The sequence below is a fragment of the Physcomitrium patens genome, chromosome 25 (assembly GCF_059467195.1).
Source record: "Physcomitrium patens ecotype Gransden chromosome 25, ASM5946719v1, whole genome shotgun sequence".
Taxonomy (NCBI): Eukaryota; Viridiplantae; Streptophyta; class Bryopsida; order Funariales; family Funariaceae; genus Physcomitrium; species Physcomitrium patens.
In genome coordinates this window covers 5320851-5383175 of record NC_143434.1, presented here as the reverse complement: position 1 = coordinate 5383175, position 62325 = coordinate 5320851, and the positions used below count along the sequence as shown (strand labels likewise).

General features: G+C 34.4%; 2 protein-coding genes and 1 long non-coding RNA gene across 5 annotated transcripts; 1 reads left to right on the top strand and 2 right to left on the bottom strand.

Annotated features, from left to right (window-relative positions):
* Nucleotides 1–20294: 20294 nt before the first annotated feature.
* On the bottom strand, nt 20295–22354 carry LOC112278376 (peptide methionine sulfoxide reductase B5). Its single transcript, XM_024511739.3, has 3 exons — nt 21876–22354; nt 21151–21307; nt 20295–20758 (listed from the first exon to the last, which is right to left on the bottom strand). The coding sequence occupies exons 1-3, from the start codon at nt 22175–22177 to the stop codon at nt 20603–20605; spliced, it is 615 nt and encodes a 204-aa protein (XP_024367507.1). The 5' UTR covers nt 22178–22354; the 3' UTR covers nt 20295–20602.
* Nucleotides 22355–22766: 412 nt separating this feature from the next.
* On the bottom strand, nt 22767–26709 carry LOC112278375 (non-structural maintenance of chromosomes element 4 homolog A). Of its 2 annotated transcripts, none has more exons than XM_024511737.3 (7): nt 25936–26709; nt 25634–25714; nt 24796–25045; nt 24347–24440; nt 23861–24080; nt 23605–23696; nt 22767–23460 (listed from the first exon to the last, which is right to left on the bottom strand). In XM_024511737.3, the coding sequence occupies exons 1-7, from the start codon at nt 26111–26113 to the stop codon at nt 23242–23244; spliced, it is 1134 nt and encodes a 377-aa protein (XP_024367505.1). In that variant the 5' UTR covers nt 26114–26709; the 3' UTR covers nt 22767–23241. The 2 variants fall into 2 exon arrangements, with proteins under 2 accessions (XP_024367505.1, XP_024367506.1); XM_024511738.3 differs by having other exon boundaries at nt 24796–25080; nt 25936–26586.
* A 2162-nt stretch (nt 26710–28871) lies between these two features.
* LOC141045045 (uncharacterized) lies at nt 28872–30191 on the top strand. Of its 2 annotated transcripts, none has more exons than XR_012216960.2 (2): nt 28872–29710; nt 30120–30191. It is a non-coding gene; the product is annotated as an uncharacterized LOC141045045 (long non-coding RNA). The 2 variants fall into 2 exon arrangements; XR_012216959.2 differs by having other exon boundaries at nt 28872–29845.
* The last annotated feature ends 32134 nt before the right edge of the window (nt 30192–62325 follow it).

Sequence of the window (62325 nt, the reverse complement as noted above, 5' to 3'; positions counted from 1 at the left end):
ACAATCGCTCTTCAAAGTATAAAAGATCTCCCTCCACCTTGAACTTCTCATCATTGGTACGTTGTTTGATATCAATGGCTACTAAATCTTTAATGGTCATAGCACGTACCTCGTTTAGGAAGTCAGCATCAAATGATACAATAGTAGCACAAAGTTGAAATCTCTCTGGCTTCAATAACGTTGTACATTGTTGATCAAACGCTGCTTCTCCAACCTTTGGTACAAGATACGATCTCCTTGATAAAGCATCGGATAGTCCTTGCTGCCTTCCAGGTCGATAAGTGATAACAAAATCGAATCTAGATAACGACATAATCCACTGAGCTTGACGCCGATTTAAAACTCGAGCCGTCATGAAATACTCCAAATTCTTGTGATCTGTATATACGGTTATTAGATCTGCAGCTCCTTCAAGAAAGTGACGCCATTCTTCGAAAGAATCCACTATAGCAAGAAGTTCCTTATCGTGGATCTCATAATTGATTTTAGCAATAGAGAACTTCCGAGAATAGAATGCAACTGGATGGAGCTTCTTATCTTCACTCATTTGTGAAAGCACAGCTCTCAAAGCAAAATCTGAAGCATTAGTTTCTAAATAGAAGGCCTTTGTAAAGTCTGGATGTACCAAAATTGGAGCTGTAGTAGATGCTGTCTTCAAATCTTGAAACGCCTTCTCCGCCAAAGGTCCCCATTCCAACTTATCCTTGCATGTTAATCGAGTGAGAGGAGTAGCAACTTGAGAATAATTCTTGATGAAGATCTGATAAAAGTTAGCAAAACCAAGAAAGCATTGTACGTCTCTAACCGTCTTCGGAACCTCCCAAGACATGATTGCTTCTACTTTCTTGGGATCCATCTTCAAACCTTCTGTAGTCGCAATGAACCCCAAAAATTCCATCTCCGTCTGGTGAAATAAACACTTTTCTAATTTGGCATATAGTCCTCGCTTGCGTAGTTTCTCCAAGACCAAACGAACATGCTCCTCATGCTCTTCCTCATTTTTAGAGAATATTAGAATATCGTCCAAGTAGATGACAACAAAATCGTCGAGGTGTTCTCGAAAGATATCATTCATCATATGTTGGAAAACCGCTGGAGCATTGGTAAGACCAAAAGGCATGACATTATATTCGAAATGACCATACCTTGTACGGAATGTTGTCTTCTACTCATCTCCTTCTTTGATTCGTACGAGATTATAAGCTCCTCTTAGATCAATTTTTGTAAAGATCTTCGCATGTCCAAGTTTTTCTAAGAGACTAGAAATCAAGGATAATGGGTAACGATTTTTCTTTGTTACCTTGTTGAGGCCTCAATAGTCCACACACATCCGTAATGATCCATCTTTCTTCTTCACAAATAAGATGGGTGCTCCAGCTGATGATTTTGAATGATGAATGAAGTTCTTGGCTAGATTTTCGTCGATGTACTTTCGTAACTCTGCCAACTCCGTTTGCGATAGATTGTAGATTGGTCCAAAAGGAGGTTGTGCTCCTTCTTGCAAGTCCATGGCACAATCATATGGTCGGTGTTCCGGTAGTATGTCGGCGTTCTTCTTTTGAAACACGTCTTCAAAATCTTTATATTGCTCCGGTATACTTGCTGTTGAGATCTTCTCCTCGGTAGTTAGAGCCACATAAATGACAAATGGAGTGCCTTCCTTAGATGATCTTATAAACACTCTTGCTCCAATGAATAAGGATTTCTTTTTTCGAGGTTTTTTACTAGGTTTTTTCTTGGGTGGTTTTGTGGAAAAAGTCATCTTCCGCAACCTCCAATCTATCAATGGATTATGTTTTTCCAACCAAGAAAGACCAAGAATAATAGGATTTGATGGAGTTCTAATAATATTAAAAATAATATGACTACTATGGTCTTTAAATGTTACTTCTATAGGTTTTGATTCATGGATGATGCTACCAGACAATAAAGGTCGTCGATCTATGACCTCAACATGAACAGGTTTTGATTTTTGTACTAAAGGGATCTTATGACGCTTTACAAATTCTTCGTTTAAAAAACAAGCAGATGCTCCTGAGTCTAGTAGTGCTAAGGTTCTCAGTTTTTGAGGGCCGATAAACAGAGGGATTGTAAAACAAAGTGCAGGTTGGGCAGAAAGAAAGGAACCTGATTGTTGTTGGGATATTTCATTGTCAAGCCGCACGGTTCCTACTGTGGCTGGGCATCTTCGTTTTCTTGAACAAATACTCCCCTAGTCTTGACTATGCCTTGATTTTGCTTTTTGGGGCAGTTTTCGACTTTGTGGCCTTCTCCACCGCAATACAAGCATAAATTTTCCTCCATACGTCGCTTTTTTTCTTCTATAGTAAGAGATTTGATACGTACCGCATCAATTTGCATGTCTTCTACCTCTGAATGCGAATTCACACCGCTTGCCGACATAGTTGGAGCATGGCGAATTGTATGTTGTCTTAAGCGTTGGTCTTGGCGACGTTGGAATAGGCGATTATCACACTTCACAGCTTGGCTAATGGCTTCATTGAGCGTTCGTGGATCAGGAAGAATTAGCAGCAAATCCTTCACATCATCTCTTAAACCCCAATAGAATTGACTCATCAACGCTTCTTCATCCCAATTGATGTCGCATACTAATTGCCTGAAATCCGAAGCATAGACTAATGTAGAACGCATCCCTTGTCGTAGCGACCGGATCTTTGTTGTAGCCCATCGAACCTTATCGTCTTCACCAAATGCTTTCGCAAATGCTTCCAAAAAGGTTTTGAAGTTACTTAATATGGATGATCGTTTCTCAAACAAAGGAGCAAACCATGATAGAGCTTGTCCCGTAAGTAAGATTCCAACAAGCCCAACACGTGACTCCTCCGTTGGATATCGTTCGGGTTGTAAAACTGTTATCAACCTGATTTGATTGACGAATCCTTGAAACTTGGAACGTGTTCCATCAAACTTATCTGGAAGGCTAACTCGAGGCTCCTTATGTTGTAGAACTAGTGGTTCTTGTCGAACTTGAGGTAAAGTTGTTTCTCCAAGTGCCGAAATTTGAGGCTGGTGTAGTTTAGATTGTGCTATCCCAGATACTCCATCATTATGAAGCCTTGCCACCACTCCTTCAATCTCTGCAGTTCTTTGTGATAACGTAGTGAGGGCATTCATAATAGCATCTAACTTAGACTCTGAACTTTCTGTCATACTAATGTCTTGACCTCCGGCCATTCTAAAAGAAGGACAAAAATGACCCTATAAGAGGCAATATTGGTTTATAGGAGGGTAATCCACAACCTATAAAATGCCTTAAGAATTTCAAGAAGAGGGGTAATCCACTCTCTCTAAGAAGAATAAAACTCCAATATTATAACAGAAGAAGTATCAGTTTAGAGGAGGGTAATCCGCAACCTCTAAAAAATGCTAGTATACCTTCAAGTAGAGGGGTAATCCACACTCTACTAAGAAAGAACTAGCTTTGATATCTCAAGTTAGTGTAGTCTCGACAAACTGTCACAGACACAAAATACAGACTTGAAATCTAACAAGAAGTTCAAGAAGAAGTGGCAGAACTAGATTAAACAGATGAGTACAAGAACAACACCAGAAAGGTGAGCTAGAACTCCAAGAGATGTGTTGTCGAGACTGAAGAACTCTTCAACCTCGATCCCTATATATACTCCTACTTAGGAAGCTTCTTGAGCTACTTCTATTAACTAGGAAGCTTCTAGAAGGTTCCAGAGGCTTCCTTTCTAGAAGGTTCTAGAAACTTTTCAAGCTACTTCTATTAACTAGGAAGCTTCTAGAAAGTTCCAGGAGATTCTTTTCTAGAAGCTTCTAGAAACTTCTCTTCTAGAAGGTTCCAGAGACTTCCTTTCTAGAAGCTTCTAGAAACTTCTCTCTAAAAGGTTCCAGAGGCTTCTCTTCTAGAAGGTTCCAGAGGCTTGTTTTCTAGAAGGTTCTAGAAACTTCTCTCTAGAAAGTTCTAAGGAATATGTCCCTAACAGGTAATTATTACTGAAATCGAATCTAATCATGAAGATCATCTAGAAGTGGTATTTGAAGGAGGTTTTTACAATAAAAATATTCAAACATAAGCTTAGATTTAAATAAAAAGTGTTGGTTATTATTATTGGTTGCAAGAACCAATGAGACTTTTGACTTGTGAAAGACAACTAGAATATGTTCTACAAACCATGAAGCACATCTTTGATTTTCTTTGCCTTTGAGTAATTATGGCTTAACCACTCCTTATAGAACTTAGAGCTAAAAGAAGAGGTGGTATCATCGACATCCATCTAGAAAAGATTCTAAAAGATTCTAAAAGATTCTTTAAAGTTTTAGAAGATTTTTAAAGGCCCTAAAAGATTCTAGAAGATTTTAAAAAGTTCTAAAGGGTTTTAGAAAGTTCCAAAGAAAGTTAGCAAGGTTGCTTAACTTTCAAGTAATGTAGTAAGTCATAAGAGAAGGTTTTTAAAGTTGCTTCATAATGAAGCAACAAAAATACCACTTAAGAAGCATTTTAGGATGACATGGAGGCAAAGTCTTACTTAAGAAGAGATCTTGAAGCTTCTTGAATCCTAATATATCTATATATATATATATAGATGTTGAGATTAAGGAGCTCTTCAATCTCAATAACACATGTATTGTAGACTAACTTTGGATCTTTTAATCTTTTTTTTGTCCTATTATTATGTTATTAGATAATAAGACTCACATATCTTATTATAATTTTGGATAATCCTTAGATCTTGTTTGTAACAATTTTAAATAATTTTAATACAAATAATAAGTATTCAAAGATGATATTAAGATAAATTTTATTTTTTATTAATTGACAATTGATTTATCTTATGAAATATTAGTTCATAAAAAACTATTTAATTATTTATTCAAAAATAGATTATTATAACTAAAAAAATATATATATCTTAATTTATTTTTGTTTTTTTATCAAATTTATTCCAAATAAAATTGAATAAATTAAATATTAAATTTAAGTTGAAATAATTTTAATAAATTGTTTAATTTTTTATATCTAACTTTAAAATCTTAAATCTACTTATAACATCATGTCTTAGTTAATATTATCTTATGCTTTCTTTGGCAATAATATCAAGATGTGAGCTTTTAAATTAATCCTAAATTAATTTATATAATTACAGTAAATATAATTAATAAAGAATAACCTTTAATTACTTTAATTTTAATCAAAATAAGATACTTATCAAATACTTTAGTGATCTTCATACAATTTTTGATATTTTTGTAATTATTAAGATAAGTAATAATTTATAATTTTATTTTTTTGATATTATATAAATTTATATTATTTAATTCAATATAAATAAATAAAAAAATTTATACAATATTTTTAATTAAAGTTAAAAAATTATCTTTTAGACATTGATTGGATTTACAAAAGTTCTTTGATACATAATGTAGCTATAGTAAATTTCCTTAATTTTTTTATGGATTTGAGTAAGAACTATATAATATTCTTATAAGATTCTCTATGATCATTTTAATGGCTAAATTACAAAAACAATAAGACTAAATTATTTTTTAGACTAAATAGCTTTTTTTTCTAATTTAAATTTATTTTTTAAAAATAATTAAAAAGATTTAATATTTTAATATATGAACCTTTATTTATTACAACAACTAATTTTTAAATTACCATTTTATAAAGATCAAAAGAAAAATAAAGTTTGTTGAATAATTGTGCTACTTCTATTGAACATTTTTATAGCAATTTATTAAAAAATAAAATCATTTCTATTTTTTAAATATTAAATATAATTTCTCAAATCAATAAAGATTCTTTATAATTTTTTTTATATAATTCATAAATATAAAAATATATAATTTTAAGCATTTTCTAAAATATTCAAATAACAATTAGGATCTCATAGGTATTTAATCAATTTAATTATAATAAAATTATTTTAAAATCTACAAAAAAATTTAGAACTTCTTAAAATCTTTGAAAAAAATTATAGTTTTTTGGAAGTTTTAGATAATTTCCATAACCCTCTTAAAGCTTCTATAGCTACATAAGACTTCTTTAGTCTCGTAATAGTTTCTATAAAACATTTTACAATTCTACAAACTTCTTCTTATGCTTATTTTGAATCAAATTGCTTCATTATATATAAGGAAGAAAAACATGGATCACCTAAGTCTTATTTGGTAGTAATGAAATTTTTAAAATAATAATTTTTAATTCTAGATGTATTGAATACATCTAGAATTAGATTTATAATGACGTAGATAAACCTATATATGTAAATAAATCTAGAATTAGATGTAGATTTTTAGTTCTAGATGTAGATCTAGAATTACATATCTACATATTGCAACCAGGTTTATACATCTAGAATTAGATGTAGATTTTTCTTTGTAAAGAAATTTATATACAAGATTATCTAAAACTTACCAAATTGTTACCTTGTTAAGATAATAGATGTTTTTACAAGAAGTAGATCACTATGTTTTAAACTATTATAGAAAAAGAGTTGTGAACTTAAACTATAAATTTTTTTATTATTATTTTATTTATAATCTATGCCACTGATTTTTATAAATTTTCATGCAAAATAATTTGAAATAATTTTTAAAATAGTTTTTGTATAATTTTAAAAATAATATCAAAAAAAATCTTAAAAAAATTTATTACATAAGAAATTTTATGTAATAATTAGTTGAAATAAAAAAATCAAATAGACAAATATATATCAAAATATTGCTTTAGTAATATGTAGTATCATAATCAATCATATAAAAAGTCAAAATAATTAAATTTAAATTTATGTAACTAAGTATAATATCCCAATATAAGAAAAAGAAGAAAAAAGAAAACAAAAAAATAATAAGAAGAAGAAGTAAGAAAATAAAATAAAATAAAAGGCTTAAATTATTTTTTTATATTAAAAACATCATCCATTAAAAAAAAAGTAGAGACTAAAATAGATACAATTCTTTTAAATATGGAAATTTATTAATTTGTTAAAATATACAAAAACATTTTTATCTTGTAATTAAAATAAAGTTATTGATGTCAAAGTATTCTTTGATATTAGAATAATGATATGTTTTATTCATAAAGATGTTGCTAATACAATTTATTACTGAAAAAGAATCTTTTTAAGCACATGTTGAAGTTATTTATTTTAAAATAAATAAAAGTAATGCATTAGTAAATTTATTTAATCTTAAAATAATCTATTTAAGATATTATTTTAATATAAATAAATAATCATAATTTTATTAAGTACAATGCATATTAGATATCAAAGACATAAATTTATAAAAAATTATTAAAAAATTATATATATATATATATATATATATGGAATATAATTAGAAGAACACATAACACCAAGCTTGAAAGATTAGAAAGTTTTGAAGAAATACAAATGTACAACAGAAGCATTGATAAGACTAAAGATTGCCTTAATCTTGCTTCTATGTACATACTGACTTACAAGCATGCCATAATCAAGCTTTGTTAAGACCAAAAGACTTACAAACTGATTTCCCAAGTTATTTATACTTTTATAATGGCTTCTTAGAAGTAGAAAACTTCTCAAATTTTTTATTGAAGCAAATTTTTGCGTTTATAGATCCAATTTGTATTACAGAAGTTTTTTTTGTTGTTTTTTAAAAATATGTTGTCTACTTAAATTATTTTTAAATGCTTAGATTTTTCTCACTTATTTTGATATATTAATATAAGTAAGTAAGAAAAAATATTTGTAATGTTATCTTTCATTTATATTTAAGAACAAATTCAACAAAGATTTCTTAAATCCTAAGTTACTTTCTAAGTTGATATAATCTAACATTTGTCCATTAATATTAATCAAATTCTAATATATTTTGATCACAAAGTTAAATGATAGGTCAATTAAGCCATCAATGATATTCTATATATATATATATATATATATATATATATTATATTACAATATAAGATTTTATAATGACAAATAACATATTTGAATTACCATTTGATATAGTATCTACTACCAATGATACTACCAAATACCAAGACTTCTTTTTTATGCTATGATATCAAACACATTATATTTTTTCATCTACTTCAACTATAAGATGTCTTGTTTGAATATCTTCATCTTGATTTTGATATTGTGTAGGTTGTGACAACTTAAGTAATTTATATGGTAATTTTTCCAATTAATAGTTGTTAAAATAAATCATTATATATATATATATATATATATATATATATATATTTCAAGTAAAATCTACAATAAAGTAATAAGTATATAAAAAAATAATTTATTCTTTCTTTTATTTTTCTACTATATAATATCTAGTTAATTTTATTAATATTTATTCTTTTATTTAGATGGTGCAACTACAAAATTTTCAAATGGATCCAATATGTATTTACCAAGATTATATTTTAGTCAATAAAAATCATGTTCTAACTTGTTTTGTTACCACACAAAGTCTAATATTTCTTTGTATTAAACCTTTGGATATAATGTATCTTAAGACATAGTAGTGGTGATTATTTATTTTTTATTAAATTATTTTTTTATAAGATTTGATGGAATATAAAATTAAAAATTGAATTATTAGAGTATATATATATATATATATATATATATATATAATTGATCATAATCCAATCAATATATAGATAATTTTTATAAAATTATAGATTTTTTTTTTTAACTTATACATAATTTTATTTAAAAAATAAATTACATTAAATTGCATTAAATATAACTTCATGTTGCATGTGATATTAAAGAATTCAAAAATAATTCTAAATACTTCAATCACATAATTATATCTATAGCATAAGATCTAATTGTGGCATTTTAATGTTACATGAATAAAGCAATAAGATAAGTCACCTTATGATTTTGTTAAAAAATTGTTATAAGATGTTATTTATTAGAAACAAATTCATGTAATGCATTAAATCCAAATAGTGTAGGAATAGTGGGTATTTTAATTCTTATTTATTTTTACATTAAAAATCTTGTACACAATATAGAAACACAAAAATATGAAAATACTATAAAAAATACCATCTTTTTCTATGACATATAGTGATAAAGGTATTGTAGGTTACAATTTTCAGCAAATAAGTATACCTCTTAATGATAAAGGTGATAAAGGTATTGTAGCTTACAATTTTCAGCAAATAAGTATACCTCTTAATGAAGAGTAAGTTCAATTAGATTATGAAAGAATATCTTGAAAGCCAAATAAAATAAAAGTCAAGCCAACCTAAGATATGACTAGTCTCTAAAACAAAATAAAGATGAAAATAACCAACTTAATAATAAAATACAAAAAGGAGGTGATTTCTTTCAAATTGACAAGTCAGATAATAAATCAAAATCAGAAGAGTCTCAAGCAATAATGGAGTGTTAGATTCATTCAATTGTTTGTTATTTATTTAATTTTTTCTTTTCTTTTTCTTCTCTTTTTCTCATTTGTGAGATCTATGGGGAATGGGGGGTTTTTTTTTTTTTTTTTTTTTTTTTTTTTTGCCATAATTCATTATAAACAAGGCAAGAAGTCATTAAAGAGTAATTTCAAAAATTGTGAGAAATAGTAGATATTTTAAAGTTGCAAACTTTGTGGGATCTTGCCCAAGTTGTATAATTAAAAAAGTAACATAAACACTATCTTGGCCATGATCCTTTAAAGATTTCAAAAATGGTTACTTGTGAGGATCCTCAAGGCAATGCCTACCAATGTCTTATTATTAAAAAGCACTTGAAAATAAGTTCATCTATATTACATGGACTTGAAAATGATTGAGCACAACCATAATATTTTGTTTTGTTTTTGCTAGATGGACTAGTGATAATTCCACCAAGTTCTGTCCTTATCTAAACAAAGCTATTTTGAAAAAATATAACAACTTTTTGACACCCAGAAAACCTAAAAAATTTCATCCTAAATGGGAAAGTTTTAAAGTAGTTATTGAGATCAGCAGATCAAGTTTATATGAGCCAATGGCAGAGGCTGACAATGGGTCCAAAACCCACCTTTAGCTGTGAGACTACTGTAATCTCTATGTGTGCATGAGGAGGAGGCTCCTTGCCTTGAATTCTTAATATCATCACTGATTCTATGAAGTACAATTGGCCAATCATTGAAGAACCACTAACCACTTCAACAGGAATGTACCATGCTAAATGGGCATTTAAAAGAAAAAAGAATAAAAATAAACAATAAATCTATAAATCACATGAACCACTAAGACCCAGTTTGTCTTTCAGCTGTATTTTTGTGGGGTCTTAGCCAAGTTGACAAACAAATATCAGTTTTCTACCAATGTTGGTAAGGTTAACTCTCTCTTTGCACTTGACTTATTCTCTTTGAATTAGGGTAATTTTGGAAATAATCTTAGCGTCCAATTTCCAATTGAGAATTGGCAGTGTTGATAAATATCAGTTCTTGTGCTTAGGGTGGGCTTTGAAACTCTCTTTGCACTAGAGTAATACTGTACAACATTGTGGTAAAAATAATTTAAAGCTAACTCTGGATTACCAATACTAGAATTAAAAAGACATTGTTTTTGTAAAACTGTGTTTCCAGGCTAAGCAATTAGTGTAGATTTTAATATTTTTATTGCAAAACTGGTAACTGGTATTAACCAATTGTGAAGAAGATAGTGTCGAAAAAGATAGTCTATTTTAGTAAGCACAAAAAAAATCACAATATTAATATTGATATTAAGATTAAATATATATATATATAATAAAATTAATATAAATATAATGATTATAATATTGAATCACATTTGTTTATAATATACATATTGATTATTTTTTATTAGTTTTTATAAATAGCCAAAAACATGAATTAAAAATTTCAATTTATATAGTTGATGTTATAGTTTAAAAAAAAAAAAAAACAAAAAAAAAAACAAAAAACAAATTACATACACACAAAGAGATTAATATATATTACAATTGTTTTATTACAATTTGAACCAATATATATATATATATATATATATATATATATAGTATTCTATCCAAATAACTAATATAGCTTTTTAAACTTTTAAAGGCTCTCTGTAAGATAGCTTAAATGCTTACTATGTAGAGACATATATTATATTGTAGAGGCTATCTTTTTGCTCCTTTGGTAAAAAGTGTATTATATATATATATATATATATATATATATATATACGAACTTTAACAAGGGAATTTATTTTTAAAAATAAATTCTATTATTTCCTTTAAATATTAAGTAGATTTTTTTTAACTCAATAGTATAAAAATTATGTAAAAATATGATATAAATATCATAATTCTAATTATATATATATATACTATTTATATTTTATGTCAAAAAATTATAATAGATGTCCATATTATTTATGTAAATTTAAATAAATAAAAGTAGAAGTAGGTAAAAACATATTGAGACAATAATAGCTCAATCAAGAAGCTTGAAGGAATTTTTCTACAAATGTTTTAGATATTTAGACTTATATAGATATACTAAATAGCTATTGATACTTTTCCTATAACTTTAGCACTTTTAAGTAGTTACATAAGAAGCAACCTACAATTTGCTGCTAAGGCCATAAGTCTTGCAATTTCTAGAAAGTTTCTATAAGACCTTCTTGATAATTAGTACATATGGATGTAAGGCTAAGAAATCTATTAGTCTTGTCACCACCTTCGTGTTTCAATCTTAATTCAAGATCCTCTAAGTTCTTTGTATTTGACAATGGCCATTCTAATTTCTTTTTGTCTTATTTCTATCTCTTTTTTATTCAATTTCTCTTCATCAATAAAAAAAAAAAGTATAATTTATATTCAAATTTTTGTTGTTATTCATGTCTTTAATAATTTTTCATTTTGTATTAAGATAATAAAGGTTATTTTAATACATATGTATAATTTATTCTTTTATATCTTATATAATAAACATAGAATTTATAATAAAAGAATATTAATAAATATATTTTTATTAAAAATAAAATCAACTTAAAGATATAATATTTTATTCATAACCATAAACTAATTGTTTTTTATTTAGTTAAGATTAAAAAATATTTACTTCTACTAAGATTAAATTTAAACTTATTTTTAAAATTTTGATCTGTAGAAATAATCCATATTACTTGCTTTTTGTTAATTAAGTTGAATAAATTTTTATTTTCATATTTTTTAATTTTTTAATATATATATATATATTTTTTAAATATTAATATGTATGTATGTATGTATGTATATATATATATATATATATATATATATTATCTTATCAAATTTAGTAGCTCATAATATACCAAAGAGATTTTTATTCAAGTATTTTTTCTTGTTATAAGATTGTTTTTTATTAGATATTAAAGTCCATGTATTATGGTTTCAGAGTTATATTCAACTAATAAGTTTTTAGTTCTTAAATTCTTATTTTCATTGTCATTAAAATAAATCCTAAAAATACATCCGAAGATTTGAAAAATTGTTAAGATCGAGTTTTTTTATTTAAATACATATTTTATTAGATAGTTATAATTTTTTTATGATGTAAGATTTATATTAATTTTTAGAAAGTACTTTATTAACATAAATTTTATGGTGGTAATTCTGATAATTCTATAATAGAATTAATTTATAATAATCATTTAAAATCATGATTCAAATGTATCTTTTTTGAGTATCCAAATATAAGTTAATGCTGATTTTATTTATTCTTATGATGTTTGTATTTTTTATTTTTTAAAGAGGTAATTAATTTTTTTAGAATATATATATATATATATATATATATATATGTAGAATAATTAAATTTATACCATCTAGATTTTTTATTAGAATATAATTTTAAAAAATCATAAAAGAAGTTATATTTATTACTAAATTTATTATTAATTTTAGTTCATTATTAAAATATAAAATTTTATACATAGCCTATAGATTTATTATTCAATAAAATCTTAAACATTTTATGAATAGTTTAAAAAATAATATTATAGAATCATATAAACAATTTTTACTATTGATAATTTTGTTCTAATAAATCTATTCTAATAAATATATCTATAGTTGCTCCTTGGATTTGATGGATGTGGTTGATGAGAAATAGCAACAAATTTGATGCATTTGCAAAATTCTCACATAGCTTTTACATGCATTCATTAGTATTGTATGTGTGCCAATATATAAGATATTGTAATTTATTTTGAAGCCGCCTTGAATTACAAACTTCTTCCCATTTTAAACTCTTGATTAGTTAGTAAAAGTTAATAATAAATATGTACAAGGATATAAATATATATACCAAAATTATAACAACATTTTCAGAAATATTTTACACATAATGCACATAAAAAAAATATTTCATTATTTCTTAAAGGAAGAAAACATCAATGCTCATTTTTTTGGAAATTTAACAGCTTTATGTGATTTATTTTGAATCATTTACTTAACGAAAAATTAGTTCTTTTTCTCTATCTCAAGCAACTATTACAAAAACAAAAAGAAAAAAAAGAAAAAAAAGAATTGTTAGTGCCACATTCCAATCACCAGTAGAAACTCGAGTAAATACAACAATGACCCAATCAACGAACCTTTCAAACAAGTGAAACGAGTTGGGATAGATCTCTACAGAGAGATGGGGGAGCAAAAGCACACAAACACGGTTATAGGGACAGCGCGGAAACAGCACCACATGAGAAAGAAAGAAACAAGCAAGCAAAACATGAAACGTGGGAATTAAAATAGGGAGCTGCTAATGTTAATTCCTAGGATAGCTGAGTCAACAGCCCAAGACAATGGGGGAGGATGGAATCTTGGCAGGGAATAAGAACAGGATGAAAAGAAGGAAATGGAAGAGGAAGAGGACATGGGCTTAGACCCCCTCCCCTCCCGGGAATCACGGACATAGGTCCACAGGCTCTACAACGCAGGCAGGCAGGCAGGAAGGGGAGGGTGTGACGACCACGGTGACGCACCCAACCCTGGTACCCCACCCGACGCCGCGGAGGTTAGGTGGGCACGGATGACCGTGTGAGAAAACAGGGGTATAGGTTGTATCCTGCAAGCAGGCCACTAGGCTTGGCCCTGCATGCGTTAAGGAAGGAAGAAGAGAGCCACGACCGGGTCGCCGCCGGGCTGGTCCGGGCCGGGGGCGAGACCCGGTTTGGCCCCGAAGGCGCAACTGGAAGTTGTAGGTGCTGGTGGTGGTGCGTGGGCGAAGGGAGGGTGTTTGAATGAATAAAATGAACGAATGAATGACTGGATGGATGAATGAAATGGAGGGGGGAGGACTGACTGACTGACTAAATGGTCTATCTGGACCGGATCCCCACCACCAGCACAGCAACTGTTTGTTTGTCTGTATGTTTGTTTGTCGACGCCCACTTCTTCGGCGATCGCGGCGAGATCAGTTCTGAGGTGGGGTGAGTGGGGTGGGCATTGCCATGCCTTGCCTTGCCGGGCGATAAACGAGAGAAAGATTGAGTGCAAGCAAGCAAGCACGATGGGCCTTGTTAGCTCGTTGGGCGAAGAGAGCGGCGATGGTGCTCACTTCCGAGTCCACCGGGTGATGGTTTCGTCTCTGCAACAGTGCACGGATTGTTTTGGATCGATGATGCGGTTTGCTGGTGATCCGTGCCTGTGGGAATTCAGTGCCGGCGTCGTGTGGCGTATAGCTAGCAAGTCATCTGGGGTTTGGAGTCGTGTGGTGCCTCCCCAGATGGTTTGCAGTCGACGACAGAGAGGTGCCGATCGGAATAGTGCCAGTTTACCGATTCACAAGTCATGAAATTCGTCGGATGATTTGACTGACGTTACAGGCTGGCGCGGAATTTATGATGATTCGCTGCACGGTGTTCGATTCTACCTAGTAGTCATCATCTACCGCCACGTCGACGGTCAAATAGCTAATGCCGTTAAGTTCATCACCGGGGACGAAGCATCTCCGTGCTCCAAGCGGTGATCTCAACGCCATGCATGCGAGTGTAGGAAAGTTGAATTCCTATTACTGGAACCATGATCGGTAGGTGTCGCTTGTCCTATACGCTCTGCTCCCTGCATGAAGTTATGATGCCTTCAAAGGCACAGCTCTGATTTGAAGGTAGCGTTCCAATAAAAAAAAAAAAACTGCTCCTCCTCTATAAATAAGATAAGACAAGCACCCAAAAGCTTGTCTGTCAGATATCTGTTCTCGACCTCGAGAAGGTTACCGGGCAATAACATCTTGGCCCGGAACGGATGTTGCGGAGTTGACATTTACGTTCGCCGAACACCTTTCGCAAATAGACAAGGATGTCGCAGACTCCCGAGTTTGCAGTGGATATCGGGATTAGCGCCTTTTTGTCCTCACGATTGATCCAGCCCATCTAAAATCTAGAATTCATATGTCATCAGCATGATCCAGCCCTTAGCACGGCTGACTGAATTGAATGCTCGTTTGCCAGGGTACACGTAAAACAATTTTGCAGTCGGGAAAGAAAAAAAAGAAAAGAAAAAGAAGAACACAGTCATCGTAAACCCGTTGGGATCGACTTCAAGTACAAATTATCAACACCCGTCAAAAGTACACTTGTAAGCCCACTTTGCAACACAGAGGGTAGCGGTGTGAATAGAGTGACCACAGTGTCCTGCAGTTTCCTACATCTGCGTACTTGACCTCCGCTTGTGAAGTTCAAGAGGCCCTCGATCTCGTGCCAGAATTATCAATAGCTTCGTACGAAGGCTAGTGATCTCTGGTATACTTTCAAGCCTTCAAGCTGATTTCTAAATCATGGTTTACTGCAAGTTCATTCCCGTTGAGTTTCCTGAATAGTGTGCTGTGCATTTCGACATGTCTGTTTTTACGAATTGCCAAGTCCCCAGTATCCAAGGCGCAGCGGCTAATGATTGAATATAGGCATTTAAGTCTGATACATCAGTACAACTGTTTGTAACCTTTTTCCAATTTGAAGTGAATGCTGTACAAAGCCCAATTGTACCCGTGAGAGGTAATTTGTGTCTTATGCCTGGACGTACAAAGGCACAGCTCAGGTGCAAAGGTTCGGACAACTTGAATAAAAAAATCGGACAAATTTGGAGCTGTACCCTTTATCGCCGACTTTTTTTCTTTTTTTTCTTTTTTTTCTTCTTCTCTATCTTTAATTATTTATTATTTTTTTTCCCGCCTCCTTCGGTACGTTGAGTTTCTTGTGGCTCCATGTGAAGAAAGCCTGCTGCGTGTGAAGTCAGAGCATGTTATGGGATAAAAATACAATAGTTGGATATCTTGACCTTGTTCGAATGATTAATGAACAGTTAATTATTCACGGGAATTGTGGGTTGGAATGATTCCCTTTTTTTTTCTCTCTTTCTCTTTCTTTTTTTTCTTTTTTTTTTTTTTTTTCCTTTTTTTTCAAAGACTTCAGTTTCACAAAATATATTCACACAGTTCAAAACTGGCGACACGATGAAGCGACACATGTGCTCCAAGTATTTCTGTTCTACATGTGCCCCGTGAAATGTTTTTTCAAAAATTAAGATTTGTAGTGATTTAGCAGCTGTAAAGTTTGTAGGAATCAGTCTTTCTCAGATAGATTGCTGCATATATATATATATATTTCTTTTTGTTATTGATATAGCATGACCTAGAAAGATTAAATGTGCGGCGTACAACGTGGTGAATAGTTGTGAGAAGAGATATCTAACGTAGACCATTACTGTTGTACATGCTGATTTTTTAATTTCATTAATTGCAAAACTCTTTTTCATTTTCCTATGGATTTTTCAACCACCTTCAATACAATTTCTTTTAGAACGCAGGTTTGAAACAAATTTCGTGAAAATCGCTTGTTTGGAAAGCTGTTTCAGACGGTGTTCGTGATGGAATATCTCAAAATTAGCGTCGGTGGTTCAGGGTTGGCGAATCTTGCATTACATTCACATTCCTTTTACACTTCGAATCAAGAGGAATACAGATGCTTTGCCCATTGAAGAGACAGTGTTACAAACACCCACTGGTTCCTTCATAGCATCAGAGTATTTGAATCTTAATTAAGGATTCAAAACGAATTTCATGGGTAGAGAGAAGGAAAGTTTGGTCATCTCGTAAACCATACAAGGTAAAAAAATCTTGAACAGAACACTAATCACGAATAATGATGTTCCAGAGAGTCTAGGATCTGAGCTACTCAAATTGTTCCACCATATCGTATGATCGGGGACTTGGCATCTGATTTCTAAATGAGGATTAGCAGGATTGATAACTATCAGTTCTAGTGTCAAGAGTGGGTTTTAAAACTTCATCCTGGATTCACAATCCACCATGCACCACATAACGTAGAACTCAATACAAGATGGCCGCAATCTGATCCCAACAGCGATTCCAGAACAAGGAATCAAGATCGCGACCACCGCCACCACCAAGACAACTAAAACCTCATATCTGATCAGGTCACAAGCTGGTTCAGTTCGGCCAGCATCTGCCCATATGCAGAAAACCACAGAGGTCCTTAACACTAAAATAGCTCAAAGAAAATCCCGAGATTTCTTCAAACACTTCCATTCTGCGCAGTGAACAGTTTTTAGGTTTTTTTCCAGAGTCAATGTTTATGAGCTATAGTGTAGGAAGGGGCCGCCCGACCAACAGAAGATGCACCAGGAACATTATACGCGCCAGGACCAGGATTGGAAGATTTCTGGCCATGGAATCTGTGCTCACGTGACGCAATGGAGTACGAAGGACCCACTTTGAAAGTGCCCACACCGACATTGTAGGAGCCTGGACCTGGCGTGTGGTCCATCTGGACATGAGACCGAGCACCGAACGTGAATGACGGCGTCGATCTCATGTTGTTGCAGGAACCGAAGCTTGTTCTGGATTCACGTACCTTTCCCCTCCTTGCTACCGATCCATGTGACCCAATTCTGTTGTGTTTCGATCCACCGTCGACGTTATAAGCTCCAGGTCCAGGGCTGTAAGCATTGCAGTCACTGGTTGTGGTTCTCCCTGCCATCGAAAATGCCGGTGCCGATGCTTTCGTAAAACAAGATTTTGTGGTGTTGTATGCTCCAGGTCCTGGTATCGACAACGACGACGATAATTCTTTGTTTCGTTTCATCGAATCTCGAACTCCGATTGCGAATCCGGGTCCTCGTTTCATCACTCTTGCATCATACAACGGCTCGTGTTTCTTTTGACCGATTCTGTTATTACTCTTTTCTTTCAGTGTTGTTGTTATGATCGTCATCACATTCTGGCTATTCTTTTTATTTTATTGAAATGCTGACCCTTGGATTTTATTTGTTTATAATGTTGAATGAAAATTCATTTTTTTTTTTATCTTCTGTTGCACATAACGTGTGCAGAATGGTGTCGAAAAAACTGTAATACAAGTTGCATTTTCATGTGATTGTTTGTTTTATTGTGATAACTGTTTACTGTTAGCATGAACATGAGGTTTGAAAGTAATTGGTTAAAAATATACAGTTTCATTTATCATAACATTTTACACACATTTTTATTGTTCTTATCAGCATCTCTTTATGACCATTTGATTTTTATACAAATTTCTATATAATTAATATTCTTTTGTATAGATTTCAATGTGAGTGAACAATACTTATAACAAATTTTTAAAGAAGACAACCTGCGATTGCTCAAAACAGAGTAGATATCTGTATTGTTATATATGTTGTATGATTGTAATAAAATTTTGCATTGAATCACAACTATTACGACATAATTTATAAGTTTGTACACGCCGAATATTTGTTTGCACAAATATGATTATCTAAATTCACTTATCTTTGCATTGATTTTTGAATTTCGAGCGTTCGAATGCAATGAATATTATTTAGACAGTTTGATGAAAATCGATATTAGGTATGTGTTATAACAATGTCAAAACCATGAGCATTTTATGATTAATTAGGTGATTTTTTAATTTTCATGTAGCACAATTGCGCTATTAAATAACTTCACTGTTATAATTTACACAAAATTCAGACTACAGGTTTAGGACCAAACAATAAATTGTTTACCAAAAGGTACCACTAAAAATTCTCTATATGAATAGAATTATACTTATCTTCTTCAACCATCTCAACACATGCAAATTTTAAGAATACACAATCAAGATTTGAAAAAAAAACGAAGGATCAATTTAACTCAAACAAGAAAAACCAAAATTACTGTGGTATTTTAAGAATTATGGAAATTACATTTATACCAATTATTTGATAATCACATTTATTTTGAAAAACATTTGAAGTATTTTTTTGAGATATTAATAATTTGTTAAAATTTGTCTTTTACTTTTCAGTAAAGTTATTACAAAACATTGGTTTATCGTGTCAAAGGTAGTTGTGTGAAAGTATAAACACCATTGATTGTTTCCATATTTACAACAATACAAGACCTAAACTGATAATAGTATTTTAGGATAATCATGTATGGATTGCTAATTAAAACAAACTACCCATAATTTATGAAAAGCAAGATAAATATGTGTAATGTGAACTGCTTTTTCTCATTTAGGTAATGGACAAGAAAAAGAAAAAGAAAAAGAAAAAATTACCTCTCAATTCTATGAACAAAAAACAGGTTTATATAATAGTTAACATAATCATTTATAATTATAATCGCTGCTGGTTTGTTTTTGTGTTTTACAATATTTTAAGAAAACACATAAAACCATATAGAATGAAACAGGACATTCGTGTTGCTCATTTTCGTTAAAAAAACACAGCACAAAGCATATCTCACCTCTTTAATAAGGTCTATTTTACATAATCAAATAATCCGTTTCCAAAAAAAACACCAAGACAATCTCATATTTTTTAAATCATAAATAATAAAATATTTGAAGAATCTCATCATGGTCATTCCTTAATTACATACTATTAGGTTTTAATGAGTCAAAATATAATATATTCAAAAACGATACAGGTTTATCAATTCATTTTTATTTTTAGTTCGTCTTGATGGGCCATTCGGCCAAAAGTTTTTTTCTGTAACAATACTGTATATTTACAAAATGTTAAAATTTTTAAGTCATCGACATGTTCCTCTCCAAAAAATTCCACATCTGATACGATTCTGTTACTCTGCCTAATTACAAGGCCATGTCATTCATTTAAGAATTCATGAATGTAGTTGGATCTCATGGCACAACCTTGAGGTCAAGAGCACAATAACACAAATACAGATATGATACACACACCTCTATTTATTGAATTACCTATGGATATCTTGATGTCCATTGAAGAATCATCATGGGTATTACAGATACAAAACAGAGAAAATTAATACTTCTCCATGTGTGATCATCTTGATGACTACCCAAACTCAAGTAAAGCAACACGTTCTCACTGAGCAGTCGATTGAGTTTTAATTCTTCAAATGATTAAAACATGTGCATATAATGCAGATCAGGCTCCTTGATACTACAGAGCTGTAGATTTTACATTAAAACCGATTGCTAATCATTCCTTAAGAAAGAACTGAACACGAGAAGCTTACAATTTTATACATTAACAGTACACCTCTAACCTACTGTATTAGATAGATAGTATTGTTGTCCTTGTGCAATACAATGTGCACTCTCGATTTCAACATGCAAGCTGACGCTGCGTTTCTCTAGAGGAACCACATTTCAAATTCAAGACTTGTTTGCTGGTGTAAACTTCAATGAGACGCTATTGACACAGTGCCGTGCGTCAGTTGGAGTAGGGAAACCCTCGCCCCTGAAAACATGCCCCAGGTGACCTCCACAAGCTGCGCAGGTAATCTCCACACGACGGCCATCTGCATCGGTCTGAAACATAGACATTCCAACATGTAACTAGGATAAGTTTTCGGTTCTAAAGCTGCTGCTGGTAAAATAGTATTACCCCTGTTAGTTTCTTACTCACGACCACTTCCACAAACAAGTACCACAAGTGATGAAAGGACACAACCGACAAAAAAATCATACAGCACGAAAACACAGGCAACAATCAGTGTATATATATATATATATATATATGTGTGTGTGTGTGTGTGTGTGTGTGATTAATAGTACAAATCACTCTTGAAGATACTAGAAACAACGGTGAACTTCTATACAAAACTTTGCGCAAGCCCTTGAACCTGTAGCTCTATAGAACCAGAACATGCAATGAAAGAGAGATGAGGTCCGCTCAAATGGTGAGGACAGTGTGTACGCACCGTCTCATTGATAGCACCAGGAAGGCCCTCAAAGAATGCTGGCCATCCACAGCCGGAGTCGAACTTAGTGGTTGATTTGTAAAGAGGAGTTCCACAGCCAGCGCAATTATACACTCCTTCGGCTTTGTTCTTGTTGTACTCACCGGTACCAGGATATCTGTACAATAAGTGGTTTCTCCCGAGTTAGAGAAAAGGACAAAACCAATCTCAGCGAGGTTCTTTACACTGAAGTACATGGAACAGACTCAGACCTACGAAACCCCAAACATGGTTCCAACAAAATATTCTTAACATCAAATTTATGTACAATTCGGTCAAGTTCTTCGCAAATTACAAACAACCAGACTGGCTTCTTGATAAGTTTACCACCGCCAACACGGTCACACTTCGACCTGATAATTTCTTAATCTTCACCAGCACTCACAGCCAGGTAAGAATAAACTCTACTTATCAACATGCATTGAAGGATGCACCACATTCACTCAGCTTCAAAACAGGGCGCAAAAGGATGACCCCTCTGTACCACTTCAGCTGAGAAAAATGGACAATTAGGGTATGTTTTAAATACGACAAAAAGTATGAAAAAATGACGTCCCTATCATTTCAACCTAATCCAAAAGAAAATGCGAAAAAAAAAGTCGAACAAGCTACGCATTTGAATTGCGACCCAATTCCATGCCCACAACACTCCAACAGCAACAAAACCTCAGAGCACGAATTCTTACTCAGTGCCCTTTTGACGCAGGATACGGAATTGCTCGGGGCTCAGAATGGCCCTCCACTCTTCCTCAGACTTCTGCACTTGGGTCTCAGCTCCTCCAGCTGACGCCATAGCCACTCCCCGCCTGGCTTCGAAACGAAGCGTTGGGTTGTGCGTGAGTTTGAAGACGGAAGGCCGCAGGGAGGCGGCGTTGGAGGCAGCTTTGAAGGAGCGCGCGGCGGAGGCAGGCTTGGCGATGGTGGTGTTAGTGACTACGGTGGAGAGCATGGATGCCATAGCGAGACTGATTGTTAGAGGCCTACACATTCTCCTCACTTCCTTTGAGCAACCTCAGCGTGGTCTCACTTCCACTTTGCCACGCTGCTGCAGCACTCGCAACTTCCCTACAAACGGATTAGGTCCTACCTACGAAGCCCACAAGTTTATCGCCCACTTTTCGACACATCCCATAGACCTACGCCTCTCATCTTCTCCAGCCAGATCAATCCTGCAGCCATGTGACCACACTAGAGTCGTCGGTTAAAACCCTCGATGCAAGAAGGATCCTCCAATCGGAACTATCTGGAACATATCACGTCATTGGGCACCGAGAAAAGTGTGGAATTCTCTCTTTGGGGAAGCAAAATCGACGCGCGACACGTCGGCTGTGATAACACTAGGGTTCTTTTCGGTCTAAGCAGCGAGTAAACATAGTGTGTTTTTGTGTGAACAGAGATGGGATTCTAACTCTGCTTGTTCTTAATCTATGTGTTCTCTGTCGCTAAACCACTTATCTTTGTCATGCAACCCTACCTGATACCACCTTGTTTAGAGTTTTCATAAAGCTGCTCCATTCCTCATGCACAAAAGACCCTGAGGCTAACGAAGCCCATGATCGAATGGTGGTACAGTGCAGTGAAGCTAAAAGGTGAAAAAAGTCATTGTTGGAAATTTCCGCCCAAAATTGTCGGATTAGAACAAAATGCAGTGCTCGACTGTGAACCCTCCAGAGTTGTCGCAGTTCACGGCAACAATTAGGTACGAAAAGAACATCTGGAGACTAATCTACAGAGCCAGGTCTTAATGACCAGATGGCTTTTGACGTTTGCTATGCGCCTTTGAGACGGTAGTTTGTATGCTACCGAAGGAATAAAGTACGCTACAGAATTCTCTCAGGATTCGCAAGCCATTATCAAGGGTTCTTACGAATCACCTTAGGATCAAAATGCTCAGCAGAGTTCTGAACTTTTAAAAAATATTGAGTGATATGTACGACTGAATAACCTACATTTGCACTTGGAAATTGTTGAAATGGGTACTCTGAGACATGCCTCATCACAACTGATAAACGAGAACATGACGGACAAGGTGTCATGAGGCTGGGATGTAGACTACCGACCACGAGCTCTCTTGGAATGGCGCTGACCCGCATCCTCGGGTTCGACATCGTCACCGTCATTCTCGGGATTATTTGCGTTTCGACTTTCGCGCCCTCGATTTCTCGAGTGCTTCCTGATAGGTGTGGATTGGGATGGTTGTAGTAATGGATCTAAAGTGGACTGCCGATCAGGCATCAATTCTGCTCCCGCCTCCAGCTTCTCTTGCATTGTCTGCACGAACGACAAAGTGCCATTTATCATTACAATCCAAGCCTTGAGGATTAACAGATCCGAACAAGGAAGCAGGTTCTTCATGCGATTCTTCAGATTATTAGTAACTGCATTAGAGGAATGTACAAGTAAAAGGTATGTTACCTGCCAACATGTCCAGTCATATCGAAATACAAATTGGGTATTGGTGACCTGCCCGCTTTGACGATCATGAGATGATGGAGCATTCTTGGGAGCTGCAGTTGCAATCAATTTGATCAATAATTCTCCTCATGAAAAAGTATTGCTAATAACCAACTACCACCACCTTCGAGATATTGAACTCAACCACCAGCCATAGATTACTACGACTCTTAAAGACGCAACTAATGTATCACGGAACAATGGATTGAAAACTTACCGACAAGATGTGTCCCGTCTTTATCATATGTGATTGCAGCTCTACCATCCTTAATAAGGAATGAGAGAGAGAAAATGTTCTCCACAGTTTGTGAGAAAGATTCTCTGTTCAAAACAAGAGCATCCAGCCGAGCACGCTTGACTTTTCTGAGAATGTTAAACATAGTCTCCATATTTGCATCAGTCTCTGATTTTGCCTCTGCTTCACCTTGGTCCCTGACCTGCACAATGCTCCAGGTCAATCATAAGTGGTACGTTACAGCTTGTCATTTGTTTCTCGCAAACTCAAGACTCCTACATCAAGCTAACCAACGCTGGCAGGGACAAGAATACGGAATCACCCGCTCGAAAGATCCGTCAACTAAAATCTTCGTTCTAGTTTTACACCTCTTTGGTGCAACACATCCCAGAAAATCTACTCTTGATATTGTCTTATTTTCTTGGACACAAGAACGGCACAGTCGAAATGCTTAGGAAAGAAACATACCTCTTCAGCCCGTGTCTCCTCAGTAGGTCTGATCCTCTTTGCTCTGGGTGCATGAGCTTGTCGTACCTTAGGTTCAATGTTCATGGGTCCAAGCCTACAAAAATAAACAACGTTCTCATGGACTGCCTCATATCATCGAATGATATCTTCTTTGACCCACAAGACGTTTACAGTCCATCACAGTTAAAATTTACCTCTCCAGGATTGTATTGAGATAGCCTAATGTGAGAAACCAACTCAGAATTCGAAGTTGAATCAAGAGACCATGAATTTAGTCATACCTCTACCAATCAAATCAAGAATGAGGTTCTCTAATTTTTAGTTAATGCACAGACCGACCATGTACTAGGGGTAAAGATAAGATTTGAAGTTATTCACATCATATTCATCCTTAAAATAGTTAGAATCATGATAGTCACATTCTTTAGAGGGCTTAAGTAGAAACTCACATCGTGCATACTCCTGGAGCTTCCCGTAGAAACCCGGAAACTGCAAGTCCTAATTTTCCCCAATCAACTTCTAGAACTGCTTCATCGTCTGCAGCAACAGCCCGATTACCAAAGGTGCCTAATAGGGCACTAATAAATGCAGCGGGACTGGTACCATTCTTGCGCATGCTTCCCTTCACACTTCCAAGAAAATTGCTGGTGAGGTTCATAACTGCCTCAGCATCAGCAATCTGCTCTCGAGGTTTTTGCACTGCAAGTCGCGGGTAAATAATCAATGACACCATCCTGCTATCAAAGTCGAAAACCAGCTTCGTAAACATGATGTGCTAGAATCATGTGATAGACCTCTATAAATGACAACTTATCCTCACACGCTTTCTTTCTACGTCTCAACTGCAAATCGACCCCTCCTCTCCCGGAAAGGGATCGTCTATGATGATCACCACTGTTTGTCACTAAAAACACAGTTGTTCATTCGAAGGTCACTGAGAAATTGTCGGGGGGTAGTGTTTTTGTCGGACTGAGAACACGAAGGTGACTCATCAGAGGAAAGACACAAAGATGGACAATCCAAAAACTTCTAATCAGCATTAACCTCCGTGCCATTGAAGCGTAATCTTGCATGAATGGAGCAGACTACTGCGGGGTGAGTATGCATGGGTCTAAATTGAGGCATTTAGAAGCCATATGCAGTCCTCTTGTAACAACTAACCGATCAACACATCACAAATGAGGTCTTTCATGGCCAATCACCAACGATTACATGACACATCCTTGGCATGTGACCAAATTACAGAGGAACAATGCTTAAGTTACTCGAAAGGACTGAAAATGTCACCTTCTTTGTGAAGATCATCCATCTTCTCAACAAGTTCATGAAATCTGTTCGATTCCAAGCGACTAAGCTCCTCCGCATCTTCTGCAATACGTTAAGTCATACATCGTAAGAAAGACTCGCATGTACAATCCACAACAAAACGGCAGAACTGAAATATTGCCGTTACAGGACACCACGGAATGCAATCATCGAACCAACTCAGCACACTTACACTCCACAATGAAGCATATGATATTGAAGTGTATAAGAATCCAGGATGAATACGCCAAAGCAACTGAGAATTAGTCAGCAAAGAAACCCACCTGCAATAGATTGCTTGAGCTGTCTGTACTTAGACCGAAGAACTCGTCGCTGTTCCGCATTTTGCATCGACATCGCATTCTCTTGGTCAGGTTGAGACGTCTGCACCCCTCCTCCACCCCTGTTTCGGGCATCCCTCTGCTCGCGCCGCCTACGCCGACTATCCTCCTGAGAGCTCATTTTTTCTTGTTTTCTTTTTCTTTTTCTTTTAACTTCTACACTTATGCTACCGTAACGCAAGCGTACAACCTTCCTCCCAAAATAATCCAACGTAACGCATCCCTCGTCGTCAACCTAAAAATTCACGTGAAACCATTGCAATCCTCCGTCATCAAGAAACCACACCACTCTAAACCCCGACCCCGTGAAGTCTCCTCCACGCAAACAGTCAATTCCCTCAAAACCATCCCCTTAACACATCCTACATACTTCCAGGAATTAAAAATCCTCCAAGATTTTCCGCCACAAAATCAACCCCATTGCCACAACGACGAAGCATGGACACACAGAGAGAGAAAGAGAGAGAAGGGGGGACCACCACCACAGCACCAAACCCTACACCCCTGCAATTAAATTATTCACAGAAGAAAAAGTGACGAATCCTCCCACTGCCGAGACAAAGCGGTGATCGAAGGCGGAGTAGGAAAGACGACGGAGTAGAAGATGAAGAAGAAGAAGAGGAAGAGGCAGTTGCGACATGGCCATTGATGGGTTTCAAACGTTCGAACTGGCGACGGAGGAATTGGAGGGAGAGAGAGAGAGAAAGAGAGTGACAGTGAATTTGGGGGGGGGGGGGGACTGGGTTCGAAGTGGCCAATAGAAGAAGAGCCCCCCCCCCCCCCCCCCCCTTTGACACCGACGCCAAGGTGGTCACATGCGCCTTCACCACCACCAAAAGGTCTCACCAACCATCCAACGAACGAATAGGCAAATGAACGGACAGAAGGAGTTTCCGTCTCAGTGGCTTGTGAGAGAAGCTTTTTCTGCATGAGATTTGTCTGCAGGTGGATGACGATGGATGAGAACGTAAGGTCGCCGATTTCGTTTGGTCTGATTTATTCATTCGTTCATATGGACAGATATTGGATGTTAGATGAATTTATGGGTGGATGGATTGTGCCATTTCAGTTCGAGATTGAGTGGATGTGTGTGAGAGACTGGGGCCGAGTTGGAAGTGTGGGAATGGATTTGGAGATCAATCATAAATAATAATGGGATCGTGGGTTTTTTAAATGTTAGAAAGTGACTCAAAATTGTATAAAATCATATTTGAAATGATATAATTAGAAAATGTATCATTTGGTATTTAATAGATAATGATTTTATTTAAAACTAAACTTATTTTTCTAATAAGTAGATAAACTTAACAAAACCCAAATAAACAATAATCATGTCAAAATCATTTCTGGATATATACTCAGTATCATGTCAAATCCTTCTTCTTTTTCAATAAAACCTTTGAATTTTGTATTTTGTTTTCTAAACCACACTGACTGTTAATCTTTGAAAATGGGAATGTAACATTTTCAAGAGATGTTAACTCCAATACAACATTCTAATCAAAGTATTTTCAATTCTAAGCTAAATAGTTTTGGTTTTTTTGAAGGTAAATTATTCAGAAATCACCATCTATGTTACTTGCAGAAGTTTACAAGTATGCTTACAGTGTGAAATAAAATAATAATAATAATAATAATAATAATAATTTTAATTTTTTATTATGAAAATTTAGCTAGTATTAAAAAAATTTAAAAATAAATATTCAGAATTACACATACATGTTGATTAAGAAGAAATCAATATCAATATACTCTTTAAAAATAAATACTTATGTTTTTTTTTACATTATTATGAGATATATATATATATATATATATATATATATATACGCATAACTCTAAATTTTATTTTGAGTTTTTAATATTTTATTATTTCACTGCTCATTATTTATATTAAACAATTCTAAAACTACAAATTTTATTTTCATTATTTTTTTACAATATTTTATTTTAAACAAAAATACTAATTATCCAAAGAAAATCATTTTTAAACATGTTCAAATTATTTCGATATATATATATATATATATATATATATATGATATAAGACAACTTGCATATAACACAAAGCAACAAAGAATTCTTTTGATTGGTTGTGAAGATGGAGGAGTAAGGAACTTTAGGAACAAGGGAACATGAGAACAAAAAAAAACACGGAAATGTGGAGACATGAGAATAAGGGAACATGAAAACAAAGAAGCATTGATGAACTAGGGAATGGATGGATGTGCCAAAGATTGCAATGCCCAACATTCAATTTAAGGAATAAATCAAAATTGGTGTAAACCATTTTCATTACAAATTGGACATATTTTTCTAAACTAGTATAATTACAAATCTTACAAGGTTCATACTGTCTGGAGTGCTCCAAACTTTTTCTTCTCATCAAGCATAATCTGTACAATGTAAAGATTGGGTTAGTGCTATTCTTCAATTAGGGGCATGCAGTTGAGGGCAAAACTTTTAATTGCCTCTAATTCATGAGAAAAGAAAATAAAACAAGCCAAAATCAGATTAAGATTTATTTTTTGTAAAAGATAAATTAAACTGAGCCAGGGACTTTCATTCACATGAATGTCCAGTTTAATGTCACTAAAACTACCCACAGTCACAAGTGTTAAATTAAAAGCGTTTTGTGTATAGACATCCTAAAACGTTGGACATTTGTAATGCAAATCAAAAAAATATGTAGAGCATTACCATTATTCAGAGTTGGGTAAAATTGCACAAGAAGAACAATGAATGAATGGCACAAACGGATATACAACAACAATAATAATAATTTGTATTTGATACATTTTTCAATTAAAGTTAACCAAAGGAAGTCATAATTTTTGCAATGATATATATTTTATGTTATAACAACTCCTGATATAGTTGGTACATGAGGCAAGGTATCCTTTCTTTCACACAAGTTACTTATTTGCATTAATATATTCACATTTGAGTTTTGTATCACAAATTAAGGGTAATGCATTAAACAATTCTCAAGCAGCTGCATAATGTGATGGTTGTTGTGATATTTTGTTGTTCTAAGCCAGCGGTCATCTATGAAGACAACATATGCTCTGTCTGATAAGCATATGTGTTCAGAATTTGGCTCAATCGTATGAAAGAAATGTTGATGTTTATGTTTTTGGTTTTACTACATGGAATGGCAACTGTTGATTTACAGAATGTGTAAATTCACTGTGAGTTACAAAGTACAATGTTGCTGATCTCAGTTTATTGAAATGAATCTGCCGATCTAAGTTGAAACGGATCTGTCTGGATGATTGTTGAGATTGGAAGCATTTTTGAATCTTGTGCATTGAGATCTGCTTTTCAACTCTAGGAGATCTCCAGGATGGCTGTCTGCCGATGAGGACTCAGTCATCAGCCTGATGATCAGTAGTTCATGTGCGTGCGTGTATGGTGAAGCTCTATAACAGCTGAAGGTAGGCTGGTGTCTCTGAAGCACTACGGTAGTTCATGTGTAATGTAGGGACGTGGGTTTTGTACGAAGGAAGCTGGTTTACATATTCACGAGGATTTCTGACTGAGCCTCAGATAAATTTGCTAGTTGCTGACGAATTAGATATCATACTGCAATTTCATGGCTGTCAACCGTCATATCAAACAGTTGGTTAACGAGTGAAGAAGCAGCAGCAGAAGAAGAAGAGGAAGAAGAAGAATTAGTAGAACTCGCGGATGCTGACTGGCATGCACGATGCCGAAAGTAAGGGCTCATCATCATTTCGAACTCTGTCAATTCCTCCCGAATATTGATTTAGTGAAGTGAGTGACGGCACGCGATTGTTGGCGGATCGCCTGGAAACCCTAGTTCATCAGCATCTGAGATGAAACAAATTATGTGAGTTTTAAGGGATTCAAATTCTTTCGCTCATTTCTGACCAACAATGTCTGTTTTGGATGGTATAACAAAATTAATTCACTTTGCAAAGTCATGAGCTTTTGTAATGGATCATGTCTCTTGGGGTAGTTGATCTTGAGGTCGACTCTGAAAGCACAATCTATCAGTGACCTGCATTGAAATGCCCTTCGACTACGCAGTTGGTCTTCAACGTTGTTTTTCATTTTTTGTCCGGATCAAGACTGGCGTCTGACGAAGTAATCGAATTTTGCAGGTTCTGTATTCTGATGAATTGCAACCCGAGGCATGTCATTTTGCAATAAATTGGAATCAAATATTGCAGGCTCGTTCTCGTGTCATTGAAAACTTTTTCGAGCCATTAAAGTCCACCAGGTTCAGTCCTTCCTTTCAAACAATGCATTTGTAAGTTTAAAACAACACAGAAAAAAACCATGTTTTTGTTATTTTTGGTATGACAAGCTGAGCATGAGACCATCCAGTCAGCGAAGGGTGATGGCAGAGGGCTCGCGTGAAACGATTGCAAAACCATGGACTATGCTCAACATGTGAGTTTCTCAGCTTTTTATCAAATCAGTGGCATGACTTTTAAGCTTCAAAACTGAAACCGTCTCAAGAAGCTTACATAATTAGAATTCACAAGAAAGACAATGAATTGATCCACAAGACGTTGAATGACAATGAGTTTTACTTGCAAAGCATATAAACTTATTTTTGAATCAATAAGATTAAGGCCCCTAGTTTAAATCCATTAGCTACAAATTTGCCAATGAAGTCTAGTTGCCTATAATACATTCTTATGTTGTATTTTAATAACAATTAGAGATTTAAATTATACCATAATTAGCTAAATAATTATGAAAAAGATGATATAATCAACCACCAATGTTCTTCTTATCTACTTAAGTTTTATTGAATACTTTTATTGTAAGTTTTTTATTTTGTATAATTTTGAAAGAATACAAAATAAGTCAAAAACATAAATCAAGAAACAAGTTAGCAAGACATCTCTCTTGTATTAGCAAGACATCACTCTATAATTGTGCAAAGTTGGCACAACATATTTAAAAAAGAATTGTCTAAATAATAACTTTTGTGGCTTATTAAAGAAAATTTAATAACAACACAAAAATGAGTATTTTTAAAATGATGGCTTTAGATTAGAATATATGTAAGAATAAAACGTTTTTATAAAAAATTAAATTTTAAGTATATTTGTAAGTGTATCTTAAAAAATCCAAGAGTATATGCATGACCTTGCATACTAATGGTCACCAATCTTAATTACTGCAAAATAATTACTCACCAATAGTTTTTAGACATATTATGATAGCTATATACATTGGAAAAGTAATGTCCTACTAATACAAAGATGATGTCTTGCTAACCTATTTCAAAATCAAAATCAAATAAAATAAAATATTATATATAATAAAATCTAATAATTTTTTTTAAAATAATATTTAATAAGTATTTTAAATTTAAGACTATTTATATTATATATAGAATATAAGATATTATATAAAAGAATAGAATCTTATACATAAAATCTACAAAGTAAATTATATTTTTATCTAATTAAATAATCTAATCTAATTATAAATAAAAAATTAAATTTTATTGTGACTTACATTTAGAAATATAATTTTTTTTAAAAATCATTATTTTTATGAAATACAAAAGGACTCTAGATAAAAAAAAATTTACAAAAATTTTATAAGGTATGAAATTTTGCTTTGAAATCTATTAATTATGTCATACTATTTTTATTCTAATTATATTTATATAAATATTAAAAAATGATACATCTAACTACATAAAGTCTCATTGTTTAATTTGAGTTAATATTTATTAAGCTTTTTAATACTTGAAAGCAATCTATATTGGACTTTTTATTATTATCAAGAAAATTCAAGTCTAATTGATAGTCTAAGAAAATTTATCTAATTAATACTTTAAAAAAATCTAGTTTTTAAAAATAGATTCATTAATTTTAGATTATTTAATATCTATATAAATATTAATAAAGACTTGAATGATAAGGATTTATAATGTTACAAGTAATGTTATTATAGTAATCTTATAAAATATGCTATATTCTTTATTTATCTTTATTTTTATTTTTTATTTTTTATTACTTAATTTGTGACTCTTAAAAATAATACAAAGAATGACAGGAATGATTAATTTCCAAAGAATCTTTTACTTTCTTTTAAGAGTAGTATTATTTTTTTCCTTTATATTCTTCTTTTTTATTGCTAATTCATAATCTAGTGAAGATTTCTATTTAATTCATGTGTCTTTCACTTATTAACAAATCATTGTATTAAGAGAATAGAATATAGGCAATAAAACTTAAATCAAGACAATATGCAATATTCATACTAAAATAAGGTTTAATATTTAGAATTAACTGTTGGATTTATGTTACTTTTGACATATGTTATTGAATTATTAAGATATACTTTGAATCTTAGGCTTTTGCTTAGTAAGTATACTGACTTCTTTTTATTAGTTCCAATATAAGATATTTATCTTCTTCGGTTATACAATCACTAAAGTTACTATAGATCAAATCTTTATGTCCTTATCTACCAAAGAATTCATTCTCTTTTCTTTACGTTGTCATAATACATAAAGTCTTGCTTAAGAATGCTCCGAGCACCTGACTGTAGAAGGTAGAATAGAAAATACAACAACAAAATCCTAACTATAATAGAATACTAATTAAACTCTAATTAGACCATAATAATGCTAAGCAAGCTTTAATCAAATTCAAAAAAACCTCAAAGAAATTTCAAAGAAACAATAAGAAATCTTAGAATGATTACAAATATCTCTCAAATATATCTCAATTCAATCTTAATTTAATTCTAGTTAAAATCCTATTGGACTTCATTCAAACTTTAGGCCAAAATTAATTAAATCTTAAACCCTAATAAAATCCTAAACCCTAAATCAAACCCTAAATCCTAAACCAAATCCTAAACAAACCTTAAATCAAACCCCAATTAAATCCTAAATCAAACCCTAAACCCTAAATCAAATCCTAATCAAACCCTAAACCAAATCCTAGACAAACTCTAAAACAAATCCTAAATCCTAAATGAAACCCTAACCAAACTCTAAATCAAACCCTAAATCAAATCCTAAACCAAACCCTAATCAAATCCTAATCAAATCCTAACCCTAAATCAAATCCTAAATCTAAACCAAACCCCAACCAAATCCTAAATCAAATCTTAACCAAACCCTAATCCAAACCCTAACCAAATCCTAATCCTAAATCAAATCCTAATCAAATTCTAAACCAAATCCTAATCCTAAATCAAATCCTAACCAAACTCTAAATCCTAAACCAATCCCTTACCAAACCTTAGTAATTTCTATAACAGATTTAAACCTCAATACCTAATGAATAAACCATTGATCTTAACTCAAATTTTGCAAACTTCTTAAAAAATAATTTGAAAACAAGCACAAAAAATTTGAAAAGGATCGGAATTACCAAATAGACAATAACTTCAAAAATGTCCTTGGGTATTGGCTAGCCTCCTTCTTCTACCTTGATGCCAATCTTTCAAAGCCAATATCTCTCCTTTCCATTGTTTGATTGATCTCAAAATTCTCATACACATAGAAAAACAAGTCTTATATCCTCTCACACAAATTTCATTCCAATCCAACTAATAGATTGCAAGAAATCTTAAAAACCCTCACTAGACCTAAAATTCTATTTTTTGAGACCTTGACCCTTTTAAACCTCAATAACCCTTAATTCAACTATTAGATCAAGCTCAAATTCACAACACATATTAAACACAACTATAACCATGAACCTACAAAATTTCACTAGTATATCTATTACAAAACTCTTGAAATCACCCAAAACGTAAACCCTATTTTATTTCATGAAACCTAAGTCATCCAAAAAAAACTTTGACTTTGCAAAGCTCTTACAAAGTCATAACAACTCCAAATTGTCTAAAACCAATTTTCATAGAAACCCTATCAAATCTGCTATCAAACTCCACTCTTTGATTTGCAAAAGAATCCCAAAGTCGTCGTCGAAACTAGGTTTTGTGCCTCAGGGTCTGATTTCGACCCTGATTCATAACAGGCCCTCTCTGGGTATCAATATTTAGTTTTTCTAAGTAAATTTTGCTAGAATTTACTCTTAACTTCTTTTTAAAGATACCTATATCATTTATTTTTCCAATCTACTTTGTTTTGCCTTACTTATGGTCCTACAAAGTAAGTAGAAGTCACCTTTCTAAAAGGCAGCATTGGTACCTTTTTGTTTTACTACCCTTTTGACTATTAACTATATTTCTATGATAATTTTTTTCTAATACTTTGAACTAAGATCTCCTACATTACAATAATTTCCACACTCTTTCACCTATTAGTCATATTACATCATGACAACGTTCCGTCCAATTATATCTACTTTTGTCCACATCCTACTTTATGGTCAAAGTTCCTATTACATTCTAATGAAATAATTTTTTCTTTCTTTCTTTTGTTGTGATTTTTCTTTCTTTCTTATTTTGTGATTTTTCTTTCTTTCTTATGTATATAGCCACTCAACATCTAATCACGCAATCCAACTATGCTTCCATCATGTAATACCTTTGTGATTTGTTTGTGTTTCTATTGTATACTACCTTCGCAACCTAGTTGTACTTTTCTCTTGCACTACCTTTGCAACTTGGCTATGCTTTTCTTGCCTATTTCTATTACAATCTAACTATGTATTTTTCATACATTCTCTTTGCAATCCAATTGTGCTTCTATTGCACATTATCTTTGCTACTTAGTTGTCCTTCTCAATCTTTTTGTCTACCTGTAATATTAATGGTTTATATTCAAATGGGACTAAATTTTCTCTAAAATCTAAAATCCTTCCAATCTACAACAACATAAATCCCATCACAATATAGGATAGAGAAGACTAGAACAAAATTGAACAAAATTAAATAAAATAGAATAATAAAAGATAAAATAGAAAAAAAGAGAATAGAATAAAAGAAAATTGAAAAAAATGCAAATCAAACTTAATTGAAAGAAACGAACCAACGCCATATGTGACTAAATATTTAAATGGCCTCGGCTAGTACTATTTATATTTTGTCCAATCATCTTAGAACTTTCTAGAATGTTCTTAATTATAGAATCCACAAAGATAACTGCTCCTTTTAAAAGGTTCTAGAAGTGAGCTCTATTTGAATAATTTCTCTAAGCCCTTCTAAAATGTTCTACAATGGATTCCATATGGACCATATACCTAGCTCCAATTCTAAAAACTTCTCATAAAATAACTCCAACTATCTATTTCTACGTATAAGCGATTTTTTCTTTCCTTGCTTAAGTTCAATTTGATTCAATTATAACTTAGATTAAAATTCAATACTAATCAATATGAGCACTTAAATCATAAATAAAAATAAATAAATAAATAAAAATAAATAAATAAATAAAAATATAAATAAATAAATGATATAATAATGACAATTAATCCAACCAAATACAACAAATCAAATATATAATTTTTATGATTTATTAAAAATTATAGTCTAATAAGTTAATTATCTTCTAAGGTTTATTTAATCAAGTTTAAATTGTGAAAATTATGAATAAAAATAAAATAAAATAAACTAAGTTAGAATTAATTATTATAAGTTGAGTGAAGAGTTTTAAAATAACCAAAATAAAAATTGAAGGTAAAAAGAAAAAAGTTATAAAATATGATTAAAATTAAAATATAAAAATAAAAATATAATTTTTATTTTTATTTTTATTTTCTTTTATCTTTTAAAGATAAAGATGAATGAAAATTGAAACTTTACCATTAATTATTGGAATAAGAAAAAATTTCTTTAAAATTATTAAATAATATTAATTAATAAGATGAATGAAAACTAATATAATAAATTAGGTGCTAAAAGAATGTAATTAGAGGATGATTAGAGAGGAAAACAATAACATACCTTGAATATGTCAAGTTATAGGCAGCCACCCTTGCCACTCACTAATTCACCGAAAATTCTTTGACTCCAATGCATGTGAGTTTTGGTGTGATCAAGATTAACTCTAGCTTGCTTCAATTTTTTTTAAATTGTGGAAATTCAATCTAAAATACTTGAGATATGATTTTTTCCAAGTAGAGCTACTTAGGCTACTTTGGCAGTAGATCCCTTCTACTTAAACATTTACTAAAAGTTGGTTCGTAATTTAAAATTAATAATTATAATTTTTCCTAAAACTAAACTTAGTAATTTTTTTTTTTTTTTTTTTTTTTTTTTAAATTTTTTTCATGACAAAACATCAATAGATATTAAGCTACGTTTTCTCAAAGTTAATTATTCTAAACTACCAAGGCAACAGATCCATCTTCACTTTAAAAATCATCAAAAATTTATTATAATTTAAAAGTTAGTAAATCAAATTTTCTAATGAAAAAGACTTTAAATTTTGTTCGCAATAATAAGTCACATTAAATTTGAGTTAGAAATCACAGAGTTACAAATTTTCGAAGTTGATGCTCCTACACTGCCAAAGGCAATAGATCCCTTGTCACTTGGAAATTCGCCAAAAATCCGTCCAAGCTTCAAATTGCTTGTAGCTTGCATCATTGTAAAACTAGTAGCTAGGAAAAAAGGATTAATAAATATTGCTTAGAAGCATAAAAAATTGAATAATTGAGAGGAAAAAAATACCAAGGTGGTGACAAGGGGGGAGAAAATTCCTTCAATTAAAAGCCTAGAAACAATTTGGCACGGCTTCACCTCATAAAAGAGGAAAAGAGAGAGGGAGCTCGGCAACCCAAGCCCTCTTAACAAGGTGGGAGGAGGCCCAAAGATGGTGGCCACATCTCTACCATCCAAATTAGAAAACTTCTAACTAAGATTAAGGGTCCACAATCACTTTAAGCCGAAATCCGATTTTAAGACTAGAAATGCCTATAATTCAAAAACTAACACCTTTTTAGTAAAAATAACACCTTAAATGTTTCTAAATAATATTTTTATTCTAGGATTGACTATTGACAAGCCCAAATCCGAGTTCTAAATCATAAAAACTAATTAATTTGTTAATTTAGGTGCAAGTTTAAACTATAATTCTAATTTTAATCAATCTACTTAGGGATCAGCAAGGGTTCTTGCTATCAAAGCTATCATAATCAACATTCTTCAATTTAAACTCCCTTAAACATGAACCCCTAGCAAATCCAAGATCTAATTGCAATTTGGTCTTGAATTAATACACTTATGATTTTTTTCTTTTTTTTGAATTTTCAACTCCAAATAGTGATTAAAATAAATAAGAGAGAAAATTCCACCACAAAAATTAGTTTACCTCCATCTTCTAAAAATCATCATTAATTTAATAATTAGACTTTATATTTTTAATCCATTTAAATTGCAGCATAAAATTTAAGCTTAGAAAATCTTAAAATTAAATAAGAAGATAGAACAATTAGACTTTAGGGATTTTTTTAACCATAGTCAAATTAGATATTAGTCTTGAAGTTAAAAACTAAGATTTTAGATTAATTTAAGATATAATTTCTATGATTTAAAAGAGAAATTCTACTAAAATTTTAATTTTAACACTAAAAGAAAATTTAAACCAAATCAAGAAAAAAAAATCATAGATCTTCTAAAATTACTATTTTTAGAATTTTTAATAATCACTCAATATAATAATTAGAATTATTTATCTAATTAATAACCTAAAAATATAAATAAAATCATAATAAACTAAAAAACTAAACTAGATCCAAAAGTTAATCATATTAGTATTAAAATTAGTAAAAATATGTTAAAAATCACAAAAGTGATTATAATTGACCATTGAAACTATTAATTATGCTTATACTATGCATTAATAATATAAATGCCCTCTTATAATTAATCTCCCTTCACTAATACAAATTATCTTTATTTTGCTCCCGATAGTATCTCTAAATTGTCTCTTGATAAAAAGTAAAGTTTTGTGCATGTTTTCACCTTGCATCATGGATAGAATAATCTTTTCAAAGGACTTTTTATTGAAATTATAAATATCTATTGTGACAACAAAGGTAGCAGTGTTTCAAAATATAGTCTATTTTATATCTCTATTAGTCAACAATCACAATCAATAGTAGTGGTGGTTGGTATTGATCCAAGAAGTGCCTTAATTTAGTACAAAATTCTTTGAGCTATGAAACATGAAAGATCAAATAGACTCAAATATGTGGTAGAAGCTTGAGGCAATATGCAACATAAAAAATCATTACAGAAATACAGAAAGGTCAAAGCCACCAAAGTACTAGCTTATGGACTTAGATTGATGTAGTAAGTAGAAAGTTGGCATTAGAGAGTAATACCTAGTTATCTTCTTAGAAGATTTTATATTGCTAGCAGTTATTTGCATACTACTTTTGTCAATTTTATGTAGTAAAAAAATATTGCCATACCTCCTACAAGGCTCTTAAAAATTATTGTATAAACTCTTCTCTTATTAGATTGTCGGTATCAATGGGATAATGAAGAATTATTGACATAATTGGATGTTGATTGGTATTAAAGAAGAATGATAAATGACTAATAATTACTTAAATACTATCATTGTAAGTAAATTCTAAAGATGTCAAATATTCATCTTAGTTATTATGGTGAACCAACATAAATGCTTGTAGCATATTTTCCAAGATCTAATTTATTTGCTCCATTTATCTATTTGTTTGAAGATAAAAGACTATAGATATGATAAGTTGTGTGCCTAATAGCTTAAATAAAGCTTCCCAAAAGTTCCTATAAAGTGCAGATCTTGATTTCAAACAATGATATAAGATAATCCATGGTAATAAAATATAGTATCGAAAAAGACTTGTGCAAGTATTGAGATGTCAATATTAAAGTACATCATAGCAAAGTAAAGTTGTTTTGAGAGACGGTCTACAAAAACAACAATTGTAGTATAATTGTAAGGCATTTGTGACAAACACATAATGAAATCCATGGTCACCTACTTTTATTATGATATATGTATTAGAATTGACTACAATAGCTCAAGAGATGCTATGTTGCATACATTACATTAGCATGACTTGTAAGAGTACACAAAAAATTGAATATCATGATCTAAACCTATCAAAAATCATGTCCTTGAAATCCTTTCTAAAATCATCTCACACTCTAAATATCCAAATATTAAAATACCATGTCTTTCTTGAAGTATGCATGTTGACATGGACACATAAATACAGACTCGAGATCTAACAAGAAGTTCAAGAAGAACTGATAAGAACTAGATTAATCAGATGAATACAAGAACAACACCAGAGAGGTGAACTAGAGCTCCAAGGGATGTGTTATCGAGACTGAAGAACTCTTCAGCCTCGATTCCAATATATACTCCTATTTAAGAAGCTTCTCAAGCAACTTCTACCAACTAGGAAGCTTCTAAAAGATTCCATAGACTTGCTTCTAAAAGATTTTAGAAACTTGTCTCTAGAAGGTTCTAAGGACTATGTCCCTAACATCTTCTACTAACTAAGAAGCTTCTAGAAGGTTCCAGAGACTTGCTTCTAGAAGGTTCTAAGGACTATGTCCCTAATATCATCCCATCCTTTAGCTTCGAGGTCTCTGAGAAGCAATGTTATTGTTAATCAGTACCAATGTAAGAAAATGAAGATCTGTCACATAACATCTGCTATGAACTCCAACTATTGTTCACGAGGCAAGTGGTTCATCGGCCCTTGAAGCCAACGGTAGTGGCCCAGTCCTTCGACTTCTAACCAAGCATGAACTTCTGTGTCCTCATTGTGAAATTATCCTGCAAACATGCCTTCTCGTTGACCATCGTAAGCAGGCTTGAACTCAAATATAATCACTAGTAATCGGTTACTTGGTATCCTTCGTCGTTGTCGTGGTGTAGGCGGTTCTTCATCTCGGGGTCGCCTTCCTGAGCTAGTCGGTTGAGATAATCTGACTAGCATAGTATCTATCTCTTGACCAAACTATGGCTACTAAAAATAATGAGTGAACGTGGGAGCCAATTGAAAATCTCGCTAATGCGTCACAAAAGGTACAAGAGTTTCATCAACAACATCCTCATAAACCTAAGCCAGTTCGATGATAGCTTCCTTCTAAAGCTTGCTCACCTAAGAATATAAGAAAAAGGGAGAGCACCACAAAAATTCGCAGTTGATGTAGTTATTAGCTCAGACGGTGTCGTGTTGTAACACGAGTATACCATGAAAATAAAAAGAAAGGGGAATTTTATTAATATTCAGTTACCTCGAATATTGGGAGCAACGACCAATTCCAGTGCAAATACTGAGTGGCCAGGTTCAGTCACCCCGTTACAGTCAGCCGAGGCATACTGAAATGCTCCGTTCGATTCCAATAACGGGAGTCAGGAGGAAGGGAAAGGACCAATTCACACGACGGGTGAGCCTGGTTCAAAGAGCCAATTGGATCCAATTTCAAGTCATCAAATCCAGGTCTTCTTACCCAATATGAGACTTGAATTGGTCGGGCAACCCAATGTAGTCTAATTATGGAAAAATCCAGGTCTTACTACGGGCCTCAGCCAATTTGACACGAAGGACCAATTTGATCCAATTATGAGAACATCCGGATCTTACTACTGGACTCTTACCCAATATGAGACCTGAATTGATCGGGCGACTCAATGTGGTCCCGATTATAGGGCTCCGATTTTGTTTCAGGCTGTTCCGTCCTTTGTGCCGTTCCGGGAACGTCCTTTCGATAAAAGGATCTCTTAAAGGTGAAAACGGAGGAGAAAGCTCTGACAACGAGAGCCAATTTTGGATCCAAGCTCTGACGGCGGGAGCCAATTTCGGATCCAAGACGAAAGATTGAAGAAATTCAGAATTAAGGTTAAGAAATGAGAGGGGAGAGGAGAAGTTTTAGAAGGGGTTTTTTAGAAGGTTCGGAGAGCTAGCTTCATGCTTTGGGTCGGGGAAGAAAAGACAGAGAATTGGATTTTTTTTCTTCATAGGGTTTTGGAAAGACTGAGGCAATCGTTGCTGAAGTCAGTGTTGTAATGGTGAATCGGGATTTTTAATGAAGTGGGTTTGATTACTCTTGACTGTTTTGTAAAATCGAGTTACGTCTGTGATGAAGAATTAAAAGGGTGTCTATAGGATTGAGTATGCGGAGTGAATGAAATTTATTGGGTTAATCTAACGAGACAGTCAGTGGATACAAGATCGTGAATATAAAACGGTATCGAAGATTAGCAGTTTGGGTTGTTCGGGGTTCTCTGTAACGTCTAGAGACCTACTAGCTAGGACAAAAAGGACTTCGGTGAGAAGTCGAAGGGCATCTATATAGATTTACGGTGTATTTTTGCAGTCGTTTATATTCCAACAGTCAAAAATTGATAGACTGTTTGAATATTAGCGAATCTCCATATTACCTTCTACAGCCAGACGCCCGGCGCGTTCTCGAGCAGGAAAGCATGTAATACGACATAAAGTGGTGAACCCAACGTGAAAGCTTGAGGTGGAAGGTATTGGATTTGGTTTGGTTTTATTTTTATTTTTATTTTATGGAAAACGAAAATAAAAATTTTGAAGGATTTTTGAGAGAAGTTTCTGGTAGAGGTTCTTCTAAAAGACAAGGTATGCACATGGATCCATCTATTGCTAGTATGTTTCAAGCCTTCTCATTATCAATGCAGCAACAACAAAGCAATGATCGAAAGGAAGCTTTGGCAACCAAAGCATTGCAAGTAGTGGTCAATAAAATTGATCAATTTGATGGAAGGAATATTTCAAGGTATTTAAGATGTTATGTTTGTGAAATGGAATTAAATCGGGTTTCTGAGAAGAAAATGGTTGAATTATTTGGATTTGCCACGATTCCGGAGGTAAGAGACCATATTACATCAATTACGGATCGTTATGGAAATTCATGGGAGGTTTTTTCACATGCATTGAAAGACGAATATTTCTTGAAAGATGCCGATCGCGTTACTAAGAAGCTGTTTCTGGAATGGATTGAATGGCCTAATAAGAATTTGCAAGCAACAGAGCTACTAAGGGAATTTGAGAGGCAGTACTCTCAATTATCGAAGGTAGAAAAATTGACATTGGAGCCGAACAAAGTTGATCTATTTCTTCAAGCTGCTGATGGAGAATTGCAAGGGAAATTAGAACTCCTTCTTGAAGACAAAGAAGAAGATGAAGGATTGACAACGAAGTAGAAGAACGTTGAAGATGCGGTGGGATTGCTTACAAAAAGAGAAAGGAGGAAGGATAGGAGTAATATTTCGAAAACAGTACAAGCACCCAAAGCTCCAGTACGTACAACACCACCAACAATGCCTACAGTTCAACCTTCGACATCCTTATCAAAGAAAGCAGATATGGGGATGGAAGAAATTATACGAGGAATGCGAGATCTTCAAATCAAATTGGTAAGACTTGAAGAGAATACTTCTACAAACAATTCGAAGAATGTTTCAAAACAAGGATATGTACAAAGTTGCATTTGGTGTGATGATGCTTCACATACTAGAAAAGATTGCAATGAATTTAATAATATGATACAGCAAGGAATTATTTGGTGGAAATATGGGAAGATAGCATTAAAAGATAGGGAGGATCTTCTTCAAACCAATTTTGGCAAAGGAGGAATGAGAGCATTGGTTCAAGATTACTTAAAAGAGCATGAAACAACAGCACGAGAAAGTATAAGTTATGGTGCTAGAGTAGATGATGACCTTGGTGGAAGTACTGAAACTAGTGAGTTTTGGGCTTCTGCCGTTTCTACAATGCAAGAAGGGAAATTACCTCGAGAAGCGTTATTGAGGACTGCAGCTACAATACAAGGTACAACAGGTTGAGAGGATCCTGTTGAGTCTCTTTCAGTTCATGCACATATTGCTAAGAGCCAACATGAAGCTTTGATGGAAGAAAAGAGACGAGGAAATTTTGATGATACGAGAAAAAGAAATTCTTATAAGAGGCAAACTCAAGGAGACAAGGTTTGGGAGGCAGCTTCACAAGAATTGCCTGTAAAAGATACCTCAGCATCATTGGGAGAAAAAACAAAGGAGACAAAAGATAAGGGCAAATCAATTGCTTATAAGCTACTTTCTGTCATTGAAGCGGCAACAAATTTGAAAGGAGTGTTGGAAGAACGTATATTAAACGCTAAGGTGGAATTCACATTGAAAGAAGTCTTGGGAATTGCAAAGAAGGAGTTTCATGATGTTATCATTGACAGCATTAAGCGAAAGAGGTAATTAATGGGCGAAACTGGAATGAGTCATGCTATTGATGCAAGAATATATAAAGATGAAGAAGAGGTTGATATTGGTTACAAGCAACCAACAAATGAAAAGAATGGGTATAATCAACGAGTACATTTTGAAGATTATAGTGACAAGGAAATGGAAACTTTGAGCCATTATACTCGAAAGCATTGGGCAAGGGCAACTACTGAGGTATTGGTGAAAGTAGGAGATATAGAAGAACCAATTGTTGCTTTAGTCGACCATGGTTCTGAAATAAATCTTATGTCTAAAGATCTTTATAAGAAACAAAAATGGCCAATTGATATGGAACATGGATGGGCAATACGAGCAGCTAATAACACACGGGGCGAATTATATAGAGCTTGTCAAGATGTCAAAATTTGGATTGGGGATGTTGCGACGGAGCAACATTTCTTTGTTCAAGATACAACGTCTTATCCGTTGATTTTAGGACAACCTTATACTATGGCAACACAGATGGAAACAAAAGTATTTGACGATGGTTCTGCTTATGCAAGGGTACGTAGCGAAGATGGGAGGAAAGCTGTATAATTTCTAACAGTACATCCTAACCATGAACGGAATCGAGATAGGTTGAGGGAGAAACCATTATCAAAGATTGTTGAAGGATTTAAGGATTTTAGGAAGGTACCACTGTAAAGCGAGATTATGGAGGTACAAAAGAGGAGGTACTCTCGCAAGATGAAGGTGCCTTTGATGCGAGTTTTATTGGTATATTGAAAAATGGAAATATTATGTATAAGAAAGTTGATGATTTTAAAAGAAAAGAAAAAAAAAGATTATATAATATTGAAAGAGAATTACGCAAGTTAGGTACATTGCAAGATGATGAGAGGATTTTAGGTATTTATGAAGAAAATGGACTGGAAGATTCATTGGAATTGATTACATCTATTGAGTTAGGGGATAATGATAAGATTGTTGAGGTTCATTCAAGAGAGGTTTATACCATACTTGAATCTTTTCAAGCACCAGAAGTCACAGTAGAGATGAGATATAAAACGATAGATAAGAAGGTAAAGCTTGTTGCCGGACCATTACTAGAAGATTCTAAAGAACAAATGGGAGAAGCATCAAAAGAAGCAAATTTAAGAGATCCAATGAGTATTGGACATCAGTTTACTAAAGAGACTTTTGAAGAATTGAAGATTGATTCTGATGGTTCTTTATTGCCGGAGGAAATTACTTGCTTCAAAAAGATGTTGGCTAAACAAGGTAGATCGTTTGCCTTCGAATCTCATGAAATTGGGTGTGTGGATCTGAATATTATAACACCTATGGTTATCTTCACTGTACCACATGTACCTTAGAATCTAAGACCGATTCCAGTATCGAGGGCACATTTACCTAAATTGGTAGAACTATTAAAAGAAAAGATAAAGATGAAAATATTGGAACCTTCGTTTGTGCCGTATTCTAGTTGATGGTTTACGGTACCTAAGAAGAATAGGTCACTACGGTTTATTCAAGATATGCAACCGGTGAATGCAGTAATTGTCAGGAATGCAGGAATTGGACCTATTGTGGATGAGTTTACTGAGGCGTTTGCTGGAAGGGCGATCTATTCAATGGGTGACTTGTATTCAGGTTATGATCAATTTCAACTTGCCGAAGGAAGTAGAGATATGACAACAATGAAGACACCACTTGGATTGGTTAGAATGTGCTTTCTTCCTCAAGGCGCGACCAACTCAGTTGTGCATACGATGAATGGGATGAATAAGGTATTGAGAGATTTTTTTCCGGAGAAGACTATGCCTTTTGTAGATGATGTTGTTATAAAAGGGTGCAAAGAAGGAGACAAGGATGAAACTTTAGATACGAAGGGGTGTCGCAAATATGTTGTTGATCATATACAAGATTGTGAAAAGATTTTAACTCGGCTTGGAGAAGTTCATCTTATATTATCGGGTATGAAGTCCGTATTTGGAGTACGAGAGGTTGTGATTGTTGGACATTTATGTGGATCTTACGGGAGAAAACCAAATCCGACTAAAGTTGATGCAATTGGAAGGATGAAAGAGGATTGTGATTCTTTAACAGAGGTTCGCAGGGTTTTGGGTGCATGTGTATTTTATCGAATCGAGATCCCTCATTATGCTCACATAACGGATCCATTATATGAACTGTTACGCAAGGGCTACCGATTTAAATGGGAAGAAAGGCATATTTAGGCAATACAAAGTTTGAAGAAATTATTGATGTCACCTTCTATATTGAGGAAGGTTGATTATAAGTACAATAGACCAGTGATTCTTACTGTGGACGCTAGACCAATTGCCATTGGATGGGCTGTGGGTCAAGATGATTCAAGTGGGAATAGATTTGCAGTTCGATTTGGAGGTAAAGTTTTAAGTATTCGTCAGCGTGCATATTCGTAAGTCAAAAGAGAACTTTGGGGAGTTGTTTCGGCTATGAAAGCTGGAAAGGACTATTTGATTGGGGCAGTAGTAATAATTGAAATAGATTGCTTGTCAATGCTTGGAATAATTATTAACTGTTCAACGCCAGATATTGCAATGTTGAGATGGATTGCTTATATTAAGTTACTAAATCTAGAATTTAAGCATGTTACTAGAAAGAACAATTTAGTAGCAGACATGCTATCTCGAGCAAGATATGAGAGGGAGGACGAAATGGTTGAAGACATTGATGACGTCGGATTGAAATTCTATTCAATATCAAATCTCAACAGGGAAGATAAGCTATTTCTTGAAGAATCTTATGAAGGAGAATTATTGGATATTGGTCATTACTTGAATACCTTGACATAGCAGGGGAATTGGTTTACAGAAAAATTCAAATAAATAAGAAAAAAAACATATGGATTTTTACTTCAAGATGGATTCTTATGGAAGAGACCGAAGAAAGGAATTGGGATGCCACGACGAGTGATAGGCAAAAAAGAAGAAAGACTAAAATTATTAAAGGAGTTTCATGATAGTTTATGGGCAGGGCATAGAGGAATCTGGGCTACTTTTGCTAAACTCAAAGAACGATATTGGTGGAAAAATATGTATCGAGATGTGCTCTCATTTGTAGAGTCATGTGAAATCTGTCAATCGTATTCTAATATCCGACATCGAGATGGTCTTCATCCTACGTATCCTCTGGCTATTCATTTTAAATGGATTGTTGATTTGGTTATTATGCCGGTTGGGTTATGGCAGATGAGATATTTGGTTTTAGCTCGTGAAGATTTATCAAATCAAGTAGAAGGAAGAGCATTGAAAACAAAATCTACAGAGGTAATTTGTAGGTTTTTGCTTGAAGATGTCATTTGCCGCTACGGATGCGTAGGAAAGATCACTGCAGATCGTAGAGAATTAAATGCACAAGAAGCTCGTAAGTTCTTTGAAAGATGTGGGATTAAACTATCACTGACTACTGCTTATAATCCGGAAGGGAATGCAAAAAGTGAATGCGGTCACCCACCGATTGTGAAAGTATTAGTTAAAGCTTGTAATGGAAAAGTTAGAGAGTGGCCACGGCTTTTGTCATTTGCATTATGGGCTGATCGAACAACACATAGTTCGATGATAGGATATATGCCAGTAGAACTTATGACAGGTCGAAAACCAATTATGCCGATTGAAAAAAGGGTACTTACTTGGAGTATGCTACCTTGGAAAGATGGATTGACAAGAGAAGAACTTCTGGCTATTAGGATTCGACAATTGGAGCAAAGATTGGAAGATGTGTAAATAGCATTGGAAAGGTTAAAAAGTGCAAGGTTACAAAACAAGGCGCGATTCGATAAGCAACATCGATTGAGACCAAAAGCAATCGAGGAAGGTGACTGGATACTTGTTTATGACAATAGTCTGGATAATCAACATAGTACTTTGCGGAAATTTTCAAAACGTTGGTTTGGACCATATGTAGTAACAACTGTTCATGATAATGTGACTTATTCATTACGACAGTTAGATGGTACAAAATTGAAAATACCAATTGCAGGGAAGCGAGTAAAAATATTTAAACGAAGACACACAGAGATGAATATGGAAGACCTTAATGAAGATATAGAGATTCCGCAGCAAGAAGATGAAAGTGATTTGGATAATGAAGGTGACAAAGACGAACTGGACAAAGACATTAAGGATATATTCTAAATCAAACAGAAATTGAGTAAATTGGTACATACCGGAGGATGCACAAGTTTAGAGGGGGTGGATGTCGTGTTCTAACACGAGTATACCGTGAAAATATAAAGAAAGGGGACTTTTATTAATATTCAGTTACCTCAAATATTGGGAGCAATGACCAATTCCAGTGCAAATACTGAGTGGCCAGGTTCAGTCACCCCATTACAGTTAGCCAGGGCATACTGAAATGCTCCGTTCGATTCCAATAACGGGAGTCAGGAGGAAGGGAAAGGACCAATTCACACGACGGGTGAGCCTGGTTCAAAGAGCCAATTGGATCTAATTTCAAGTCATCAAATCCAGGTCTTCTTACCCAATATGAGACTTGAATTGGTCGGGCAACCCAATGCAGTCTAATTATGGAAAAATCCAGGTCTTACTACGGGCCTCAGCCAATTTGACACGAAGGACCAATTTGATCCAATTATGAGAACATCCGGATCTTACTACTGGACTCTTACCCAATATGAGACCTGAATTGATCGGGCGACTCAATGTGGTCCCGATTATAGGGCTCCGATTTTGTTTCAGGCTGTTCCGTCCTTTGTGCCGTTCCGGGAACGTCCTTTCGATAAAAGAATCTCTTAAAGGTGAAAACGGAGGAGAAAGCTCTGACAACGAGAGCCAATTTTGGATCCAAGCTCTGACGGCGGGAGCCAATTTCGGATCCAAGACAAAAGATTGAAGAAATTCAGAATTAAGGTTAAGAAATGAGAGGGGAGAGGAGAAGTTTTAGAAGGGGTTTTTTAGAAGGGTCGGAGAGCTAGCTTCATGCTTCGGGTCGGAGAAGAAAAGACAGAGAATTGGATTTTTTTTCTTCATAGGGTTTTGGAAAGACTGAGGCAATCGTTGCTGAAGTCAGTGTTGTAATAGTGAATCGGGATTTTTAATGAAGTGGATTTGATTACTCTTGATTGTTTTGTAAAATCGAGTTACGTCTGTGATGAAGAATTAAAAGGATGTCTATAGGATTGAGTATGTGGAGTGAATGAAATTTATTGAATTAATCTAACGAGACAATCAATGGATACAAGATCGTGAGTATAAAGCGGTATCGAAGATTAGTAGTTTGGGTTGTTCGGGGTTCTCTTTAACGTCTAGAGACCTACTCGCTGGGACAAAAAGGACTTTGGCGAGCAGTCGAAGGGCATTCGTATAGATTTACGGTGTATTTTTGCAGTCGTTTATATTCCAACAGTCAAAAATTGATAGACTGTTTGAATATTAGCGAATCTCCATATTACCTTCTACAGCCAGATGCCCGGCGCGTTCTCGAGCAGGAAAGCACGTAATACAACAACTGTACGCCACTAGATTGATTTGCTTCTATATGATAAATGGTCCCAATCTTTGATTGTCTAACTTATCATATGGTCGCTTGGTCTTGATATTTCGTCGAAGAAGCCATGCTTTATCTCCAATTTTGAAAGCAGGTGCTTGATTCCAAAATCTATCTGCAGACGCCTTGTAGGTTTCTTGAGCGGATTGTAATTGAAGCTTCAACGTATTTTGAAGCTCTGATAGTTGTTTCGCAAATCTTTCAGCTGCTGGATTGTTATTTGTTGACGGACTCAATAAATCAAGCTTCGGATGATACCCATAGTTGGAAATGAATGGTGTGTATTGAATCGACGCATGGAGGGTGTTGTTATATGTAAACTTGGCTAGCGATAGATATGTGGTCCAATCGTCTTACTAATAGTTGATGTTGCATCATAAGTATTGTTCCTAGACTTAGTTTATTCCTTCCTTTTGGCCATCAGTTTGAGGATGAAAAGCTGAAGAAAGCTTAATATCCACCTTCAGTATCTCAAAGAGAGATCTCCAAAACTTTGATACGAACTGGGTTCTTTGATCTAATATGATATCATCTAGTAGTCCATGATATCGATACACATTATCGATAAAGAGCCTTGCTGTGACTTCACTAGGCGATGTCTTCTTGCAAGGGACAAAGTGTGACATCTTTGTCAGCCGATCTACCATGACAAAGATGCTATCAAATGAGTTCAATGATGGCAGGTCCGTGATGAAGTCCATGGAAACTGAAGACCATGGTCGACGTGGAATTGGCAATGTCTGCAGGAGTCCATAAGGGCCATGCCAAGGATTCTTGGACCTTGAATAGATGTTGCAGGAGAGGACAAAAAATTTCACATCCTTCCACATTAGGGACGACCAAAAATCTCAAGAAATAAGCTCCAAGGTCTTGTTGAATCCAAAATATCCTGCAGCTGGAAAATCGTGGTGAGATTGAAGAACTCGGAGTCGTGCTGGTCTTTTTGGGATATACAATCGCTCCTCAAAGTATAAAAGATCTCCCTCCACCTTGAACTTGTCTTCATTGGCATGCTGCTTGATATCAATGGCTACTGAATCTTCAATGGTCACGGCATATACCTGATTCAAGAAGTCAGCATCAATTGGCATAATAGTAGCGCAAAGCCAAAATTTCTCTGCCTTCTACAACGTCATACATTATTGATCAAACACTCCTTCTTCAACCTTTGGTACAAGATACAATCTCTTTGATAAGGCATCAGATAGTCCTTGCTGCTTTCCAAGTCGATAAGTGATAACAAAATCGAACCTAGATAGCAACATACTCCACCGAGCTTGACGTCGATTTAGAACTTGAGCCGACATGAAATACTCCAAATTCTTGTGATCTGTGTATATGGTCACTAGGTGTGCAGCTCCTTCAAGAGAGTGACGCCATTCTTGGAAAGAATCTACTATAGCAAGAAGTTCCTTATCGTAGATCTTATAATTGATTTTAGCAGCAAAGAACTTTCAAGAATAGAATGCAACCGGATGGAGCTTCTTGTCTTCTCCCATTTGTGAAAGTACACCTCCCAAAGCAAAATCCGAAGCATCAGTTTCTAAATAAAAGGCCTTTGTAAAGTCTGGATGTACCAAGATTGGAACCGTAGTAAATGTGGTCTTCAGGTCTTGAAACGCCTTCTTTGCTAGAGGTTCCCATTCCAACTTATCCTTGCATGTCAACTGAGTGAGAAGAGCAGCAACTTGAGAGTAATTCTTGATAAAGATCCGATAAAAGTTAGTAAAACCAAGAAAGCATTGTACGTCTCTAGTTGTCTTCGGAACCTCCCAGGATATAATTGCTTCTACCTTCTTGGAATCCATCTTCAAGCCTTCAATAGTCGCAACAAACCTCAAAAATTCCATCTCTATTTGGTGAAATAAACACTTCTTTAACTTGGCATATAGTCCTCGCTCACATAGTTTTTCCAAGACCAAACGAACGTGCTTTTCATGCTCTTCCTCATTTGTGGAGAATATCAGAATATCATCCAAATAAATGACAACAAAATCGTCAAGGTGCTCTCAGAAAATATCATTCATCATATGTTGAAAGATTGCTGGAGCATTGATAAGACCAAAAGGTATGATATTATACTCAAAATAGCCATACCTTATACGGAACGCCATCTTTCACTCATCTCCTTCCTTGATTCATACGAGGTTGTAAGCTCCCCTTAGATCAATTTTTGTAAAGATCCTTGCACGTCCAAGTTGTTCTAAGAGACCAAAAATCAAGGGTAATGGGTAACGATTCTTCTTTGTTACCTTGTTGAGGCCTTGATAGTCCACGCACATCTGCAACGAGCCATCTTTCTTTTTCACAAATAAGATGGGTGCTCCAATTGACGATTTTGAATGAAGGATGAAGTTCTTGGCTAGATTCTCATCGATGTACTTCCGTAACTCTGCCAACTCCATCTGCGATAGATTGTAGATTGGGCCAAAAGGCGGTTGTGCTCCTTCCTGCAAGTTTATGGTACAATCATATGGTCGGTGTTCTGGTAGCATGTCGGCATTCTTCTTTTGAAACATGTCTTTAAAATCCTTATATTGCTCAAGTATACTTGCTGTCGAGATCTTCTCCTTGGTAGTTGGAGCCACATAAATGACAAACGGTGTACCTTCCTTAGACAATCTTATAAACGCTTTTGCTCCAATCAATAAGGATTTTTCTATTTGGGGTTTTCTACTAGGCTTACTCTTGGGTGGTTTTGTAGGAAAGGTCATCTTTCGTAACCTCCAATTTATGGATGGGTTATGCTTTTTCAACTTGGAAAGACCAAGAATAATAGGATTTGATGGAGTTCTAATAATATTGAAAATAATATGACTACTATGGCCCTTAAACATCACTTCTATAGGTTTTGATTCATGGGTGACACTACTAGACAATAAAGGTCGCCCATCTATGACCTCAACATGAGCAGGTTTGGATTTTTATACTAAAGGGATCTTATGATGCTTCGTAAATTTTTTGTCTAAGAAACAAGCAGATGCTCTTGAATCTAATAATGCTAAGGTACTCAATTTTTGAGGGCCAATAAGCAAAGGGATTATAAAGCAAAGAGCAGGTTGAGCGGAAAGAAAGGAACCTGGTTGTTGTTGCGATATTTCACTGTCCAGCCACACATTTTCTATTGTGGCTTGACATCCTAGTTTTCCTAAACAAACGCATCCCTAGTCTTGACAATACGTCAATTTTACTTCTTGGGGTAGTTTCTAATTTTGTGGCCTTCTTCACCGCAATACAAGCATAGACCTTCCTCCATAAGCCGCTTTTTTTCTTCTAGAGTAAGGAATTTGACACGTACCGCATCAATTTGCATGTTTTCTACCTCTGAATGTGAATTCACGCTGCTTGCCGACATAGTTGGGGCATGGTGAACCGTATGTTGTCTTAAACGTTGGTCTTGGTGAGGTTGGAATAGGCAGTTATCACACTTCACAGCTTGGCTAATAGCTTCGTTGAGCATTTACAGATCGCAAAGAGTTAACAGCAAATCCTTCACATCGTACCTTAAACCCCAATAGAATTGACTCATCAACGCTTCTTCATCCCAATTGATGTCGCATGCTAATTGCCTGAAGTCCGATGCATAGATTGATGTAGATTGCATCTCTTGTCGTAGTGACCGGATCTTTATTGTAGCCCATCGAACCTTATCGTGTTCACCAAATACTTCCGCAAACGCCTCTAAAAAGGTTTCAAAGTTGTTTAGTATGGATGATCGTTTTTCAAACAAAGGAGCAAACTATGATAGAGCTTGTCTTGTAAGTAAGGTTCCAACAAGCTCAATATGTGACTCCTCCGTTGGATAGCGTTCGGGCTGTAAAATTGTTATCAACCTGTTTTGGTTGACGAATCCTCGAAACTTGGAATGCATACCATCGAACTTGTCTGGAAGGCTAACTCAAGGCTCCTTATGTTGTAGAACTAGTGGTGCTTGTCGAACCTGAGGCAATGTTACTTCTCCAAGTACAGAAGTTTAAGGCTGGTGCAATCTAGATTGTGCCATCTCTGATGCTCCATCATTATGAAGCCTTGCCATGACTCCTTCAATCTCTGCAATTCTTTGCGATAATATAGCGAGGACATTCATGATAGCATCCAACTTGGACTCCGAATTTTTTGTCATACTAATGTCTTGGCCTCCGGCCATTCTAAGAGAAGGACAGAAATGACTGTACAAGAAGACAATATTGGTTTAGAGGAGGATACTCCGCATCCTCTAAAATGCCTTAAGAGCTTCAAGAAAAGGGGTAATCCACTCTCTCCAAGAAGAATAAGACTCCAATATTGTAACAAAAGAAGTATCAGTTTAGAGGAGGGTAATCCGCAACCTCTAAAATGCTAGTACACTTCCAAGCAGAGAAATAATCCACACTCTAACGAAGAAGAAATTAGCTCTGATATCTGAGGTGAGTGAAGTCTCGACAAAGTGTCACGGACACAGAAATACAAACTCGAGATCTAACAAGAAGTTCAAGAAGAATTGACAAGAACTAGATTAATCAGATGAATACAAGAACAACACTAGAGAGGTGAGCTAGAGCTCCAAGAGATGTGTTGTCGAGACTGAAGTACTCTTCAGCCTCGATTCCAATATATACTCCTATTTAGGAAGCTTCTCAAGCAACTTCTACTAACTAGAAAGCTTCTAGAAGGTTCCAGAGACTTACTTCTAGAAGATTCTAGAAACTTGTCTCTAGAAGGTTCTAAGGACTATGTTTTTAACATCTTCTACTAACTAAGAAGCTTCTAGAAGGTTTCAGAGACTTGCTTCTAGAAGATTCTAGAGACTTGCTTCTAAAAGGTTCTAGAAACTTGTCTCTAGAAGGTTCTAAGGACTTTGTCTCTAACATCTTCTACTAACTAAGAAGCTTCTAGAAGATTTGAGAGACTTACTTCTAGAAGATTCTAGAAAATTATTTTTAGAAGGTTCTTAGGACTATGTCCCTAACACATGTCTAAAATATAGAATCGTCAAGTTCATAAATCTGCCTCTTGAAATAGAGCAAGCCATCATTAAGATAGTATATTTGATATTATACATTATCTATCTTCAACCAATTAGTAATCATCTTAAAATAAGCATCTCTACTGGGTAGCTTCTTTCTATTTTGCTCATTTAGTTAGGTTTGAAATGATACTACTCATGGTAGTAACTTTTGGATTATCCTCTAATTTAAACTTTAAGTCTAATTTCCACAATAAGGTATTTGGTATAGTGTATTATTGCCCTTGCTTATACTCAAGCTGAATGTGAAAGAGCTGCAATTATTCTCTCTAACAATGATGTTGTGATTTCATATTTTTTAAATAGAAATTATGTAGCAACTGTCGATAATCAGTCCAAATAGTCACTCATTTTTTCAACAGATAATGTTGCCACACCTTTGTAGCATGTGCAATTGATAGTTGTTCTCAATCATGTATAGAATAATTATGCTCTGTCCTTTTGTGCTTACATGATTCATATACCACAAATTTAAGACCCCTATTAAGGTTTTATTGAAGACCCTTGCCAATAGCAAAGTCAAAAGCATTAATATCAAGTATATAGAGAAGGTTGGATTTATAAAATTGTAATATTAGAGTAGTAATGAGTGCTTCTTTCAACTTATTGAAGATACTTTGGTGTTCTAATTTCCATTCAAATGAGACATCTTTTTCTAATAAGCTTATTAATAAGGCAATAATGTGTACAAATCATCAAACAAAATGACAATAATATCCAATAAGGCCTAAGAATGAATAGACTTTAGAAGCATCCTTGGAAGTTGGCTAATCCTCTACCACTTTCACCTTATTTTGTTTCATATGCATGCCTTTGGAGGACACTACATACTCCAAAAAAGTGACCTCCAACTTTGAAAGTTTACATTTTGATTACTTGCAATAGAAACAACTATTTTGTAGTTGGTGTAGTTTCTATAGACATTGCTTATGCTTTTTAAAGGCTTTACTATAGAGTAGAATATCAATAATGAAGATAATTATATACTTATCTAAAAGATTCTAAAAGAGTTTGTTTATGTGACCTAAAAAGAAAGTTGAAATATTGGTGAAGCCAAAAGGTAAAACAAGCTATTCAAAATTTTCATAGTGCATACAAAATACTATCTATTTTATATCTTCTTTTATAATAGGTATTTGCTAATAGCTACTCCAAAAGTTTAATTTGCTAAATATGGTTGTATCTTGAAGTTGATCAAAAAGATCATCTACATATAGAAGTAGAAAATACATTCTTAATAGTCTACTTATTAAGGCCTTGATAGTTGATGCAAAGAAAAATTCTACCATCTTTTTTACATGCAAAGAATAAAAGAGCTTCTTACGGCAACGTGCTTTTTTAAATGAGGATTTTTTTTCAAAAATTTGTCAAATATCTTATACAGTTTTTTAAATTCATTTGGTATAAGGTAATAAATTTCTTAACTTAGTAATTTGGCTCTAGGCAATAGTTCTATTTGAAAGGAGGCACCTCAATCACATAGCATGCCACTAGATAAATCAATTAGAAAAACATTATAATATTTACATATGAGTTGTTCTGTCCATTTTGCTCCTTCGATTATCTTTTCCACCATTAAAGCAAGATTTGAGACTACTACATATATAAGTTGCTTATTTTGTATTTATTTCTTCATAAAAGTCATTCCTACAAGTAAATCTTTAGTCATAGATTATTTTGCTACCTATTTTGATCTAGAGGCACAAAAAATCACCTTATATCTACCATCTTTGAAGAATGTATATTATCCTTGTTAGCTAAGAAATTTACTTATTTTCCATCTTTACCTATGGCATGATAAGGACAACATCATATTTGAGCTTTGTTATCATGAACTTCTCTCTCAAGGCATAAGTGCCACTCAACTTCAAGGTTTCTTCTTGAGATGTTTGACTTAATATGTTCTTTCAATTATTTGCTAGATTTCTATTCCTTCTTTTGATCTCCTTAGTTTAATTCTAAGTCAATCAACAATTCCAATGTAATTTTTTATAGAGCTATAATCCACAAGTACTTGATATAGATGTCTTCTTAATTGACCTATTAGATATACCAATTGACTCTTTTGATAATTGTCCAAGGCCATGGTATTTTTCTTTCAAAGATAGTAACTAATCTCAATATAGGACTTTGGTGCACTTATTAGGGAGCCTCATTTCTCTACTTTATTTTTTTATCAATTTGATAAGCCTTGAGATTATGAATCTACCTTGATTTGTTGGTGCCTAAATTTTGATGTTTCAAACAATGTCCAATTTGATGGTCTAGCTCTCAATAGTAAAAAGACAATCCCTTCTATGTCAATATTTGTTGTCTTTAAGGTGTTAATGGTCTTTGTAGGGCATCAATCTCCATCTATGTTGGTTATTGTACCATAGCACTAGATAGTAGTATGTAACTTTGTGCTATAGGTCATGCTCCATAATTTCTAAAATCTATAATAATAATCTTCTATGCAATCCTAACCATCTCTTTAAATAATTGTGGATTCTTTAATTCTATTTTTAGTTGAATAATAAGTTTCAACCCTTGGACAAACCACTCCATCATCTTTGCATTTAAAATATTATCAATTTGGAGACAAAAGAACTTGAATCAAGAGGCATAATCTTATACTGACCTAAATTGTGTAAAGTTAGTTATTTGATTGCGTACGAACTTCTCCACATTGATGGGCCAAAATTGACTCTTAAGCTCCATCTCAAACTTCTTTTAGTCTTAAAAATTCACATTGACCTTTATAGTTTTGAGTTCAATGTTGCGACTAAATAGTTGCTGCACCTTTCAAATAGTTAGTTGCATACATAATTCCTTTGGTGGTATTTATTTTAGATAATTAGATGTATTATCACATATCAAAGATCTATTATTATACATTATCTTGCTTGAAGTTTTAGAATATATACTAGGTATTAGGGACATAGTCCTTAGAACCTTCTAAAAATAATTTTCAAGAACCTTCTAGAAGAAAGTCTCTGGAATCTTCCAGAAGCTTCTTAGTTAGTAGAAGATGTTAGAGACATAGTCCTTAGAACCTTTTAGAAGCAAGTCTCTAGAATCTTCTAGAAGCAAGTCTCTGAAACCTTCTAGAAGCTTCTTAGTTAGTAGAAGATGTTAAAAACATAGTCCTTAGAACCTTCTAGAGACAAGTTTCTAGAATCTTCTAGAAGTAAGTCTCTGGAACCTTCTAGAAGCTTTCTAGTTAGTAGAAGTTGCTTGAGAAGCTTCCTAAATAGGAGTATATATTGGAATCGAGGCTGAAGAGTACTTCAGTCTCGACAACACATCTCTTGGAGCTCTAGCTCACCTCTCTGGTGTTGTTCTTGTATTCATCTGATTAATCTAGTTCTTGTCAATTCTTCTTGAACTTCTTGTTAGATCTCGAGTTTGTATTTCTGTGTCCGTGACACTTTGTCGAGACTTCACTCACCTCAGATATCAGAGCTAATTTCTTCTTCGTTAGAGTGTGGATTATTTCTCTGCTTGGAAGTGTACTAGCATTTTAGAGGTTGCGGATTACCCTCCTCTAAACTGATACTTCTTTTGTTACAATATTGGAGTCTTATTCTTCTTGGAGAGAGTGGATTACCCCTTTTCTTGAAGCTCTTAAGGCATTTTAGAGGATGCGGAGTATCCTCCTCTAAACCAATATTGTCTTCTTGTACAGTCATTTCTGTCCTTCTCTTAGAATGGCCGGAGGCCAAGACATTAGTATGACAAAAAATTCGGAGTCCAAGTTGGATGCTATCATGAATGTCCTCGCTATATTATCGCAAAGAATTGCAGAGATTGAAGGAGTCATGGCAAGGCTTCATAATGATGGAGCATCAGAGATGGCACAATCTAGATTGCACCAGCCTTAAACTTCTGTACTTGGAGAAGTAACATTGCCTCAGGTTCGACAAGCACCACTAGTTCTACAACATAAGGAGCCTTGAGTTAGCCTTCCAGACAAGTTCGATGGTATGCATTCCAAGTTTCGAGGATTCGTCAACCAAAACAGGTTGATAACAATTTTACAGCCCGAACGCTATCCAACGGAGGAGTCACATATTGAGCTTGTTGGAACCTTACTTACAAGACAAGCTCTATCATAGTTTGCTCCTTTGTTTGAAAAACGATCATCCATACTAAACAACTTTGAAACCTTTTTAGAGGCGTTTGCGGAAGTATTTGGTGAACACGATAAGGTTCGATGGGCTACAATAAAGATCCGGTCACTACGACAAGAGATGCAATCTACATCAATCTATGCATCGGACTTCAGGCAATTAGCATGCGACATCAATTGGGATGAAGAAGCGTTGATGAGTCAATTCTATTGGGGTTTAAGGTACGATGTGAAGGATTTGCTGTTAACTCTTTGCGATCTGTAAATGCTCAACGAAGCTATTAGCCAAGCTGTGAAGTGTGATAACTGCCTATTCCAACCTCACCAAGACCAACGTTTAAGACAACATACGGTTCACCATGCCCCAACTATGTCGGCAAGCAGTGTGAATTCACATTCAGAGGCAGAAGACATACAAATTGATGTGGTACGTGTCAAATTCCTTACTCTAGAAGAAAAAAAGCGGCATATGGAGGAAGGTCTATGCTTGTATTGCGGTGAAGAAGGCCACAAAATTGGAAACTACCCCAAGAAGTAAAATCGATGTATTGTCAAGACTAGGGATGCGTCTATTTAGGAAAACGAGGATGTCGAGCCACAATAGAAAATGTGTGGCTGGACAGTGAAGTATCGCAACAACAACCAGGTTCCTTTCTTTCCGCTCAACCTGCTCTTTGCTTTATAATCCCTTTGCTTATTGGCCCTCAGAAACTGAGTACCTTAGCATTATTAGATTCAAGAGCATCTGCTTGTTTCTTAGACAAAAAATTTACGAAGCATCATAAGATCCCTTTAGTACAAAAATCCAAACTTGCTCATGTTGAGGTCATAGATGGGCGACCTTTATTGTCTAGTAGTGTCACCCATGAATCAAAACCTATAGAAGTGATGTTTAAGGGCCATAGTAGTCATATTATTTTCAATATTATTAGAACTCCATCAAATCCTATTATTCTTGGTCTTTCCAAGTTGAAAAAGCATAACCCATCCATAAATTGGAGGTTACGAAAGATGACCTTTCCTACAAAACCACCCAAGAGTAAGCCTAGTAGAAAACCCCAAATAGAAAAATCCTTATTGATTGGAGCAAGAGCGTTTATAAGATTGTCCAAGGAAGGTACACCGTTTGTCATTTATGTGGCTCCAACTACCGAGAAGAAGATCTCGACAGCAAGTATACTTGAGCAATATAAGGATTTTAAAGACATGTTTCAAAAGAAGAATGCCGACATGCTACCAGAACACCGACCATATGATTGTACCATAAACTTGCAGGAAGGAGCACAACCACCTTTTGGCCCAATCTACAATCTATCGCAGATGGAGTTGGCAGAGTTACGGAAGTACATCGATGAGAATCTAGCCAAGAACTTCATCCTTCATTCAAAATCGTCAATTGGAGCACCCATCTTATTTGTGAAAAAGAAAGATGGCTCGTTGCAGATGTGCGTGGACTATCAAGGCCTCAACAAGGTAACAAAGAAGAATCGTTACCCATTACCCTTGATTTTTGGTCTCTTAGAACAACTTGGACGTGCAAGGATCTTTACAAAAATTGATCTAAGGGGAGCTTACAACCTCGTATGAATCAAGGAAGGAGATGAGTGAAAGACGGCGTTCCGTATAAGGTATGGCTATTTTGAGTATAATATCATACCTTTTGGTCTTATCAATGCTCCAGCAATCTTTCAACATATGATGAATGATATTTTCTGAGAGCACCTTGACGATTTTGTTGTCATTTATTTGGATGATATTCTGATATTCTCCACAAATGAGGAAGAGCATGAAAAGCACGTTCGTTTGGTCTTGGAAAAACTATGTGAGCGAGGACTATATGCCAAGTTAAAGAAGTGTTTATTTCACCAAATAGAGATGGAATTTTTGAGGTTTGTTGCGACTATTGAAGGCTTGAAGATGGATTCCAAGAAGGTAGAAGCAATTATATCCTGGGAGGTTCCGAAGACAACTAGAGACGTACAATGCTTTCTTGGTTTTACTAACTTTTATCGGATCTTTATCAAGAATTACTCTCAAGTTGCTGCTCTTCTCACTCAGTTGACATGCAAGGATAAGCTGGAATGGGAACCTCTAGCAAAGAAGGCGTTTCAAGACCTGAAGACCACATTTACTACGGTTCCAATCTTGGTACATCCAGACTTTACAAAGGCCTTTTATTTAGAAACTGATGCTTCGGATTTTGCTTTGGGAGGTGTACTTTCACAAATGGGAGAAGACAAGAAGCTCCATCCGGTTGCATTCTATTCTTGAAAGTTCTTTGCTGCTAAAATCAATTATAAGATCTACGATAAGGAACTTCTTGCTATAGTAGATTCTTTCCAAGAATGGCGTCACTCTCTTGAAGGAGCTGCACACCTAGTGACCATTGTCGTATTACGTGCTTTCCTGCTCGAGAATGTGTTGGGCGTCTGACTGTAGAAGGTAGTATGGAGATTCGTCAATAGTCAAGCAGTCTATCAGTTTTTGACTGTTAGAATATAAACAACTGTAAGAATACACCGTAAATTTATACGGATGCCCCTTTGACTGCTCGCCGAAGTCCTTTTTGTCCCGGCCGGTAGGTCTCTAAACGTTACAGAGAACCCCAAACAACCCAAACTGTTAATCTGCGATACTGCTTTGTACTTACAATCTTGTATCCACTGACTATCTTGTTAGATTAACCCAATAAATTTCATTCACTCCGCATACTCAATCCTATAGACACCCTTTTAATTCTTCAATCTCAGACGTAACTCGATTTCACAAAACAGTCAAGAGTAATCAAACCCACTTCATTAAAAATCCCGATTCACCATTACAACACTGACTTCAGCAACGATTGCCTCAGTCTTTCCAAAACCCTATGAAGAAAAAAAACCCAATTCTCTGTTTTCTTTCCCCGCTTGAAGCATGAAGCTCGCTCTCCCCAATCTTCAAAAAAAAACCTCCCCTCCTAACTCTTATTCTCTGAATTTCTTCAGTCTTCCGTCTTGGATCCGGTATTGGCTCCCACCGTCAAAGCTTAGATCCAAAACTGGTTCTCGCCGTCAGAGCTTTCTCCTCCGTTTTTACCTTTAAGAAATCTTTTTACCGAAAGGACGTTCCTGGAATGGCACAAAGGACAAAACAGCGTGAAATGGAATCGGAGCCCATAATTGGGACCACATTGAGTCGCACGACCAATTCAGGTCTCATATTGGGAAAGAGTCCAATAGTAACCTGGATGTTTGCGTAATTGGGTCAAATTGGTCCTCGCATCAGATTGGCTAAGAGGCCCGTAGTAAGACCTAGATGTTCCCATAATTAGACTGTATTGGGTTGCCCGACCAATTCAGGTCTCATATTGGATAAGAAGACCCGGATTGGATTCTTGAAATTAGATCCAATTGGCTCTTTGAACTAGGCTCATCAGTCGTGTAAATTGGTCCTTTCCATTTCTGCTGACTCCCGTTATTGGAATCGAATGGAGCATTTCAGTATGCCCCAACTGACTGTAATGGGTCAGTGACCCTAACCTCCCAGTATTTGCATTGGTATTGGTTGTTACTCCCAATATTCGAGGTAACTGAACATTAATAAAAGTCATCTTTCTTTATATTTTCACAGTATACTCGTGTGACAACACGACATCCACCCCCTCTAAATCTGTGCATCCTCCGGTATGCACTAGTTTACCCAATTGCTGTTTGATTTAGAATATATCCTCTAAGTCTTTGTCCAGTTCGTCTTATGCGGAACTGAGTTGGTCGCACCTTGAGGAAGAGTGCACATTCTAACCAATCCAAGTGGTGTCTTCATTGTTGTCATATCTCTACTTCCTTCAGCAAGTTGAAATTGATCATAACCTGAATACAAGTCACCCATTGAATAGATCGCCCTTCCAGCAAACGCCTCAGCAAATTCATCCATAATAGGTCCAATTCCTGCATTCTCGACAATTACTGCATTCACCGGTTGCATATCTTGAATAAACCGTAGTGACCTATTCTTCTTAGGTACCGTAAACCATCAACTAGAATACGGCACAAACGAAGGTTCCAATATTTTCATCTTTATCTTTTCTTTTAATAGTTCTACCAATTTAGGTAAATGTGCCCTCGGTACTGGAATCGGTCTTAGATTCCAAGGTACATGTGGTACAGTGAAGATAACCATAGGTGTTATAATATTCAGATCCACACACCCAATTTCATGAGATTCGAAGGCAAACGATCTACCTTGTTTAGCCAACATCTTTCCGAAGCAAGTGATTTCCTCCAGCAATAAAGAACTATCAGAATCAATCTTCAATTCTTCAAAAGTCTCTTTAGTAAACTGATGTCCAATACTCATTGGATCTCTTAAATTTGCTTCTTTTGATGCTTTTCTCATTTGTTCTTTAGAATCTTCTGGTAATGGTCCGGCAACAAGCTTTACGTTCTTATCTGCCGTTTTATATCTCGTCTCTACAGTGACTTCTGGTGCTTGAAAAGATTCAAGTATGGTATAAACCTCTCTTGAATGAATCTCAACAATCTTATCATTATCCCCTAACTCAATAGATGTAATCAATTC

Excerpts from the sequence above, each read along its gene's own strand:
- LOC112278376 (XM_024511739.3), bottom strand. The coding sequence starts at position 22,177 with ATGTGTAGGCCTCTAACAATCAGTCTCGCTATGGCATCCATGCTCTCC. Across the intron at positions 21,308-21,875 it reads CTGCGTCAAAAGGGCACTGA|ATATCCTGGTACCGGTGAGT; the intron begins GTAAGAATTCGT and ends CTTATTGTACAG. Across the intron at positions 20,759-21,150 it reads CTGGTGCTATCAATGAGACG|ACCGATGCAGATGGCCGTCG; the intron begins GTGCGTACACAC and ends TCTATGTTTCAG.
- LOC112278375 (XM_024511737.3), bottom strand. The coding sequence starts at position 26,113 with ATGAGCTCTCAGGAGGATAGTCGGCGTAGGCGGCGCGAGCAGAGGGAT. Across the intron at positions 25,046-25,633 it reads GGATGATCTTCACAAAGAAG|TGCAAAAACCTCGAGAGCAG; the intron begins GTGACATTTTCA and ends CGCGACTTGCAG. Across the intron at positions 24,081-24,346 it reads AGGAGACACGGGCTGAAGAG|GTCAGGGACCAAGGTGAAGC; the intron begins GTATGTTTCTTT and ends AGCATTGTGCAG.